The sequence below is a fragment of the Zea mays genome, chromosome 7, assembly GCF_902167145.1.
Source record: "Zea mays cultivar B73 chromosome 7, Zm-B73-REFERENCE-NAM-5.0, whole genome shotgun sequence".
In the NCBI taxonomy this organism is placed as follows: domain Eukaryota; kingdom Viridiplantae; phylum Streptophyta; class Magnoliopsida; order Poales; family Poaceae; genus Zea; species Zea mays.
The window spans coordinates 78,878,513-78,950,601 of NC_050102.1; the positions used below are offsets into that span (position 1 = coordinate 78,878,513).

Below are 72,089 nucleotides of genomic sequence, written 5' to 3' on the forward strand. Positions count from 1 at the left end.
TCATCTGTAGCGGATGAAGAGGGAATTCTGCACCGTATCGCGGATCCGCCAGAAAAGAAGTCTCCTCCAACGAACTCCGAAAATCCCGGAGAAGCGCAACCTCCAGCTCTTCGGAAAAAGATCGTCTCCGGAAAGTCGGGGGCCGAGGGCTCGCTGACCCGGAAAACTCCACTGTCCACTTCCCCGACAAAAGAATGGACACGGATCGCGAGGAAGAAGGAGACCAGGGAGAAGCAAGTTGTTCTTTCCGTTCCTCCGGCCTCAAAGGAGAACGGAAAGAAGGTCGCCACGATAGCAGCACCATTCTACCCCGACGTCCTCTTCATCGGGAGAGTGGAGTCGCCAACCGTCTCCGACGACGAGCCGACCGCACCCGGAGAAGAACCGCCTCAACGAGAATCCCGCCAACGGAGGAATCGGCGCAGGAACGTTCGACGACATCACGCGGCCGGAGAACGGGATCCGGAGTAGCCTGTCTCGCGAGACGAGGTCTCGGAGATAGGAGAAACTCCAGAAGAACGCGTCTTCAGAGAACGAAGGAACTCCCGACGACGTGATCGCCGACGGGCTCAGGAACAAGCCGAGCAAGATGCAAGGCAACGCTGGGAGAATCCATTCTTCGGGCGCAACCTGAATCCCGACTTCGCCCGAGCTATGAACACGCCGAGCGAAGTCGGAGGGGTACTAGCTCGGATAGCTGATGGACTTCCTCGGACTCCCGACGCTGAGGGCTACCGACGCCTGTTCCCCCAGGCAGCCAACCATCTTCTACCGCTTGCTCACCCGCCGAACGATCTACGACACGCCATCAACAGTCGCCGAGACGCGCGAAGCTCCATCAATGCTTCGCGCGAACGGCGGCATGAGAATGAGATTCGCCGTCGGGAGGAGTACGACAGGGATCATGGCGTCCCGGCTCAGAGCCAGGCCACCAGAACTGAGTCGGCAACGGCCTCAACTGGCGGAACCACCCGGGGACGGTCGAGGAACCACAACCACAACTCCCCTCCCCGGGACAGACATCGTCCCTGACGACAGGAGGACACGTGCGGAGTATCCGCTCTTACTCCGCGCCTTAGGGCCATTCAATGGCCTCCCAACTTCAAGGTATCCAATGTTGACAAATATGAACCTAAGCAGGATCCAGGGAGTTGGCTAGCCGTCTACACCACCGCTGCTCGAGCTGCCGGGGCGTCCGAAGACGTGATGACCGCGTATTTACCCATCGTCCTTGGGCAAGACGCACTGCAATGGCTGCGACATCTACCCCGACACTGCATCGACGACTGGGGGGACTTCAGTCGACGCTTCACCGCCAACTTCCAGTCCCTCTCCGACAAGCCGGCGCAACCATGGGACCTCAAATCCATCAAGCGCCGGGGGGATGAGACTCTTCGGTCGTACCTCAAAAGGTTCCAGACCATGAGAAATCGTATCCCCGAGGTCACGGAGGCGGCCGTGATCGAGGACTTCTACAGAGGATCCAACGACTCGGCTTTCGTCCGAGCCATACTCCAGAAGGCGCCGACTACCTCCGAGGAGCTGTTCCGGGAAGCCGACCTCTACATCACCGCCGACGAGCGGGCCCAGGACCTCATCGGAGGAACGAAGCCCGCACCGGCAGCACCACGACGTGACGCGAACCAGCAACCCGACAAACGATGGGAGAAGAGGCCTCGCGAAGAAGTACACGCCGCCGGACCACCTGCCTCTCGCGCCCGAGGAGGACCTCGCGGAGGCGAACGCACGCTGGACGACATCCTCGACACCCAGTGCCCGTACCACAAAGACATGCGCCACACTCTTCGCAACTACCGGGACTTCAAGCACTCCATCGGGCACGGCCGACCCTTCCAACCTCTACCTCCTCCTCTGCCGAGGGGAGGACCAGATGAACCACGGCAACCCCATCAGAAGGAGGAGGGGGGAGGAGGAGGAGCTTTCCCACGCGTCGACAGGGAGGTCAATGTCATCTTCGGCGGACACGGATCGCAGGAGAACAAACGACAACAAAAGCTCAACGACCGCCAAATACTGGTGGCGACCACCGGTCCTCCCGCCCCATACCGGTGGTTGGAGCACCCGATCACTTTCACTCGGGAGGATCAATGGCTTAACTTCGACCATCCAGGCAAATACCCGCTCCTCGTCGATCCGGTGATCCAAGAGAGCCGAGTGAAGAAGGTGCTAGTGGACGGGGGGAGCACCATCAACGTCACCTTCCCCCGAACACTCCAAGGCTTGGGAGTTCACCTCAAAGAGTTCCACGAGTCGGACACTCCTTTCTTCGGCATCGTGCCGACGGAAGGAGAATACCTGCTGGGCCACATCTACATGCCAGTCACCTTCGGAACTCCAGAGAACTACAGAACCGAGTTCCTGAGGTTCGAAGTGGCGAACTTCGACTGCGGGTACAACGCCATCATCGGGAGGCCGGGGCTGGCCAAATTCATGGCCATCCCCCATTACACATACATGGTACTGAAGATGCCAGGACCGCAAGGAATCATAACTGTGCGCGCCGACTTCCAAGGCGTCGTAGAATGTTTCCGAGTGGCCATCCAAGCAGCCCTCAACACCAAGCCATCGACGGTTTCCTCGACACCGGCGAACTCTAAGCCTGGAGAGAATCTCGCAGTACCGGCAAACGAAGCTCAGGCCGCGACCTCTATGTGGCCGACTGAAGATACTAAGAGGATCAACCTGGGGTTCGCTGATGAACGCAAGACTGCCATCATCAGCTCCAGCCTGGACGACAAATAGGAAAGCGCGCTCGTCCAGTTTCTGCAAGATAACCAAGACGTATTCGCGTGGCAACCTGCGGATATGCCGGGAGTCCCAAGAGAACTGGCCGAGCACAAATTGAAGGTCTATCCCCAGGCGAGGCCGATTCGGCAAAAGCTACGTCGTTTCACGCCCGACAAGAGAGAGGCCATTCGCGCCGAGTTAGCTCGCTTGGTCGCAGCTGGATTTATTAGAGAAGTATTGCACCCCGAGTGGTTAGCCAACCCTGTTCTTGTACTCAAAAAGAATAAAGTGGATTGGCGCATGTGCGTCGACTATACTGATCTCAACAAACACTGTCTGAAGGATCCCTTCGGGCTCCCAAGGATAGATCAGGTGGTGGACTCCACCGCTGGGTGTTCTGTGCTGTCTTTCTTAGATTGCTATTCCGGGTATCATCAGATTAGTTTGGCGAAGGAAGACGAGGAAAAAACAGCGTTCATCACTCCGTTTGGTGCTTTCTGTTATACCTCCATGCCGTTCGGCCTCAAAAACGCTGGAGCAACTTATCAGAGAGCCATTCAAACATGCTTAGCCGATCACTGGGGCAAGCGTGTGGAGGCCTACGTAGATGATGTGGTAATCAAAACGGAGAATTCGGAAGACTTCATCGAAGACTTACAGCTGGTTTTCAACAGTCTGAGACGGTATAGATGGAAGCTTAATCCTGAAAAATGTGTTTTCGGGGTACCAGCTGGAAAGTTACTCGGGTTTATCGTCAGCCACCGGGGAATTGAGGCTAATCTGGATAAAATTGAAGCTATCATGAAGATGGAAGCTCCTCGATCACAAAAGAAGGTTCAGCGACTTACTGGATGTATGGCAGCTCTGAGTAGATTTATATCCAGGCTGGGAGAAAAAGGTTTGCCATTTTATAAGCTACTCAAGAAGGTGGATAAGTTTCAATGGACTTCAGAAGCACAAGAAGCTCTAGATGCACTGAAAAAATTCTTGACAACACCACCAGTACTGAAGCCACCCCGGCGAGCTACGTCAACTCAACCGGCTGAAGATTTGCTACTGTATATCTCTTGCACGACTCACGTGGTAAGCACCGCATTGGTAGTCGAGCGAGTAGAAGAAGGACATGCCTACCCAGTGCAACATCCAGCTTACTTCATTAGTGAAGTTCTAGGCCCCTCAAAGAAAAAGTATCCTCAAGTTCAGAAGCTATTATACGCAGTACTCCTAACTGCCCGCAAGCTGCGTCACTACTTTGATGACCACAAAGTCATAGTAGTTACTGGTTTTCCGATAGGGGATATTCTTCACAACAAGGAAGCCATTGGCCGAATAGCCAAGTGGGCTTGCGAGCTGGGATCTCATGACATCGAGTTCCGACCTCGCACTGCTATCAAAACTCAAGCGCTGGTTGATTTCGTATCAGAGTGGACTGAACAGCAAGTACCAGATAACCCAGAGACTGCAGAAGTATGGCGAATGTATTTCGATGGCTCGCTGAAACTGCAGGGAGCGGGAGCAGGGATTCTCTTCACCGCACCTGGAGGCGAACACCTCAAGTATGCCCTCCAGTTGCTGTTCCCAGCCTCCAACAATGCAACCGAGTATGAAGCTCTGATCCATGGATTGAACATTGCCATATCGTTGGGCGTCAAGAGATTGATGGTATATGGGGACTCTCTGGTAGTCATCAGCCAGATAAACAAGGAGTGGGATTGTTCAAGCGATTCGATGGGAAAATACTGCGCTGCCGTCCGAAAGCTGGAAGATAAATTCGAGGGTCTGGAATTCCATCATGTAGAAAGAGATCGGAACACAACAGTTGATGTACTGTCCAAGCTAGGATCCAGTCGAATTCAGGTCCCACCCGGAGTCTTCGTGCAAGAAATCCAACAGCCGAGTATCTCAATGGATCAAACAGAAGAGTGCAACATCATAGATCAACTCGAGTCAGACTCTGATGACTGGAGAAGGCCGATCATTAAGTATATAAAGAATGAAGAAGAACCAGACGACAAGAACTCGGCAGAGCGCATCGCCAGACAGTCGGCTCACTATACACTCATTGGGGAGATATTATACAGAAGGGGTGCATCAGGCGTCCTCATGAAGTGCATTCTCCCATCCACTGGAAAGCAACTTCTGGAGGAGGTCCATGCTGGGCAATGTGGAATACATGCAGCATCCAGAACACTAGTCGGGAAGGTCTTCAGGTCAGGATTCTATTGGCCAACAGCAAAGAACGATGCAGCCGAGTTAGTTCAGAAGTGCGAAGCTTGCCAATACTTGTCAAAGCAACAACACCTGCCAGCACAGCAACTGCAGACCATACCAGTAACTTGGCCTTTCGCATGCTGGGGATTGGATATGATTGGACCTTTCAAGAAAGCTCAAGGGGGATACACTCATGTATTGGTGGCGATTGACAAATTCACTAAATGGATAGAGTTCAAGCCCATTGCCTCTTTAACCTCTGCTAAGGCCGTGGAATTCATACAAGATATAATATTCAAATTCGGGATACCAAACAGCATCATAACTGACTTAGGATCCAACTTCACAAGTTCAGAGTTCTTCGATTTCTGCGAGCAAAAGAACATTCAGATCAAGTATGCATCTGTAGCACATCCAAGAGCCAACGGGCTGGTTGAGCGAGCCAATGGAATGAAATTGGAGGCACTCAGGAAAAAGGTCTTCGATAAAAATGAAAAATTCGCAGGAAAGTGGATAGGGGAATTGCCTTATGTCGTTTGGAGCCTAAGAACCCAACCTAGCCGAGCCCTGCATGGAAACACTCCTTTCTTCATGGTTTATGGGTCGGAGGCAGTGCTACCCGCTGATCTCAAGTTCGGGGCGCCAAGGTTGATTTTCGAAAGCATAGCAGAAGCTGAGGCCACCAGGCTGGAGGACATTGATGTACTTGAAGAAGAACGGCTAAACGCGGTAATCCAATCAGCACGGTATCAGCAGACTCTAAGGCGCTATCACGACAAGGCTGTGCGACAACGATTCTTCTCAGTAGGAGATCTCGTCCTCCGCCGAATTCTAACGAGGGAGGGACGACACAAGTTATCACCCTTATGGGAAGGACCCTTCATGGTAGCAGAAATCACTCGGCCCGGATCGTACCGCCTCACTCAGATGGATGGCACCGAAGTTGGGAACTCCAGGAACATAGAACACCTCAGAAAGTTTTATCCCTAGCTGTATTTCAAAACTACTGGGACGACGATGTATTCTGTAAAGTGGAGATATGTCATCAATAAAAAAGAGGTTTCAGAGATACTCAGTTCGTTTACGATTGACTTGCATTCTTACTTAACTCGGGGTGACCACTATGCCCTACTAACGGAGCAATCGACTTAAGTCGGCAACGACTTAAGGCGGTGCAACATGCTCACGCTTACTTAACTCGGGGTGACCACTATGCCCTACTAACGGAGCAATCGACTTAAGTCGGCAACGACTTAAGGCGGTGCAACATGCTCACGCCTACTTAACTCGGGGTGACCACTATGCCCTGCTAACGGAGCAATCGACTTAAGTCGGCAACGGCTTAAGGCGGTGCAACATGCTCACGCTTACTTAACTCGGGGTGACCACTATGCCCTACCAACGGAGCAATCGACTTAAGTCGGCAACGACTTAAGTCGGCAACGACTTAAGGCGGTGCAACATGCTCACGCCTACTTAACTCGGGGTGACCACTATGCCCTGCTAACGGAGCAATCGACTTAAGTCGGCAACGACTTAAGGCGGTGCAACATGCTCACGCTTACTTAACTCGGGGTGACCACTATGCCCTACTAACGGAACAATCGACTTAAGTCGGCAACGACTTAAGGCGGTGCAACATGCACATGCCTATGCAATTCAGGGGGTGACTTCTATATCCTGCAAACAAATCTCATAATCATCGTGCGTCGTTTCATTACTGCAAATTTACGAACTGATGAATTCTGATACAATAAGAGAGTAATTATATCATTCGAACGCTGAACTGATGTCCTCTAACAAATACTCGATCGTGCTAACCGCGCGCTCAAAGCACGCAAAATGTTTCTCTATTTCGCAATGTCTTTCTCAGGGGCAACCGACGAAGAAGGGCGACTCGAGGAATCGGGGGCAGCATTCACGTCAGCCCTTATGTCTTCAGGAACAACCACGCCGGGTCTCCTCATCAAGATTCGTCCCGCCCGAATAGCCTTGTCCATGGCTCTGTCGCGCTGGGCTTTGAGAGTAACAGATGTTTCTTCGGCAACTTTAGCAGCCAGTCGAGCAGTCTCTAACTCCTGGGCAATGGATTTCTTGGAAGCTCGGAGTTCCTTGATGGTGGCATCCTTTGCTGATATCAACTGCTTGAGGCGGGTCACTTCGTCCGCAGATTCCTGCAACCTACAACGTTGGTTGTCCAATTCCTCCATTGTAAAGCGGTGACTCCTCTCCAAGATGGTCAGCGAGTTGCTAGAATCACGATACAATCTGTCAAGATTGTCACGAGAAGCAGCAAGGATACGCTTTTCTTCCTGCAAGCAAAAATCAACTCCTTCAAAAACCAAGCAAGTAATAGGAACACAGCAAGGCAAGGCACAGTTTTGTAAATTACCTTTTCCGAATTGAGCTGAGCATGAAGAGAAGAACTCAGGGCATTGGCGTCATCCAAGGCAGCGGAGACCTGACCCAGTTCAGTTTGGCTCTGAGAGTACTTCTCCTCGAAGTCAGCACACCGCTGGACCCATTCAGCCTGATCTCGGGAGTGTTTTTCCTCAATAATTGAAATCTGCCGAGTCATTCCTAGCAAGAGATAATCAAACAAAACAGGGTCAGAAGGTAAAACAGTCCACAGCAAAAGCAAGGAGAAGCAAAAAGGGCACTAACCAGCGTTGGTTGCCTCCAATTCAGAGACGCGATGTTGAAGTGACACTGGATTCCAACATGCAAGAGACGAAGCCACTTCTGGGACGGAAGCACCCTGCAATCTCAGTTGGCTAGCCATCCCATCCACCAAAGCTTGATGAGGAAAACAGAAGAGGGTGATGACAGCAGCTCATACAATGTGAAAATCAAGCTAAAACACATCACGATACCTGGAGGTTAGAAAAGAACGAAGGGATCCCCAAATCAGAGGAGATCAGTTGATAAGCAGGCGTAAGGCCACCACCCGAAGCAGCTTGCAACGAACCAGCAGAGATCAGCTCAGTACCTTCAACAGAGCCCAACACTCGGTCAGCGGGGACGCTGCCCTCTAAAGCGACTCCCTGATCCAAAGTTTGGGCTACCACCATACAGCCAGAGTGTGGAGGAGATCCTGCGTGAACGTCCATGGAAGTACAGGAAGGAGACCCTGCTTAGGCACCCTCGGGGGCTGGGTCATAGTTGGCACTGCCCACTTGAGTCGGATCATCCCCGGCAGCACCCTCGGGGGCTGGGCAGTGGCTTACACTCTTCACCCGAGCTAAGTCATCCCCGGCGACGTCCTCGGGGGCTGGGCATGTGTCAGCACCATTCTTGAGGTCCAAGCTCTCCACAGTAACCACCTCTAAGGTTGACGGGCCCTCAGCCACTTCCATAGGACCAGGACAATCCAAGTCAGCTTCCCGACCCTCGAGATCGCGCTCTAAGGTCGACGAGGCACGGGATGACCTCAACCCAGCATCAGGCACGTCGACGCAAGCCTCCATTGCACCATCATCCACTGGCTCCGATAACAGGTCTTCTGGGACCATATCTTCGAGAGTCTGATCAAAGTTGGCTAGGGAGAGTTCTTGCAGACCAATGAGAGAAGACAAAGCAGGAGAGGGAACTCCACTACTTTCACCACTGGCGATGAACTGCCGACTGTTTTTCCGAGTCAAAGGAATCTCATTTTCCTCTTCCTCTTCATCCACATTGGCAACACAAGCAGCACCCCCATTGGGATCAGCAACAGATGGGGCACCCACTATGGGATCAACAGCGGATTGGGTATACCCATTGGGGTCAGCGTCAGCTAGTCCAGTCGCAGGCATTTCTTCAATAGCAGGAACTGAGGTACCAACATCCTGATCAAAACTGGATACTCGCCGGAGGCGTCTTCTTTTCTTCTTCTGCTCATCAACAGAAGGATCAGGCTGATTGGTTCGGCAAGGGCGCCTCGGGCGAGCACTGACAGGCTTCTGAACATCCAAAGTCGTATCAACCTCCGGGAGGGGCGCCACTACCGACGTCCCAGCAGGAGCAGCATCGGATGAATCTTCAGCTAGCAAATCAAGCATAGCGCTTATATCTGCATCACTAGGGTTCAGAGGCACCTCAAAATGAACCTACCGTTCGTCATCAGGAATCTCCCCAAGCGAAGCAACCAAAGCACTAACTTCTTCAGCAGAGGGTCGCACTCTAAGGCCCAAACTGCCATCAGTAATGGGCGGATTCGACACGAAAAGGGTGAAGGCCTTGGGAGGAGGCAAGTTCCAGGCCGAGTACGCCACTGGAGCACCAACATTTGACACCTTGCCCCTGAGGATCATTTCAAGTCGGCTCACCAAGTCTGCAGAAGGAATTCTCCTGTTGGTAACCCGAGTTGAGTCGGCTAGCCCTCGATACAGATAAGCTGGATAGGCCCTGTCTTTCAGTGGCTGAATATTCTTGAAAACAAAGTCAGTAACCACAGCTTCAGCAGTCAGACCCCTCTCTTTCAGCAGTCCAACTTCAGCTAACAACACACCTGCCTCGGCTACCTCCTGATCTATGGGAGACTCGGTCCAGCTTGGGGTGCGAACGTCCGGTTGCCTTCCCGACCGGGAGGGGAGAGAATTCCCATAATTCTCAAGTATGAACCACTCTAGGCGCCATCCCTTAATGCTATCCTTGAGGGGGATCTCGAGATATTCAGTTTTCCTCCCACGGCGCATCTCCAAGCTGGCACCCCCGACCAACTGATGTTGTCCCTCGGCCATCCCAGGGCGACAATGATACAAGTATTTCCACAAACCAAAATGTGGCAGCACGCCAAGAAAGGCCTCGCATAAGTGAACGAAAATGGAAATTTGCAGAATTGAATTGGGGTTCAGATGGGTCAAGTTAATATGATAGAAATCAAGGAGGCCGCGGAAAAAGGGAGAAATGGGAAGGCCAAGGCCGCGGAGAAGGAAAGGGGCGTAAACAACGGACTCATGGGTATCCTCTGTTGGAACAGTAAACCCATGGCAAATCCGCCAAGAACAGAGTTCCCGCGGAGGAAGAACCCCGATGGATACGAGGTGAAGTTCAGTTTCAGAAATGATGGACATATGGTTACCTGCGAAAGGCAACTGGCTGTTGGGGTCGATTGGAGGAATCACCACAGCAGACGAGCTCGCGGTCTTCCTCTTGGGTGCCATCTCAATTCTACCAGCGAGCAGAGCGGGAGGCGAATGGCGGAGAGGATTCGGAAGCGGGAAAGCAAGAACTAGGGCACGGAAAGCAAAGGCGGCTAAAAGTGCAGTTCTTATGGGATATTCTCGAGCCAGATACCGTTTCAAAAAGTGCCCAGTCATCACCCGGCGGTTATTTCCAAAACCCCAGCATGCCACGTGGAAACCCGGCAGTTGTCTCCAGAACACCGGTGCGCCACCTCATCACTCGGCCATCGCCCTCAAAGTGGCTCGCGCGGCCTGCTATCACTCGGCGTCGCCTCCAAAACGCCGATTTCGTGTTCAGTCGCTCGACATTACCTCTAAAATGCCGACGTCGCCTTCCAGTCGGTCGGCGTTGCCTCCAAAACACCGATTTCGTGTTCAGTCACTCGGCATTACCTCTAAAATGCCGATGTCACCTCCCAGTCGGTCGGCGTTGCCTCCAAGACGCCGATTTCGTGTTCAGTCGCTCGGTATTACCTCTAAAAATGCCGACGTCGCTTTCTAATCACTCGGCGTTGCCTCTAAAACGCCGATATAGTGTTCAGTCGCTCGGCGTTGCTTCTAAAACGCCGATATAGTGTTCAGTCGCTCGGCGTTGCCTCTAAAACGCCGACATCGCCTTTCAGTTGCTCAGCACTAACTCTAAAATGCCGACGTCGCTTTCCAATCACTCGGCGTCGCTTTTAACACACTGATACAGTCTTCGGTTGCTCGGTGTTACCTCTAAAACGCCGGCATCGCCTACAAGTTACTCGGCAGCTATTTCTGGAAGCATCAGTTTGATCCCCAAGTTGTTCATCTACTGTCTCAAAGGAATCAGTTTTACAAGCAAGCAAGACGAGTCATCAAGTAGAAGCCAAAGTCATTCTTTCATTAAAAGGGAAGATAACAAACTTACAAATCAACTCTTTGCGAGTTGATGCTTCCCTACTATTACTACATTACATTACTACTACTACCACACTACGCTATACTACTCTACATTATTACTACATTATTCTAACTATACTATACTAATATCTAAAAGACCAGTGGCATCTAGCCACTGGCCCTGTTACTGCCGCCGCCGCTGCCGCCCCTGGTGCTGCCCCTGCTGCTGCCACCCCGGTTGCTGCCCCTGCTGCCGCCGACGTCGCCGTCCCTGCCGCTGCCGTCGCCGTCCTTGCTGCCGCGCGCTGCCGCCCCTGCCGCTGCCGTCACCGTCGTCGTCGTCCTCGTCCTCGCCGCTGCCGTCCGAGTCCTCCTCATCCGAGGAGTACTCCGACTCATCCGAGCCCTCGAGCCCGGAGCGCTCGACGGCCCGGATCTACGTCCAAACCTCCACCGCAAGCCCCTGGGAGTCGTCTGAGTCATCAGACGACTCACGCAGGGGGACGGGGCCGGAGACCCCTCAGACTCAGAGGAGAACTCCTCCTCTGAGTATTCCGAGTCACCAAACTCCTCCGATGGAGGAGTTGGCTCACGCTTGCGCTTGTTGTTCTTGCCCATGGTGAAAGCAGACGGAAGAGAAGAGAGGGAAGCAGCAGAGAACAGCGAAGAGATGTAAAAAAGCCAGAGAGGCAACGGCGTTATTTATAGAAGGAGAGGGCAACCGCTCACCTCCAACCGCGGTCACTGAACAGTCGCAAAGCATTCAATAAGCACTTCAACCCGTCTGAAGACACGTCAGGCGGCTGACGCCGTTTCACGCAACACTACACCCATTGGGACTCCAGTCAACAGCGTGGAAGATATGATTACACTCGCCGTCACATCACATTACTACTCAGAAGCAGCCGGCTAAAACACTCAGCGTACCAAGCCGTCCCTTGCTCACACCCATTGGGGGGGGACGCCCAGGAATTATCAGTATATTTTTCAAAGCGGTCACATCTGTGCAGGGCATGCAGTGAATGCCTCAAGACAAAAATGAGATATCAGTAAGGATCAGAGGAAAGCCAAAAATAGCCAGTGAAGTACAAAATATGGCCGACAGAAGCGACGTGAAGACTAGACAGAGAACGTCCATCAGATGTCCAATCAGTTGCAGTGCAAATAAATTGCACTACCCAGCAAGATATGGATAGATTGCGAACTCGGCTGCTAAAGACAAAATATGTGCTGACCTCCGAAGCAAAATATTGATGACGTAATGCTGGCCTCCAAAGCATAATGCAAATAGCTTCATGCCAAATTCTACAAGCGAAAAGGATAATTTTCAGCAAAGAGGCACAAAAGGAAGACCTTCGAATGGATTACCCTTAAAATCCATTTGAAGGTCGGGGGCTACACCCATTGGGTGCACCTCCGGTGCACCCCATGGACTATCATTCCAAGCCAAGATAGTGCCGACTTCTAAGGCGTGGGACAAGATTAAAAGGCCAGCCCTCAACCAAAACGCAGGAGCACAAATGGAAATAATTTCTGGGGAAGACCTTCGAGCAGATTATTTTCTAAAATCTACTCGAAGCTCGGGGGCTACACCTATTGGGTGCACCTCCGGTGCACCCAATGAAGTTCAAAATCCTACAAATTGAAATGCCGACCTCTAAGGCACAAGCACGAAACTAAGCCTCGGTCAACGAGTGATCGAAGCAGGAGAAGACAACAGGAAGTCATTTTCTTCAAAACACCTGCAAGCTGGACCTGGGATCTTTGGACTGATTACCTCTAAATCAACCCAAAGATCGGGGGCTTGTGGGGGATAGATATCCCCCGGGTCCACTAAAGAGTAAAAGACCTCACGAAAGGCCCAAGGGCCCAATAAATCGTAAACCCGGACTGATGTAAACCCGGACGATCCACGACATGAACAGATCGACATGAGGCAGAGCAGATCGACATGAGGCCAGATTGATGTAAACCCGGACGATCCACGACGTCGAACGACTGACCACAACAGAGATCCGACTTTCCCGCGCTGGAGCCTCCATGCAACGGAGCCATGCGAGGATAAGTCGGCAAGGGTTACGCGGAGATAAACTCAAGAAGTTCACTGTCTTTTAGCTACTTGTTGTTATCATATCCACATGTATTGCCCCACGGTCGAGTATATAAGGCCTAGGGGGCACCCCTTCAGAACAATCGACCCTATTACTTAGTCACCCACGTCAGCTCTCTGTACTCCCAGTCCAGAGAGCTCTCTTGTAACCACATTCACCAAGCATACTCACCAGGACGTAGGGTGTTACGCATCTCTAAGCGGCCCGAACCTGTAAACCTTGTCCACCGTTCCTCGTGCAATCGGCACGAACCATTTTGCTACAGTTGTCGACACCGTCCTACTCCTAAAAACACCTTGAGGGGCAACCCTGGGTGTGCGGTCGGACCCAAAACACCGACAGCCTCCCTGGTCTGTAATAATACTTTATGCACTCATAATACCCTGGTATTGTAATAATAATACTCTCTTTCTATATTTGATGAATGTAAATTAAGTTATTGTAATTCGCTTTCGCTTATCTTTCCTCTGATGTGATGTAATATCTGTGTGACGGGTGAAGCGCTCTTGGGCGAAATGATGAGGATACGGTTACCAAATTTGTCAAGTGCTTATGTGCACCTACATGGTTGTCCAAGGTCCTTAGGACAAGGACAACTGTAGGTGGGCCTAATACCTTGGGAGGTTCTGTCACACTATCAATATCAGGAACACATATCCTGTCCTTGAACCATACTGTGCCTTGCTCATCTTCCGTGAATTCGAGACCTCTACCTTCAGTAATAAGACCCTTGATCTCTTGTATCTTAGCATCACCAATCTGACCTTTGCGAATTTCTTGTTCCAAGGTAGGTTCCACATCAATAGCAACTCCTTCAGTGTGAGCAACTATGCCCTGGTTAAGTCTCCAGAAATCCTCAACAATCTCCTCATGTAGATGGGCCACAATAGCTGAATGAACGTGCTCCTTACGACTCAAGGCATCAGCAACCAGATTCGCCTTACCCGGGTGATAGTGAATCTCCAAATCATAATCCTTAATAAGCTCCAACCATCGGCGTTGCCTAAGGCCGAGATCCTTCTGAGTGAATATATACTTTAAACTCTTATGATCCATGTATACTTGACACTTGGTTCCCATGATATAATGTCTCCAAATCTTAAGTGCATGCACTATAGCTGCTAGTTCTAAGTCATGAGTGGGATAGTTCAACTCATGTTTCTGCAACTGACGAGACGCGTAGGCAATCACATGTCCTTCTTGCATAAGCACACATCCCAAGCCTTGGCCACATGCATCACAATAAATGTCAAAACCCTTCTGTAGATCTGGCATAACCAACACTAGGGCTGACATCAATCTCAACTTCAGTTGATTAAAGCTATCTTGACATTTCAAGTCCCACTTGAATTCTCTTCCCTTCTCCAGAAGCGAGGTCATAGGCTTAGCAATCTTAGAGAATCCTTCAATAAATCTCCGATAATAGCCTGTAAGTCCCAAGAAACTCCGGATCTCCATAACTGTAGTGGGCATGCTCCACGCCATTATCTCCTTGACTTTAGCAGGATCCACTGATATCCCTCCATTAGAAATGATATGTCCAAGGAATGGCACCTCGTCAATCCAGAACTCGCATTTATTGTACTTGGCGTAGAGTTGATTATCCCGTAGCTTCTGTAGCACCAATCTCAGATGTTCCTCATGATTGCTATCACTCTTGGAATAAATAAGAATATCGTCGATGAATACTATGACGAATCTATCCAGATACTCCATAAACACCTTATTCATCAGATTCATAAAATAGGTCGATGCATTAGTTAGTCCAAATGACATAACCGTGAACTCATATAAACCATATCTAGTCGAGAAAGCTGTCTTGGGAATATCTGATGGCCTAATCTTCATTTGATGGTAACCCGATCGGAGATCAATCTTCGAGAATACCCTAGCACCTCTCATCTAATCAAATAAATCATCAATGCGGGGTAACAAATACTTGTTCTTCACAGTACCATCATTAAGGGATCTATAATCCACACACATCCCTTGTGATCCATCTTTCTTCTGTACAATTAGAACTGGCGCTCCCCAAGGTGAGGATCTCGGATGAGTGTACCCAGCCTCTTGTAACTCCGTTAACTGCTTCTTAAGTTCTTTTAATTCTTCCACGGACATCCTGTATGGCCATTTAGAAATAGGAGCAGTCCCAGGTAAGAGATCAATGACAAACTCAACTTCCCTATCTGGTGGCATCCCTGGTAACTCCTCTGGAAAGACATCCGGAAAATCCCTAACCACCCGGATGTTGTCACCAACAAACTCCCCATCTATAAAGAATGTCGCACGTTGGGTAGAAGTAGTTATTGCAATTTCAACTTGAAACCTTTCTCCTTTTGGGCTGGTGAGTTCTACAGTACCCCTACCACATTGTATAATGGCATTTGCCTTTCTTAGCCATAACATACCAAGGATTAGATCTATACTTGCGTCAACAGGCCCTTTAGGTTTAATTAGTATCATTGGTGTTAGCCTAGAATTCTCTTCCCATAATTGGTGCTTGCCTCTAATATTATAGCGGTAGCCTAGAATTCTCTTCCCATAATTGTTAATGTCAATCTATGTGTCATATAACTTGCGTCAACAGGCCCTTTAGGTTTAATTAGTATCATTGGTGTTTTCATATTTTTTAGTGGTAACTCATTTATGTTGGCATATCGAGTAGACATGAATGAATGCGTAGCACCAGAATCAAATAATATTGTTGCAGGAATTGCATTAATGTAAAACATACCAAGTGCGATGTCAGTTCCTTCAGCAGTAGCATCAGCGCTGACCTGATTAACCCTTGCAATAGAGAATCCTTTGCCAGATCCTGGAGTCTGTTGTTTGTTTTGAACTGGGGTAGTAGCAATCCTCTGTGGGAAAACATTTGCATAATGTCCAGTCTTCCCACACTTGTAGCAAGTAGTGTCTGCACTCTGTCCTAAAAATTTCGTCGGGGTGCCAGTGCGGGTAGCCTGACGAGTCGGTGGAGTCCCCTGAGGTGAGTGCTGAGCTGGGCGCTGGCCTCCTCCAGTGCAAACTGGTGTACCCTAGGGTGAACCATAGCGAGGACGAACGTTGCTGCTTCCCTGACCGTGGGATATAGCCTTCCTCTTCAGATCTCCCAGCTAAACACGCTTGTGTTCAATAGCTAGGGCCTTGTCAAGCAGCCTCTGGATTGATGGAAATGTATGTGCCACTAGAGCATACTGCAAAGGTCCATTGAGTCCTTCAATAAAGTGCTCTTGCTTCCTCTCATCTTCAACAACTTCATCCGGTGCGTATCTGGAGAGCTAAATGAACTTGTCACGGTACTTGCTGACTAACATGCTTCCCTGCTTCAGCGATATAAATTCCTTCTTCTTAATCTTCATCAGTCTAGCAGAAATATGGTAGTTTCTGAACTGAGTAGCAAACTCCGCCCATGTGATAGTATCAGTAGCATCATGGGCAGCAGTGTATGAATCCCACCAATCAGCAGCAAGACCTGTCAGACGACCAGAAGCATATAGAACCTTCTCCCGATCAGAGCATTGGGCAATAATCAACATTTTCTCCACAGACTTCAACCAATCATCAGCGTCCAGTCGATCAGGAGAACTGGCAAACGTGGGTGGCTTATGGCTCATGAACTCCCGATGCTTGTCCCGGGGTGGAACTGGTGGTGGAGGTGGTGGCAGTGGTGCTTGCTGTTGTTGCTGTTGCGCCCTTCTCTCCTAGTGTATCTCCTCTCGCTCTTGGCGCATCTCCTGGTGTATATCCTCTCGCTCTTGGCGCATCTCCTGGCGTTCCTGCCGCATCTGCATGTGCATATCCGCCATGGTGTCTGCCATCTGTTGCATTATCCTCATCTGTGATGCAACAGATGGGTCAGCTCCGGCTGGTGGAGGCTATGGAGGATCCATCTCAGGTTGTTGTTGTTGTGGTTGTCTAAATATCCTCCGAGTGTGTCGATTGGGAGGTAGATCAATTCCACCACCCTTCCTGGTATTGACCATCTGAGTTAGAAACATATGGTAAGAGAGAAAGGATTATAGACAAGGCAGGTAATTACGAGGCATGTTACTTTGGGAATTTATTCGCTAAGCAGATTAGTGTTTTACCTACTAAAGCTAATTCATTACCTTATGGTGGTACATGCTAGGATGTCCTTTATAATATCTCAATCAATCAAAGAAGCAAATCAGACATTTACATCAGAACAATCAACCAACATTTTTAAATAGAGAAAATAGTTTAAATTTTGTCTTATGTTTCCTATCTCTTAAAAGATCATAAGTGTAGGATTCCAATGTGTGAAACCCATCTTGTCTTAGAGTGGAAAAGATAAGAGTAATCAGAGTATGACAGCAAAAGGTGAGACAGGATCAAGATAAGATAAGTATAGAATGAATCAGAGTAAGGTAAGTAGGTAAGGGTTTTGTCCATTTCTATCTAGGTTTTGTCCTACAGTCAACATTTCCTCTGATACCACTTCTGTCACACTCGGTATTAAGGGACAAAGTCGGGTGCATCTCATACATGCGCCAAAGAAGACAACATATATAATAACAGCGTGTATAGAGATAAATGTCACAATAACATCAGAGTACTTATTACATAGCGGAAGTCTTACAAAAATAGAAGATAAATATAAAACGAACTAAATCCATCCTTGGCGCCAATAAGTCAACTGGGAGACGCCACCTAGATCAGATCAAACTCCTCGTTGTGTGGCTCCTCCTGAACCACCTGTTCTTCTCCTGTGGGGGTGAGACAGCAAGGGTGAGCTCACACATAATCATAGCTCAACAAGTTGTGGGGAATAATGTGGCATGAACTCACCAAAGGTGGGAGTTCATATGATGTGTAAGGCTGATCAACAATAGGGGTTAAAGTTGAGCATTGCTTTTAATAAGTTGGTCAAATTTTATTAGCAATTACTAAATGTAAGTAAATACTAAACCATAATAAATAATAGAACAAAATTAATAAATAATCCCATGCAATGCATATGACAAATTGAATTTAAGTTCCATAAATTAATCATGCGAGAGTCCTCAGCTGCTCATGATCATGAGCTCGGCTAGTATACCAGTTTTACACTCTGCAGAGGTTGTACCCTGTACCCACAAGTCATGTTACCCATCTGCCAAGGGATCGCGACTCTCGTACACCTCTACCAAGGAAGCGAGGCAGGGCAACACTACGAGGCCTTTATAAAGTTCTACTAGCTTCCGAAAACCAGCTACAGTTATGGGAAGAGCACTTGCAAGAATCCCTCGCCTGACCGCCCCCACAGCAAAATCAACCCGAGGACCTCCGTGCATGCAACTCCCCTACTGCCCTTGCCCCTTTCGGGTAAGCTAGTCTTCAACTAGCTTTCCTAATTAGTCAGCCAAGTGCGTCCCATTCCACCCTTGTGGTGGCATGTGTTTCTCAAGTTAAGCTCCATGTTCCAATTAACAGTAATGATCTTGACATGAACATAAATAAAATAACAAAATAACTGGAACATGAATATAATGAAATATTAACCCAAAACCATGTAAAGCAATATCATAACTATCCAAATGATTCAGGGGTAAACAAGGTAAAATGGATAAACAGACTAGGGTGACATATTGGGTCCCATCAAAATTAAATCTATGCATGAATAAGTGATATTAAAGAACTTTATTGGGTAAAAAGTGGTCAAGGGCACAACTTGACTTCAATGAGCTCCTGCTCAGCAACTTCTATCTGCTGGGCACCAGGATCCCCAGTCACAGGCTCTTCTACTCGCCACAATACAAACAAGCACATTATAAAGGAGAAATTAACATCACACCAAACATGTGAACAAAATACATAATAATATTCTACACATTAAAATAAGAACCTAGGAACAGGAATCATTAAATTTGGAGTTATAGATTTTGAGTTATGAATTTCCAAAGGTTTTATGTGCTTGATATATGATTAAGTGATAAATAAATTTTACTACTGTTCTCATGTCAAAACAGAGACTCTAGGTGATAAACAATATTATTACAAAATTTTAGAAACTGGAATGGATCAATTTGGAGTTCATATGAATTTTCTATGATTTATAAAAGTTCCAGCACTTATTTATATATTAAAAATCCATTTATAATTCAATTTATCTGTTATACTAACTATCTGGACTGGGCGCATGAAAATCAGAGAACCTAGGGGCTTCAGGATAAAATGTCCTAGACTCAGTGAACAGTTGTAAATGGATCGCGGGTTAATTCTCTAATTCCCAGGGGGTTCTCATGCAATCGTGTCTGAGCGAAAGGGTATTTGCCAATCTGAGTCGTTGGATCAACAGCCGACGATGGGGATTAGATCGTATCTTATAACGAAACGGTACGCACAGAGAGCCCTCGGATCGTGAATCAACGGTTCGGATTCAATGCCCTCAAGAGTTATATCATGTTCTAATCGTGGCCGTTGACGCCCCATCCAATGGCCCGCGCACACCCTACACTTCCCGACGCAGGAGCAAGGCGGCGCAACAGCCCTGCACGGCGGCGCCATGGTCGGCTTAAGCGCGCCCGTGGATTCCTACAGCCATCCCCAAATCCGACCAAGGTACACGGAGAGAAGGACATTGCGAAACGATAGGGGGGTGCTCACCGAGGTATACGCCAGAGGTTTGGCAAACCACGACCTCGGGCGGATCCACGGCAGCGATGCGACGACGGTGAGGAATTAACTCGGTCCGGATGCTCCACGACTCCTGCCAAGGCTACGAACGTGACCACCGAGACCTAACGCAGCGCCACAACCTGCACTAAGGCCCCAAAAGCGGCGCCGAGAGATCTTCGGTGATGGGCACACCCTGCGCCGCCGCTGCTCACGACGAGGTGCTCTGACGTGGTGCTAATGGTGCGGTTTATGGTGGAGGGTTCGTGGGCGAGCACTGTATTTAATGTCCCGGAGCCACGGAATCAGAGTCGTGACCAGCAGCTCCGGAAGAAGGGGAAGGAGACCGCGCCGCCCGCCATGCGCAGGATTCAGTTGAAGATGGAGCTGACGACACCGGCCCAATGGTTAGTGACATATGAACGAGGGCACTGATGGGTGACTGAGTCGCGAATAGCAGCTGCCAGAAGGGGCCCGCAGGTCGATGTAACAGGGAGAAGCAGGCAAGTGTGCGCGAGATGCGAATGAGAGACTGCCCCATGGGGCCCTGCTGTCGGCGCGCGCGGGATGGAGAAGTGGGTCGCGCTGGATTAAAAAGGGGAATTGGGCCGAATTGAGTACCGAAGCCCAAGTAGTCTTTCCTTTTTTTATTTTCTTTTTCCTTTTATATTTCCTTTTCCTTTTCTTTCTTTTTCCCATTTCGAATTTCAATTTCAAATTCAAACTTCCTAGTACATTTATTTCCTCATAAAATGTACATCTTAAACATGGTATAAAGAAATTTTATCTATTTATTTATTTTGGTATTTATTTTGTGGTACTAGTGCTCTTCTCCTCTAATTCTAAAATTCCAATTTAAATCTTACATCCAATTCGAGTACTAATATTTTTCTTTTAACATTATTTTATATTGTCACAAAATGCACACAAAATAAAGTCTAGCATGATGCATAATTTAGTGACATATATTTTATTAATTATTTGTTTTTAAATATGGTGTTCACATATGATGACAAATAGACTCAACCCACACATATAAATAAAGGAAATAAATTTGTTTTTCTCTTTTTATATTTTCTCTTACAAATTGGGTATTACATAGTTGTAACCGTAAACAATTGAAACGAGAATGATGTGTAGTTCAACTGTAACTATTTGTCACTAAATAAATAGAAAAGGCTATATTTGCTATTTAGAACAGCCAGCAGCAACGAGGACGGACAGATTTCTCACCACGTGTCACAACGATTCTTGAATGACCACCTCTTACATTTCACCCAAACTTCCTTTTCCATGTTGTCATTATCTCCCTTCTTTTCCACCATGGACTCTGTGAAGTAGTCCCAAACCTCATACGCGGCTTTTTTCTCTCAGTTTCTTTGCAGCAGGCACCAATGATTCCTCAGCACCTTCATCAACATGAACAACAATTGATGTTTCCTTCACTGCAGTAGGTCAAAAGATATATGTCTGCTAATCTAGAGACTAAAGAGTAAAGAACTAAAGACCAAAGAGTACAAAGGTATCAAAATGGGGCAACGATTGCAATTACCTGGTGGCTGGTGAGTTGTGAGTGGTGATGTAGTGGCGTCGCCCACTGCCTGCCGATGTAGAGTGGCCGCCGCCCGCTGCAGCTACCTGTCCACCGAACCCTTGCCGGCTTGCCGTTGGGTTGAATCAACGCCGAATACTAATCAGATAGTAGGCCGGATATATCCGATATATCCGGATATTCGGATAATATCAACCATACTATATTCAATATTTATCGGATATCCGAAAAAACTATCAATTGAAATAATTAATCTCTTTGGATGATCAGATGTTAATAATATCTGCTTACAATTCTAACAACGACTAGTATTCTAAGATGGAGGGAGTATTAAAGAAGATAGCTATTGCACCTTTGGGGTTTATTAAAAATTTTACATACGAATTTAGGAGAACTAGACCGTACAAATTCTAACAATTTATGCCCAGTTCGTTACATGCGTTCATCTAAATTGTAAATGAAATCTGCAACTTTTCTCTCCGAGGATCAATTTACGACTAGTAGGATCCTGCGTGTTTGCTGAACCTCGACTTGCGTGTGCTGGTGCCCCTGCATTACCCCATGCTGCATTCGTGCCTACACGGCTTGTGCCCGCACGAGCACGACAAGCCTAACCCGAGGTTGTCGGCTGCTGGTGCTGCATGTGCTGGTACACGAATCAAACAACAAGTGTTTTAAGGATGGAAAATTTCCCTATATGCCATTGAAATTTATACTCCCTTGGATGTCATCGAGTGACATATAGGACAATTTTTTTTTATGTATGACATATAGGACAGTAGCAATAATTTCTAATGGCACACAGGGAATTATTCCTTTAGGGTTGATTTGGTGACCCGGGATCACGAGAGGATTGAAGGGGATTAAGGGGGAAATTAGTTTATTTCCCCCTCAATCCCCTCAAATTCTTCCGTGATTCTCTTGTCATCAAATCAACCCTTAAGGATCCAGTGATCTACGGTGTTGGAGGCCTCTATTGCTGAAAGTCCTCAAAGAATTGTATTATCAGTCAAATATGTTTCAGATACTATAAAATGATAGTGAAGCTGTCCTTCGTCTGCAACGATGCGTGAAGCAGAGATGAAGCTAGGAAGTTTCAACCTCATGGGATTAACGGGCAGATAGGAGCAAAGGAGAGAAGAAGCTTGAGTTCCGCGGTACTAATAATATATGAAGCAAAAGCAGGTGAGATGCATGCTTGGCCAACACGTCAATGGAGGAAAAAGAAAGCACTACCACTGCAAGAGTGCAAGAGTCATAGTTCATATATAGAGAGTTTATGAACATGTGTGTAATTTTACACGAAATTATATTCTGCCATTATAAATAACGAACAATGTCCACAGAACTCGCGACCAGGAACGAGAGAGAACTGAATTGCTCTGCCTTCGAAGTTGTATTGTCTTGCTTTCGTGTTTTCCATAAGTCAAAGGTATTTTTGTAATTATTCACAATAATGAACGAAGAAGGGTAATGAATTTAGAACGAATCATTCTGTCATATCCGTATACCTTGATGTTTTTAGTTATCGTTTAATCTTTTAGCCTTCTTTCTTTAATTAATCTTCCTAAAGAGAATTAATTAAAAGGCGTAGAAAGTATTAATTCAGATTGTTGTCTTGTTTTGGTTTCTCTTTGGAGTCAAAAGCAAGCGACCAACCCGCCGGTATATTTTCTTTGCTCATACAAGCAACTAAAACATACGGTATATTTTTTTCATTGAGATGGCGGAACCCCTGAAAGGTTCTATGGACACCAATCAGGTATTGCTAAATTGAGTTGCTGGCAACTGAATAACAAACACCCTAGACTGTCGAGATGTTTATTAAAATGTTGAAATGAAAGCAGCATAAAAATTTCAAAAGAAATATCAATTAGCTACTGATGATATCTTGAAATTTCTTGTGACCAAAATCCTGCTGGATTCATGTTGCTTAGTTTTAAATCTGATTTGTTTATCTGAGGACAAATTCCAGATATGTTGTATGTGCAAGAAATTCGGTGCGTAGTAAATTCCTGTAGCTTGTTAATCCATGTAGCCACAGAACAGCCAAAGTTGTATTCGAAGAAAACGGAACGTCAAGTAGGAAAGAAATTATAAAAAAAAACCAGCATCTGACGAGTCAACACAGAGAGATCTAGAGTGTCGGATCAGTCAAGTCCAGCAAAGCGGCTGCATCTTATCACAATTGCATAGGCGGTCGGGTCGTCGATCCCTTTATATATATATATATATACGTAGCAGATGGCACATTACCATCTCAGCTGAGACAAGAACTCTGAGCATGAGCCGCAGAAAGAACACTGTCCTCGCCCTTGTGGCATGGATCATGTTGCTTGCACTCTTCATCACAACGGCGACGGCCTCACTCCGTAAGTCTGTGCGGAATATTCTCTTCACTAGATTGATTGATTGATTCATTCATTCATTTCTTAGTATTCCACCGACCAAAGATGCTGTTAAATTGTTGTCATCAGTAGAGGAGTGTCCCTGACGGCCTTGCAGGCAGTTAGGCCATCAGTCATGCTCATATGCTGTTAGCCTGTTGGCATCATCTCACAGCTTTTCCTGATCCTGGTAGTCCGATACTGATCATGGATGCATTTCATTTCATTTCAGCATGCCAATGCTGCTGGCTGGTGCAGCATCCGAAGGTGACATGCGGCCACGCCTGCTGCGGCGACAACTGTTGCCCGCCCACGCCACCACCGTCCACCCGCTGAATTCGAGATAGATCATAAATACAGTATCATGATGATACATAATAAACTCCGCCGGAAAGTTGTTATAGTATCCCGCCACTTTTCTGTGAGCATATGATATATATGCTGCAGCATGCATGACAATAAAACATCTCTTTGGTTCCATCAGGTGCTACAACAAAAGGAGAATTTACCATAGCTTTAATATAGTATATTATCTCAGTTCTTGAATATTTATCGACCACTAGATCATTTTTGAACTAAAACACGACAAATAAAAATGAACGGATGTAGTATATAGTTCCCGGGAACTAATGGAAAACAGATTCAGAGATGGGCATAATTTTCAACAATAAATTAAATTATATATATAAATCCTGGTTTCCTAATCTCATGTGGCGACAGTGCAGTCCATTCCTTCCTAGACCTAGAAGTCAATTGTACAATCTTTCTAAACATTGGCACAAAGGTATATCAATTTGAGAATCAAGCGGAACCCATCATTCTAAGGTACGTGAGCACCCACAAAGCTAAAACCCAGAGTCCACAGCAGACCCCGCAGCATCCACCGCCACAAGAGGCGACTGCAGAGCTCTTGCTATCATCAACACCAACAAGAAAGCGGCATTCGCCCATAGATGGGTCAAGGTATGTTATCATCCCAAGCCCACCAAAATCACAACTCTTTGGGTCCTGCTTCTGCTGCTGATAGTAGCTGTTGAAAGCATATGAAACATTGCCCTTCTCCCCGATGCCATAGCATGAACCTCCGTAGTACAGAGTGGTACAATCCGCCATGCTGCACGCAAGCTTCATGTGATCTGAAACACTGTCAAGATCCCGAGCAGGGTTTGCGACACACCAACGTGATGGAAGGTACGGAACCTCTTTGGCATTCTTCAGTACTGAATTTCCCAGCCCAAGATTCAGGGGGTATTTGGCTTGTCCATCGAAGGAGAAGATTCCCCAGTGCCGCTCAAAGTTTCCTGGTAGTATGCTCTTCCCCTCTTCATCGAGAAGGCTGAAAAGATATACATCAGCTGGTGGCACACCAGGTCGGAGTGGAGTTCCCTTGTTGCTTGTAATACGATTGATAAGCCCTTGATTGAATGCCCTTGCTGCAGTTAAGTTTGCACTTGGTGCTCCCTCAGTAGGCCAACCAATCTCACCAATTGCAATTGGTAGGTTCCCGTAGCCAATTTTACTGAGAGCAGAAACTAATGTGTCAAAGTTCCCATCAAATGCATCGTAGTACACGTTCGGACCATCTACTACTGGGTGAGTAGATCCTTCAAAGAACGCATAATCTTGTGGGAAATCTGAATTTTGATAAAGACTGAGGAATGGATAGATATTGACGACAAATGGAGCCCCACTAGAACTCAGAAAAGCAGCCAGCTGGGTCATTAGCTGAGTCAATTCAGTCCTGAATACTCCTTGAGATGGAACAGAAGCACTCTGATAAGCATCAGCATTGCAGGGAACTACTAGCTTTACATAGCTAGCAAGATTAGCTTTCACCAGTGATTGCTGAATATTTGTCATCGCCGGAATGATATATGATTGGAATTGACCCTGGTAGCTTGTCAGGAAAGGCTCATTGCCCACAGCAATGTATCTGTAAAAACAAATGCATAGTTAGACAAAGAAATCAACTGTTTCAGAGTCAATCGGTCAATCCTGTATGGACACACCACATTCAAGATTCCAAGTGAAATTTGATGAAAAAGAAAGTAACTTCGTAAAGAACACGCAAAAACAAATCACTTGCCAGACTAAGCATCGTTAACCTGAATCAACTATACCAGTTTTCTTGAGCAGTAATTCTGCAATGCTCTCATAATAATTTATTGACCATTTGCACATCACTCTTAACCTCTCACTATTATTGGTGTCTACTAATTTAAATGGTCAGTTTCACTTTGCGTAAACAAAGAATAACATGATTTGTGTTAGGCAACTTGACGGATGAAATTTAATTTTTGTGCAATATGAAGAACAACAGAGTGATTGCTTGCTTTGAAGTGACAGCAGCTCAAGTCCCTTGCAATTTAATACAGATTATAAAGAACACTATATTGCTACAAAGACAAGCAGAAATAATGCTTGAAAAGAATATAGATGTACTAATCGAATTCTATGATAAAACATTCAAAATAGATGAAACCAGATATGTCACTGCAAATTCAAATAACTATACCGATATCTTAGCAAAGGCACCAAACTGAACAAAAGATGAGCAAATGGACCAGCTTCTTCACATAATTCGAATTACCAATGCTCCACATCTATGCAACCACATTAAGAAAAAAAAAGAGATCATCTTCTGCACCAAACCAATCAGCTATTGACTCGAAAAACAGTCCACTAAAGCTAAATAAACTAAAGCACTGCATCTAGAAACGTTTCATTCAAATTAAAAAAAAATACTTGAAACATCTCATCTTCATGCCCACGAAACAAGAAACATACAAAAAGGTTCATCATCGGCTCCACAAGAATCAAGGGAGTTCAACAAAGCGAATACTCCACTGAAAGCTAAAAAGTGACACCACATATACCCAATTCAAGTACATTGACTACATAAATCCTGGGTTGCCCAACCAAATTCTAAGACTGAGGAAGCAAGACTAAAAAAGGTTGTACTTCAATGCTACATTGCGAGAGATCCAGAGAAATTCTGGGGCTCACCGGATGCCGACGCCGCTGCGGCCGACGTAACGGGACACGTTCTGCGCAACCCAGTCGTCTGCAGCCGCCTGCGACCCCGCGATGCTTGCGAGCTCGTCGTTGGTAACGCCGACCATGACCTGGATGCCGCTGCCGGCGAGCGCGCGCAGGACTCCCGGGTCGGCGTTGAAGAGCTTCACCTTGCTGATCCGATTCGCGCGCATCAAGTCCACCACCACGCCAGGCGGCGCGCGGTGGTTGGACACGGTACCCCAGTTCACCCCGATCGCCGCCTCGGCCCGCCACGGGACGGCGCAGAGGGCCGCGACGAGGAGGGCACGCAGCAGCGCTGGGCCACCGGCTGCCATTGCCGGGGAGGAGGGGTCTGAGAGCGGTGATCTTTGGAGGATTGGGAGGGGGTTCGTGGATCGAAACCTGATCTTTGGGGTGGGGTTGGGGAGTTGGTGGGATAACCGAGAAGAGGATGGAGAAGAGAGTGAGCTGATGATGTTGTGAGCCTGCGACTGAGGGAAGCTAGCCGGTGTGAGCTTGAAGCTTCTCAAAGGAAAAACAGGGGGGGCAATATGGTAAATGGAGATAATCCAGACCTGTGACGTGTCCTCTTTACCTGCACGGCAGTGGCGAAAATATCCGTTGGCTGCGAGTTGGAGTACCGAGGAGCTCTATAAAATTTCTCATACATAAAATAAGGTAAGATTGACTGCAACGCTTGCCTCTTCACCTCCCCTACGCTAATACTGTTCATCGTTTAGGGGCTACAGTCTCCCCCTACCTCGCGCAGCGGTGAGCGCTCCCCTCTCCCCTTCCTCGCGACACTCTTCTCTCTCACGCCAGATGCAGCGGTTCACTGTAGCCGCCCCCTCGCCTTCTTCGCGCGGAAGGAGCCGCCCGCGCCAGACACCGGAAAGTTCTCGCTCCACCTCGCTCCGTCTCCACCCGTCCACGGAAGGGCGATTTTTGGAGGCGACGCGGCGGCGGATCTCCCGTCGGCCGGTGGAGTCGGCACCGGGCCCGCTCGGGTGCGCAGAAGACGAAGTCGACGTCGTGAGCACGCAGTGCCGTTCGCGACCGAAGACGAAGAGGGGTCACATCCGCTTCCGCCGAGGTTCGTCGCGTCCGATTCATTGGCTTCCGTCTCCGACCATCAACGGCGCCATCAGATCCAGACGCATCCCCTTCGATTCGACTTGGTGGGCACTAAATCTCCCGTTCTTAAGGTAATTTGCTTTGCAACTCCACGGCAAATCATTGTTTATGTTCCGATTGATTTACAACTCAAGTCGTATTGTGCTTCATTCACCGTCTTGCGGCCCAGATCCATCCCTACTAGAGGTATAGGTTCTTGTACCTCTTGAAACGAAAAGTTCAGTGAGTAAAAATTTACATTACCACTGCTGCTGTGTTAAAAATTCGTATTTTTTGTTGCCAAGCCCATAGGATTTAGCAGATGCAGAGAACTGTTGTAGGTATGAAGTTAGGTAGTTTTTCATCCTGTGATTTATGCGCCTGGTATACCATACTTTATGTTCCACGGCATCCAGTGGTGTTGATTGGACTGTTCTTCATGTTTTTGAACTGAAGACAATGTTTTTGTGCCTTTTATGTGCAATGTTACCCTTTGGCACTATATGAGTATGCACCAATATAAGCGAAAATACTAAATCACTTGTTTTCTGTGCCACGATATGTAATGTTTCAGACTTAAACTTGTCTTTCTCTGAGGACATTACCTCTACCATTTGTCTCTGCACTTACTTGTTTCCTTTATATTTCTGTGCCACTTATTTTCGTAAGCTTGAAATGTGTATAAAATGTTCTTGGCAGGTTCATTCCCATGTACCTGCCAACAAATATTTTACTGATAGGTACAACTGCCAAGTTTGCATCTGTCTGTTTGTTTTATGATTCGAAGTGTACATGTGTTACGTCATCTTCAGTTTACTGAAAATCCTATGTTGCATTTGGACATGTTCATGTATTTCATATGGGTAACGATACAATTTCTCTGTTACATTTGATCATCATTATGATAGATCTTAGGAAAGTGATTGTACATATCAGTTATGATTTGGAATCTCTAGTTTCTACATCCCTTATATTTGGTACAAGTTTGTAATGTTTTTGCTTGTTTTTATGACACCCTTGTGGTTGAAACAAAATTTTTATGCAATTTTATATGCCAACTTTTGTCATTACAAGAATGCATATGCTTTTAAAGGGTTTGAACATGTTACTTCATAAATTAAATGTTTGCAGCCCATTTGTTAATGGCATCCTCCCAAGAAGATAAGATGAAGGCTTTGATGAAAGTCCTTGTCGAATGTGAAAGCATCTAGGCCCCTGGTTGGTTTTAGTGATTAATGACAACGTAATATTATATGTGACTAACGTGTGTTTTGCAGAGACAAATGATAAGTTAGGTCGCATGACAGGTAGAAGTACTACAACGGTGAAAACAATCCCGGAGATAAGAACTCGAAGCGACGGCTAAAACGACGGAACAAAAGGTGAAGGTCTAAGGAGTCCGAGTGTCAAGGAGATGTGGACACTCGCGATTTAGTTAGGTCTTTTATTCTCTTTTAGCCGTACTATAAAGAGGGGTTGTCGATGAGTAGTTTGACCAAGAGAGTTCTAGTGTAGTGTTGGTGCACAATCACACTCATATACAGTGCTAGGTGTCACTCTAGAACTCACACACAAGTTAGAGCGAAAACCGATTTGAAAATCAGCTGAAAAACAAGATTTAGTGTTTCTGGCTTAGGGGCACCGGACTGTCCGGTGTGCACCGGACTGTCCGGTGCACCCCCTGCCAGGTGGGGCCAGGCTGGTCCACGGCAGTGTTTTTACCTTCCCAGAAACCCGAGAGCGCAGAGTTTGAAGTTGAATTTTAGTGGCACACCGGACACCGCACCGGACTGTCCGGTGTGCACCGGACAGTGAACTGTTCACTGTCCGGTGCGCCATGAGTCCAACGGCTAGCTGTCAGAACTAGCCGTTGGAAGTAACCGTTGGCGCACCGTTGGCGCACCGGTGGCGCACCGGACTGTCCGGTGCGCCATCGCACAGCACATTGCCTGTAACGGCTAGTTGGTGGGTGAGGGCTATTTATACCCCCTCCACCCACCATATTCAATGTCTTGCACTCCACATTTATTCCAGCACCTTGGTAGAGTATTGCAAGCACCAAAAGCCTAGTGAGGAGATTAGAGAATCATAATCCGCGCTTGTTCCTCATTAGCGCTAGTGAGAGCCACCTAGAGCACACACCACTTGCATTAGGCTTCTCTTGGTCAAGCGAAAGTCTATGGCTTGTTACTCTTGGTGATTGGCATCACCTAGACGGCTTGGTGGCGTTGGGAGCTCGGTGATCACCGTGAAGATCTTGTTGGTGACCCGACTCAAGTTTGTAAGCGGTCTCGAGGGATCCACCGCGCCGGAGTGGCAAAGGATCATCTCGTATTGAGCACTTGGTTCTTGCGAGGACCAAGGGGGAGCGATACCCTTGCGCGGGTGCTCCAACGAGGACTAGTGGAGAGTGCCGACTCTTCGATACCTCGGGAAAAATTGGAGGAGTCTTCTAAACTTTTCTTTACATTCCGCACTTAATTCAAGCTCTTTACTTTGTGTATTTGTTTAGCAAGTATTTGAAGCATTGTCTTAGCCTTGTTACATTTCTAGTATTATTTTCTTAGTGCTAGTTGTTGGGGTGAAGTTGGGCTCTTGTTTAGCTCTTGCTTAGGTTTTAATTAGTGTTGATTTTTAGAAAAGCCCAATTCACCCCCCCTCTTGGGCATCGTGATCCTTTCAATTGGTATCAGAGCCTTGTTGCTCATAGATTAGCTTAACCGCTAGAGTTACGATGTCCGGTGGGGATGGACCTCCTCCCGTTTTTGATGGTGACGATTTTCCTTATTGGAAAATTCGTATGGAAGCATACTTAGAGGCTATAGACATCGGTGTCTATAAAGCCGCCACACAAGGGTTCCCCGAACCTAGAGATGCCACAAATCTTGTAGGTGATGAGTTCAATTATGAGAAATGGAATGCTAAGGCCAAAAACACCCTTTTTAGAGGCCTTTGCAAAGATGTGTTCAATAGAGTAAGGAATCATAAAAATGCTCATGATTTGTGGATGGACATTTGTGCTCTACACGAAGGAACTAGAAGTGAACGTGAGGAAAGATATCACATAGCCATGCGAAAGTTAAATTCTTTTGAAATGCTTACTAATGAAAATGCAAATGCTATGTACTCACGACTTAATATTCTTGTAGAGGAAGTCAATGGATTGGGGCTTACTCAAATCTCACAACCGGATGTTGTGAGGAAGATTCTCAGTGTCCTCCCAATAGACAAATATGGACACATTGTCACTGTGCTACATCAAATGGATCTTTCAGTTACCACACCTACACAAATTTTGGGAAAGATCAATGCCCATGAGATGTACATGCACATCAACAAAGAAGAATCATCTTCCAAAAGAAAGGATTTGGCTCTCAAAGCAAATCATGAAAGAAAAGGAAAAGCAAAAATACAAGTTGAGGAAGAATCCTCAAGTGATGATGACCTTGATGCAAACATTGCCTTGATGGTAAGGAAGACCACCAAGATGTTGAAGAAGCTAAATAGAGAAGGCATCAAATTTGATTCAAGAAAGAAGAAGTTCTTTTCCAACAAAAGAAAGCCCATTTCTGAGATGGACTGCTACAACTGTGGTGAGCTTGGTCATCTTGCTCATCAATGCAACAAGCCCAAGAAGAACAAGTTCAAGGGCAAGAAGGAAGATGACAGCGATGATGAAAAGAAGGAAAAGAAATTTTTCAAGAGGAAGGATGGGAAGCAAAAGAGGTTCCACAAGAAGAAGAACGGAAAGGCCTATATTGTTGGCGACTGGCTCACCGACATCGAATCATCAAGTGGATCTTCTTCAAGTGAAGAAGAGGATATTGAAAAAGTTGCGGCCATCGCCGGGGACTTCTCTTCACCACCACCATCGCCATCATCCACTTCTCACCTGTGCCTTATGGCTAGGGGTGAACGAAAGGTACAAAATGATATTAATATTGATGATGATAGTGATAGTGATAGTGATGAAGAATTTGCTTCACCTTCATATGATGAGTTAGCTGACTTACTTAAAGAGTATACTCAAATCATTAGAAAGTCAAAAGCTAAATGTGATAGGTTGAAAAATGAAAATGAATCTTTAAATGCCAAGTATGACATAGTTATAAAGGCTAGTGATGAAATAAAAGAAGAAAATAAAACTATGTCATCAACTGTAAATGAGCTCACAAACTCCCTAAAAGATGCTAAGGAAAAATATGACAAATTAAATGAAGCTAATAGGGAGTTGCAAAATAGACTAGTTAAGATCAAGGAAGACTATACTCAAATTAAATTTGATCATGACAATCTTCTTGTTGAAAATGAACTTTTATCTTGCAAAACACATGAGGCTATTAACCCTGTTGTTAAGCTTGATGTAGCAACCTCATGTGATGATTTGATTCAAGAAGAGCAAACTAGTCTACATGCTGAATTGACTGAAAAAGTTGAAGTCCTGACTTTAGACAACCAAAAATTGAAGAATTACTTGACTGATGCAACTACTAGAGGAAAAGTTGCTATTGAGAACAATGATTTCAACAATGAGTTGGCAGTGGATAATCAAAGGCTTAAGAATGAGGTCAAGAAACTAAAAAGTGAAAATGAACATCTTGCAACAAGTGTGCAAAAGTTCAACAAGGGTCAATACCTCCAAAATGAGCTGCTTATGAACACTGTTATGAAAAATAACAAGAGTGGTATTGGATACAATGCTTTTGTGCAAAAGAAAGCTATCACTCAATACAAGCCAAAGCAGACTCACAAGCCTATCAAATGCTTTGAGTGTGGAAATGAAGGTCATTTTGCCCACAACTGCAAAGCTAAACCACCAACTCCCTTGCCTAAGCACTCAAGACCATTTGCTTTCAATGCTCACTATGTTCTAAGAAAGGTTGCAAATGGAAAGATTAAGGTTACATTCCTAGGTCCACCAAATAAGAATAGACCTAGACAAATCTGGGTGGCAAAGTCCTTAATTGAGAGAGTCACTGGTCCTATGCAATATAGGGCTCTCAAAACTCAAGCTTGAATTGTCTGTGAATGTAGGTGAACTACAAGACCGGTGGGAGCCATTGGGTTATTGACAGTGGATGCACACAACATATGACAGGCAACCCACGGATGTTCACCTCATTAGATGAGAATGTTGATGGTCAAGATAAAATCACATTTGGAGACAACTCAAAAGGAAAAGTGCAAGGACTTGACAAGGTGGCAATCTCAAATGACTTATCAATTTCAAATGTTCTCTTAGTTGCACCTTTGAGCTTCAATTTATTATCAGTGGGACAACTCTGTGATCTTGGACTTCAATGCTTATTCACTCCATCAGAGGTTATTGTAACAAAAATGGATGATGAATCAATGGTATTCAAGGGATTTAGATACAACAACCTCTACTTAGTGGATATCACTTCAGAAGATGCAGACTTAAGAACTTGCCTCTTCACCAAAGCTTCTCTTGGATGGCTTTGGCATAGGAGGCTTGCATATGTTGGGATGAGCACACTCAAGAAGGTATTAAAGAAAGATATGGTTAGAGGATTAAAGGATGTGGTGTTTGAAAAAGACAAGCCATGCAGTGCATGTCAAGCTGGAAAGCAAGTTGCTAATACACATCCTACTAAAGCTTTCATGTCAACATCAAGGCCACTGGAACTACTTCATATGGATTTATTTGGACCTACAAATTATGTCAGTGCCGGTGGCAACCTCTACTGTCTAGTGATTGTTGATGACTTCTCAAGATACACTTGGGTGTTCTTTCTCCATGACAAATCTGAAGTTGCATCTATATTCAAGAAGTTTGCCAAGAAAGCACAAAATGAATTTGATTGCAAGATTAAGAAGATTAGAAGTGACAATGGCAAAGAATTTGACAACACCAACATTCATGAGTACTGTGATGAAATTGGGATCAAGCATGAAGTATCTGCCACATATACACCTCAACAAAATGGAGTTGTTGAAAGGAAAAATAGGACCTTGATCACTCTTGCAAGAACAATGATTGATGAGTATAATACACCGGAGAGGTTTTGGGCCGAAGCTGTCAACACTGCTTGCTATGCATCAAACAGGCTATTTCCTCACCGGCTACTTGCGAAGACTCCTTATGAACTGCTAAATGGGAAAAAGCCAGACGTCTCTTTCTTCCGGGTGTTTGGGTGCAAATGCTACATCTACAAAAAACACCATCATCTAGGGAAGTTTCAAAGACGTTGTGATATTGGTTTTCTTTTGGGTTATTCATTAAAGTCCAAAGCATATCGAGTATTCAACCATGCCACTGGCGTGGTAGAAGAAACATATGATGTGGAATTTGATGAGACTAATGGCTCCCAAGGAGCACTTGAAAATCTTGATGATGTAGGTGATGAGCCACTTAGGGAAGCAATGAAGAACATGCCTATTGGAGCTATCAAACCAAAAGAAGATGAAGAAGAGGTGCAAATCATTGACAAGCCTTCTTCATCAAATGTACCACAAGATGATGAAAAAGATGAGAGGCATGCAAATGAAGATACATTTGTCTCTCATGAACAAGCAAGGGTACAAGCCGAAGATGTTGATGCTCCAGGATCTTCTTCCCAAGTGGTTGACAGGAGAAACTCATCACTACTTCAAGCTCATCCACAAAACCAAATCATCGGGAGTCCTTCACAAGGGGTTATTACTCGATCACATAGACATGCTAATTTTATTGAACATCACTCTTTTGTTTCTTGTGTTGAGCCTACTTGTATAGATGAGGCACTACAGGATCCGGACTGGGTGAATGCCATGCATGAAGAACTTAACAACTTCACCCGTAACGAAGTTTGGACCCTGGAGAAGCCCCCACAAGATGCAAGAATCATTGGAACAAAGTGGGTGTTCAGAAACAAACAAGATGATCAAGGTGTGATTGTAAGAAACAAGGCAAGACTTGTCGCAAAGGGATTCTCTCAAGTTGAAGGCTTAGATTTTGGAGAGACCTTTGCACCGGTTGCTCGACTGGAAGCCATCCGTATCCTACTTGCATATGCATCATGCTATGATATAAAACTTTATCAAATGGATGTAAAAAGTGCATTTTTAAATGGTTTCATAAATGAACTTGTATATGTTGAGCAACCGCCTGGATTTGAAGACCCTAGATATCCTAACCATGCTTACAGGTTGTCCAAGGCGCTATATGGGCTAAAGCAAGCTCCAAGGGCTTGGTATGAGCGTCTTCGTGACTTCCTCATCGAAAAGGGCTTCAAAATCGGGACCGTCGACACAACTCTCTTCACAAAGAAACATAACGGTGATATTTTCATTTGTCAAGTATATGTTGATGATATAATCTTTGGCTCGACAAATGACTGTCATTGCAAGGAATTTGGTGAGTTGATTTCGAAGGAGTTCGAGATGTCAATGATTGGTGAGCTAACATACTTCCTCGGCTTTCAAGTCAAGCAAATGAAAGATGGCAACTTTCTCTCACAAGAGAAGTATACCAAAGACTTGTTGAAAAGGTTCAACATGGAGAAGTGCAAACCAATCAAGACCCCCATGCCTACAAATGGACATCTCGACTTAGATGAGGGAGGTAACCCGGTTAATCAAACTCTCTACCGTTCTATGATTGGTAGTTTATTATACCTTACCGCATCTAGGCCCGATATTATGTTTAGTGTCTGCATGTGTGCTAGATTTCAATCTAATCCTAAGAAAGCTCATCTTCGCGCTGTTAAGAGAATTCTTAGGTATCTCAAGCACACCACAAGCGTTGGTCTGTGGTATCCCAAAGGAGCTACTTTTGATTTAATTGGCTATTCCGATTCGGATTATGCCGGTTGCAAAATTGATAGGAAAAGTACTTCTGGGGGATGCCATCTGCTTGGTAGATCACTAGTTTCATGGTCATCCAAAAAGCAAATAGTGTTGCCTTGTCAACTGCTGAAGCGGAATACATTGCCGCAGGTGCTTGTTGCACACAGATTTTATATATGAAGCAAACTCTTCTAGACTATGGCGTAGTTCTAGAAAAAGTACCTTTGTTGTGTGATAATGAGAGTGCTGTTAAAATTGCTAATAATCCTGTACAACACTCTCGCACCAAGCACATTGATATCCGTCATCACTTCCTTAGAGATCATGTTGCTAAAGGAGATATCATTTTAGAAGGAGTGAGGTCGGAAGATCAATTAGCGGATATTTTCACTAAGCCACTTGATAAGACCCGCTTTTGCATGTTGAGAAATGAACTAAATATTCTTGATCTCAGAAATTTTATGTGAAATGTCAAATGGTGTTGTCAAGCTTGCATTGCATATTTAAATTCCTTGCATTGCATCTAGGGCTTGTCTAACCTAGTTGAGATAACCGCCAATAAAGCGAGTGAAAAAGCTTAACTCGGGTCAAACTTGACAAGTCTTAGTTTTTAAGCTTTTAGCACTTAAATTCTTACTTTTCATGCAATTATTGGTTCTTGAAATATGCATGAGGTACTGCACTTAGGGGGAGTATTCAAAACTCCAATCACTCTTGAAAACCCCTAGTGCAAGCACAAATGCAAATTTCACCATTTGCCTATTTTCTCTAAAAATTATCTAGCCTATGACAAAATATTTTGAAAAGTATATGAGGGTGCCAATACCTATCCCAACAAGTGTTATTTTGTGTGATTATAAGTTGGGATTTGGTTTGGTTAGGAGTTAGATAGAAAAATTCAAAATTTTTCAATGCTCACCGGACAGCCCGGTGTGCACCGGACACTGCACTGTGCAATGTCCGGTGCACCGGCAGCCGCGCGCTAAAAGTCATTTTCCTGTGCGCTGTCCGGTGGTTCACCGGACAGCTACTGTGCGCTGTCCGGTGTGCACCGGACAGCCACTATAGACTGTCCGGTGTGCCCATCTCGCGTTTTAAAAAACGGCCCCCAGCCCGACCGGGCCAGAGGCCTTCTTTTTCCCAGCCTGCTCCCGCAAGCTCTCTGTCTCAAGGCGCCCCCCCTCTGCTCCTGGCGGTATTCCGGCGATCTCCCGCCACCGGCGGCCACCAACCTCCGGCGACCTCTTCCCCCTCCTCGGTGAGCAGATCTTCCCTCAGATCTCCTCTCCCTCTCTTCCTGTGAGCAGCAGTCCCTCTCTTCTCCCTTTTTGTGCAACTCTTCAAATTTCTTGAAATCTGGTGAATTCCTGTGAATCCAATTGGTGGTTTGTGCTCTAATGTCTCTATTGTGTATCCCTGCTTGCTTTTAGCTCCTTCGGGAGGGTATTCCTACCTCAAATGGCCATATTCCTAAAACCCTAGCTCCTCGCACACCACGTGCTCGGTGAAATGCCCAAACCAGCCAAACTTGCTCCAATTGAACCCAAATTTTTCAGGCACCTTCACAACACTTCCAGTAACCTACTTGCCAAATTTCACGCCAATCCGAGATCCCAGGCTTAAATTTCACCAAAATTCCCGTTTTGCGCGATCGTTTCCGAGCCGAGTGCCCAAAACCCTATTTCTTCGCCTAAATTCAAACCAAGCACACACTTCACTCATATTGACCTATATAAACCTATTCGTGAAGTATCGGCTCAATCCCATATCGTTTCGTGCCTCAATTCGAATTCCAATCATCCTATGTCACTATTTGTCTGTCAAACGCCGTTTCCACGTCGTTTGACTTCTTGATCGTCCTGTCTCGTGCCATATCTCTCTGTGTATGTATTTATTCACATTTCATATGCTTATGACTATGTGACTAATACGTGCTCACCTCTTCTGTCATTTCAGTGACCTTGTGTGACCGTGTGCCGTCTCCCGTCCTGCCTGGATCGTCACCTCTGGTGTGAGCTTTCCAGGTAGATATCTCACTCTTTGCTAAATCCATCGGTCACTTTTGCACTGTGCTTAGTCTCTCAATCTCATTTGTAGACATTAGTTCAGGATGCCACGCACGAAGAATCCGTCGGCGTCAGGGGGTGGCGATGATGAGGACCCTCGTCGCCCCTTCAGGCAGGTGAAGGGCAAGACTGTCTATTTGGAGCAGCAGGAAGGCCGCAAGAAGCGGCGTACGGACAGAGAGGCTCGTGCAGCAGCAGCAGCTGCAGCAGCCGCTGCACAGGCAGCACTTGGAGATCAGCCGGATGTTCCATCAGATCAGATTGCTTTTCGTGCTCGTCGTCTCGCCTCCCGGTCTCGCTCCTCCACTCACACCTCCGCTTCCACTCCGCCACCCACTCTGCCTGCTCCAGTCACTCCTATTGCTCCATCCACCTCCACCGCCATACCCACTACCAGCACTACGCCAGCTTCCACTGCCACCCCTGCTCCCGCTCCCGCTTCTGCTCCACCTGTCCCTCCACCTCGCTTCCGGGAGCGTGATGAGACTGAGGTCCGTCCTCTGGTTTCGGATCCTCGTCTGTTTGATCTTCAGCGTGCTACTGCAGCACGGGTACGTCGGTTCAGGTACGTACCCGTGGAGTCCTGGCTACCAGCTCAGAGAGACCCAGCAGCAGGAGTTCTTTTCAGCACACGGATTCAGGAGTCATTCTTCAGGGCTCAGATGTCTGCTCAGATTGCGCTGCGAGTGCACCGCCTATTGGATCTTCCAGCTTTTTTGCTAGCAGCCGGTGCTGAGTCTGAGGCGCATCTCACCTATTTGCCAGGCCTTCTGTCCTTTCTGACTATCAGCGGCAGATATGTTGAGGAGTGGGTCCGCGTCTTCTATGCCTCTGTTTGGATTGACCCGGATCATCATTGGATGAGGTTCCGCTTTGAGCGCGAGGATGTCACGATCACTGCCAGTCAGATCCGACAGCTATTCGGATTCCCTGAGTCGACGACTCGCCTTCACAGTCTCTGCTACGGCACTTCAGATCCTCCACGTCGCCCTCACGGCGGTGTGGCTCCAGGGACAGCTCTTGTCGCGGCTCTGTTCCGCCCGCCTTTCACAGATGGGTCGCGACGTTCTCCAGCAGACTTCACTACTGCAGCGAAGTACTTATATGAGCTCGTCAGACGGACACTCCTGCCTAGGATGGGATACAGGGAGGCTACCACTCATATTCAGCTTTGGCTCCTTGGTGCCCTGGTATCCCACTCACAGTTTGATGTTGTGGATTTCCTGATCTGTGAGATCGAGGACACTGTTTTGGATGGGATTCGTGCTCGTCGGCAGCTTCCTTATGCTCACTACTTATGCCACATCTTTGCGCAGCTGATTCAGCCACCTCGATTTCAGAGCACCCTTGAGGCCTCATGCCTTGTGTTTGGATCTTACCATCCTGCTCCTGAGATTCCAGTGCCAGCTTATGCTCCTGTGTTTGACACTCAGGCTGAGGATGCAGCACTTCGACAGTTTGACACCCAGGGTACAGCAGCTGATGATGATGATGATGATGATGATTTTGGGGTTCCTCCTCCGCCTCCGCCTCCTATGCCTCCACGCTCCCATGATCATGAGGCTGGGAGTTCTCGTGCTGCCCCTGCTCCTCCTCCGGCTATGGACCCTGCTCTTGCGGCGATTCTGGCCAACCTGGCAGCCGAGCAGGCCCGGTTATCCGAGACGATGCTCTCGATGTTTCAGAGCATGCAGGACAGGCAGGATGCACTTCAGCAGCAGCTTATTCAGGATAGGGCAGAGAATAGGGCATTCATGGCCCTCATGCTTCAGCATTCTGGTATCTCCGCACCTCCGGTTCAGTCTGTTCCCCCTCCTCCGCTTCACGCTCCAGTGGTGCCTTCGATCTTGTCTGGACCCCCTGCTGGTACCTCTCCGCTCCGGCCGGTCACTTTGGCGTTCACCTCTCCGGCTCTCAGCTCTATCTGTCCGCAGCCGCCAGTGCCACCAGCATCTGCTGTTACCACTACCGCTGTGGCAGTATCTGTGACCGCTTCTGTTCCGATAGCTCCTGCAGCGCGGCCTGCGTCCGAGTCAGTACCAGCTCCAGCTTCTACCGCAGATCCTGGATCCGAGACTGACTCTGACCCTCCGTCGGCGTTCGCTCTGCTACCTCGACCTCGACCGGATGCGCCCCCGCCGCCTCCTCCTGCTTCAAATGTTTAGGTTCAGGTCCCTTTTGGTGTTTGACGCCAAAGGGGGAGAGATATGAGTTGTGAGAGCTAGGGGGAGTTCGAGAGTTAGTAGAGAGTCAGAGTCATTTTGATGTAATATATGTGTTGCTACTCTTTGTACTAGCTTTATGTTTTTGGCTCACAAACTCGTCATATACTCTCGTTGCGTATGTTTGACTGTGTGTACTATGTTTTCACCTTATATCATATCACCAGTCTTCTAGCTCTTGTTTCATTAATTTACTTTCTCTTTTATATGAACAAGAATCTTATGATGTGTATGCGCTCACTCTTATTTATTATGGTACACATTCTTTCTGTAAAAAATTACTGAGTATAACTAACCATTCTCTCTATTGACAGAATCTTCAAAACAAACTACTCTCACAAAACTTGTAGGGTTGTCATCAATCACCAAAAAGGGGGAGATTGAAAGCATCTAGGCCCCTGGTTGGTTTTAGTGATTAATGACAACGTAATATTATATGTGACTAACGTGTGTTTTGCAGAGACAAATGGTAAGTTAGGTCGCATGACAGGTAGAAGTACTACAACGGTGAAAACAATCCCGGAGATAAGAACTCGAAGCGACGGCTAAAACGACGGAACAAAAGGTGAAGGTCTAAGGAGTCCGAGTGTCAAGGAGATGTGGACACTCGCGATTTAGTTAGGTCTTTTATTCTCTTTTAGCCGTACTATAAAGAGGGGTTGTCGATGAGTAGTTTGACCAAGAGAGTTCTAGTGTAGTGTTGGTGTACAATCACACTCATATACAGTGCTAGGTGTCACTCCAGAACTCACACACAAGTTAGAGCGAAAACCGATTTGAAAATCAGCTGAAAAACAAGATTTAGTGTTTCTGGCTTAGGGGCACCGGACTGTCCGGTGTGCACCGGACTGTCCGGTGCACCCCCTGCCAGGTGGGGCCAGGCTGGTCCACGGCAGTGTTTTTACCTTCCCAGAAACCCGAGAGCGCAGAGTTTGAAGTTGAATTTTAGTGGCACACCGGACACCGCACCGGACTGTCCGGTGCGCCATGAGTCCAACGGCTAGCTGTCAGAACTAGCCGTTGGAAGTAACCGTTGGTGCACCGTTGGCGCACCGGTGGCGCACCGGACTGTCCGGTGCGCCATCGCACAGCACATTGCCTATAACGGCTAGTTGGTGGGTGAGGGCTATTTATACCCCCTCCACCCACCATATTCAATGTCTTGCACTCCACATTTATTCTAGCACCTTGGTAGAGTATTGCAAGCACCAAAAGCCTAGTGAGGAGATTAGAGAATCATAATCCGCGCTTGTTCCTCATTAGCGCTAGTGAGAGCCACCTAGAGCACACACCACTTGCATTAGGCTTCTCTTGGTCAAGCGAAAGTCTATGGCTTGTTACTCTTGGTGATCGGCATCACCTAGACGGCTTGGTGGCGTTGGGAGCTCGGTGATCACCGTGAAGATCTTGTTGGTGACCCGACTCAAGTTTGTAAGCGGTCTCGAGGGATCCACCGCGCCGGAGTGGCAAAGGATCATCTCGTAGTGAGCACTTGGTTCTTGCGAGGACCAAGGGGGAGCGATACCCTTGCGCGGGTGCTCCAACGAGGACTAGTGGAGAGTGCCGACTCTTCGATACCTCGGGAAAAATTGGAGGAGTCTTCTAAACTTTGCTTTACATTCCGCACTTAATTCAAGCTCTTTACTTTGTGTATTTGTTTAGCAAGTATTTGAAGCATTGTCTTAGCCTTGTTACATTTCTAGTATTATTTTCTTAGTGCTAGTTGTTGGGGTGAAGTTGGGCTCTTGTTTAGCTCTTGCTTAGGTTTTAATTAGTGTTGATTTTTAGAAAAGCCCAATTCACCCCCCCTCTTGGGCATCGTGATCCTTTCAGAATGTACTGAGGATGCCACAAAATTCCTGGGGGGTTTAGTTGATCATGCATTAGACCACATGCATGATGAAGAAATCCTAGCTAGGACATTGTTTGCTATCAAAGATAAACTAGAGTTGCTTCAGCAGGATGCCTTAGAGGCAAAAGTCCAAGCCTTTCCAGAAGTAGCTAAGTATGAGTGGGATGACATCAGTGTTGATCCTCCCTCTCCGTCACCCCCTCCAACAGTTACTGATCCTTCTGTTGACGAAGAGGAGTTCTACTGCCCCGACGTGAGTGACGAATGGTATTTCAGTGATTCAGATAGGTCTACCCGTAATAGCTACTGGAATATGTTTTAGGGTTATGTTCGCAGTGAAAGGTACATGACATCCTTTTGAACACCCATATGTCATGTATGTCTATGTCTAAGCAGTACACTGTCCGAAGAAGTACTTAGTTCGATGTAAGGAATAATTGTAGTCTGTGAACTTTGGTCAGTAGCAACTCTCATGTGTTTGGTTTAGTACTGTAACCGTTAATGCGAACCTTTTATTATAATTGTTACTGCTTTTTATGTTTGATTTCTAAATCATTAGTTGAAATGCTTCTGCACAAATGTAACTCTTATTACCATCTGACTTAATCTGTCCCCTGTCCACCCTTACTAGAATGGACCCATCAAACAATGCCACTTCTTCTCAGCCCATGTCAAATTCATCAATTGGCCAGCAGTTTGTTCCTCCACCCCCTATGTGGCCCACGGCTTACATGCAGCAGAGTGGTATGGATTGTAACCTCGTGGGAAACCTGAATTTTCCAAACCCTGCTCAAGGTCCGACAACAATGTGGGCACCCATGCATACAGGGAATACTTCTTCCCAATCTACCATGATTCCCGCCTCTCAATCAGCTATGTACTGGAATCATTACTTGAATTTTGTCAGGAATCCTCTTGGGCCACCTGAAGTTAACCCATTTCCTGATTGCATTCCACCATCCAATACCAGTACACCATTGCAGGGTTCCAATACTATACCTTCCATACCTGTGAATTTGGACTCAGATGCAGAACATAGTGTTCAAGACATCAATAGTCCTGAAAAGAATGCACCTCCTATACAAAAACCCAAAAAGGCTAAGGAACAAAACTTTACTGGCCCTGAAGATCTTCTACTTTGCACAACCTGGTTGCAAATTAGCAGTGACCCTGCTGGCTACTACGCAAGAGTTCTAAGAGAGAAACAAAGTGGGTTAACTGATGACGACAAGGTAACCCAAATTTTACCGACTTTAAATCATGTACAAATGATTCTATATACATGTTAACACATTTGTAAAATGAAACCATAATTTGTACAGACTTCGAAGGCGGCAACATTATTTGCACACGAGGAGAACAAAAATTTCCAGTACATGCATTGCTGGCACCAACTAAAGGGAGAACCAAAATGGGAGAGCATTTGTAGTGGACAATCGTTCCGCGGATTGAATGCAAATCCAGTTGGGTCAACAGGTACTCCGTCTGCTCCGACAACTGAAAATGATAGTTCATCAGCAGGGTTGACAGGAAAACGGCCGCGTGGTCGTGATTTCAGTAAATCAGAGAGAAACAAACCTGCATCATCTTCATCTCCAGAGTACCTTAGCCGTTTGCAAGAAATAACTGAAAAACAAATTCAGAGGTCCATAGAAAAGGGTGCAAAAAAAGAGAAGTGCACAGAAGAAGACAGGGAAATGGAGAAAAAGAGGTTAGAATTGGAAGCCGAAAAGGTCATCATACGAAAAAGGGAATTGAAACTTCAAGAACTAGAATCTGCTGAAAAAAGATTACAAAGGCTGGAGGCAACGAATGAAGAAGATGTCCAACCCCAAGTTTGGATTATGATGCAAAAACAAAAACAGAAGTTGCAAGAATTCATATTTGGTTACGAGTGAAAGATATATTCGGTTACTCGTAACTTGAGCTTGTTTTACCGAACCTGTTTGTATTATTTGGTTATGTGAGAACGTTACATTTGTTTGGCAGACCATTATGTTATTTGTTCGAACCATAAGTCGTCAAGGACAGTCGTGCAGTGCTGTTTGTTCTATGGTGTTGTAATCGACAATAATTATTTCCATTTGCTGCGTGTTGAGCTTGGAATCGCTTGTGATGTGTACAAATCGTTAGCAGTGTTCATGTTATTGTGTTGAAAGAACAAGTACAGGTTTGCAATGACGATCTTCTTTATTTCATAACCGATACGTAGGACTTGCGAATGGAAATTACACATAGTAGAATGAAGTTTCAATAAACTTTAGCATACGAATGCTGAAGTTTACATGCTTCCACGCCGAGCCCACAAATGCTCGACAAGATCATTTTGGAGGGAGCACGATCTTTCTTGGCGACGAAGATCGAAGTGGTTAATCACCCATTCTGCCCTTCCTTCAGCAATTAGTTGTGGTGCTTGGCTGGTTGAAGTGTTATCTCCAAAATCAGTATTAGCTGCAAACGGCCCTTCGTCTTCAACAATCATGTTGTGCATTATGATGCAAGCTGTTATAATTTCAGTTAAACGATTATGATCCCAACCATATGCTGGACCTCGTAGCACCGCCCACCTAGCTTGAAGAACTCCAAATGCACGCTCAATATCCTTTCGACAACTTTCCTGCATCTGTGTGAAATAGACTTTCTTTTGCTCATATGGGTGCCTTATAGCTTTTACAAAAGTTGGCCAGTTGGGGTAAATACCATCAGCAAGGTAATATCCGAAGTTATATGCATTACCATTTATTGTGTAATGCACAGGTGGCATTCGGGCAGATGTCATGGGGTCGAAAACTGGTGATCGGTGGAGCACGTTCACGTCGTTGTTTGTCCCGGGCATGCCAAAGAAAGCATGCCAAATCCAAAGGTCATACGTTGCCACAACTTCTAGGATCATGGACGCTCGACCATTTCTGCCACAAAACTGACCACGCCATGTGGTAGGACAGTTCCGCCACTCCCAATGCATGCAATCTATAGAACCCAACATCCCTGGGAAACCCCTTGATTCGCTATGGTGCATGATGCGTGTTATGTCAGCTTCGTTAGGAGTTCGTAGATACCAGCCATTGAAGTATGCAATGATACCTCGATAGAAATGATGAAGGCATTCACTAGCTGTCGACTCCCCTATTTGAATGTACTCGTCTACAGCATCTGAAGGTAACCCATATGCTAGTACCCGCATTGCCGCACATACTTTTTGTAGTGGACCTAGACCAGGCATACCAGTTGCGTCTACCCGTTGTGTAAAGTACGAATCATGTTGTTGAAGACCTTGCAAGATTCTCAGGAAGAGAGGCCTACTCATGCGGAACCTAAGTTTTTAATAAAGAATATTTGTAATGAAATTGCAAATATGAAACCGTATTCGAATAATAAGTAGTGGGTACCTTCTACGAAAGACGTGGGGTGGATACACAGGGTTCTCGGCGAAGTAGTGATGATGGATAAGATTTTCTCCACGAAAATGATCTCTATGAATAACCCGCCGAGGCAAACGGGACCATCGTTGGAGGTGGCGTCTCGCCTCTATGTTGAGGACAAGAAGATTGACAAGCATAAGTGTTTCGTCCTCACTATCACTCGAGTAAGAGTCTTCATCGCTATGGCTGTGAGACATACTGTGAAATGTTTGAATTGTTGATGTAGTGAAGTTTGTTGTTGCATTTGTGAAGAGATGGATTGCATATATATAGGGGAGAGGAATGCGGCTTCAGGTGGAAGCTAGTGGCTTCCCACGAAAGACAAACATGGCTTTCGTTGGAAGACAAGTGCGGCTTGCCGCATACGACTAGTGCAATTTGGTTAGCAGGAAATTTGATTTCTTATCCCAGGACGGATAAAACGTGATCACGAAAATATGCAAATTCGAATGTATTGTAAAATAATAGTTGTTATATATTTTATGTGGAAGTAATTGTAAAGTAATTATTTTTTATAAATTTATTTTTTAATACATGCGTAACATGTCGGACGTGTGCAAAATAATTAAAGAAAATCAAAATTGAAGTTGGTTAAAGTTAGTTATATGGAAATGGTTTTTTAATGAGTAGAGGGATATATAGGGGAAAATATAGAGGGAACGGTTGCGGGACGAGTGAATATAGGGGATGGAATCTTGCTGACGTGGCTGCATAGTAACATTTAGGGGGAAAAATTTAGGGGGAACGGTTGCGGACAGTCTAAGTGAAACTCTAAATAACATTGTTTGTAAAAACAAGTTTAAAAATAAAAAATGTGATAGAATAACTGCTAGAGATAGTTTAAGACTATCTTTAATAGATTATCCATCTCATCTTTTATTTTAAATTTTATTCTACAAACAGTATCATCTACAATATCGCTTTCCTTATGTTAAATTAATATAGGTCTGACCTATATTAATATTCAATAATAGTCAATGCTAGAGGCCCATTTTAATAATACAGTGTACTATTACTTTAGTTATATATCGAAAGTTTAAGAGACAATTCACTCAACTTAAATAGGTAGATCATTGGTACATATATTGAGAAGCTGAGAAAAGGATGAAGGACTGTCACACGCGTGCGCGCCGCCGGCCGGGCCGGATCGTGGCCTTGGTAGATCGGACCTTCGTCCGAATATTCCTTCCTAATGGTTGCGCATTTTGCCTAGAGTAATGACCGTCTGTTACTATCGTACGTTACTGATCGTTTCTTGTGTTATGGCTAGTAACGGACGAGTTGTAATGGCTGTTGAAAGGGAAATAGGATTAACCTTTTCCCACAATTAATTTTGGTGGTTGAATGCCCAACACAAATATATGGACTAACTAGTTTGCTCTAGAATACATGTTCTACATGTGCAAAAAAGGTTCAACACAAACCAATAAATATTCAAGTTAGGGATCAAATTCAAAGGAGCAAAAGAAACCAAGTGTGTTGTGGTCTGGCGCACCGGACTGTCCGTATGTCACCGGACAGTGTCCGGTGCACCAGGACCGTACTGAGTCCAACCAGCCACTCTCGGGTTTCCGCAGACGCGCTCCACTATAATTCACCGGATTGTCCAATGTGCCAGCGGAGCAACGGCTAATTCGCGCAACGGTCGACTGCAAAAGCCGCTGACAGAGCAACAGTGAAGAACAGTGTGCGTAGAGTCAGAGCCGCAGAGCCAGGGGCGCACCGGACAGTGAACATGACCTATCTAGTGTGGCACCGGACTGTCCGGTGCCGCATGGAGACAAAGCTCCAACGGTCGACTTCGCTCCGAACCCTAACAGTTGGGTAACGTGGCGACGCACCGGATAGTGAACAGGACTTTCCGGTGGTGCACCGGACTGTCCGGTGCACCCATCGCCAGCAGCCTTCCCCAACGGCTTCTTGGTGGTTGAGGGCTATAAATACCCCAACCACCACATCTCAAAGTATCCAAGTCTTCTGAAGTTTTCATTCAATACAAGAGCTAGTGCATTCACTCCTAGACACAAATCAAAAGATCAAAGCCTCTCCAAGTCCCAAATTCATTCCGACCACCTAGTGACTTGAGAGTGTGTGTTCGTATTCATTTACGCTCTTGTTGCTTGGATCCCTTTCACCCTTCCTCATTCTTGTTCCCAAGTGACTTGTAATCAAAGCAAGAGACACCTAAGTGTGTGGTGGTCCTTGCGGGGTCTAAGTGACCCGTTTGATTAAGGAGAAAGCTCACTCGGTCTAAGTGACCATTTAAGAGTGGGAAAGGGTTGAAAGAGACTCGGTCTTTGTGACCACCTCAACGGGGATTAGGTTCTTTGGAACCGAACCTCGGTAAAATAAATCACCGTGTTCATTTTCTTGATTTCCATTTGATTTGTTTTCCCCCTCTCCCGGACTTGATTTTAGTTCTAACGCTAACCCCGGCTTGTAGTGTGTGTTTAAAGTTGTAAATTTCAGATTACGCCTATTCACCCCCCTTCTAGGCGACTTTCAATTGGTACCAAAGCCCGGTGCTTCATTAGAGTCTAACAACTCAAAGTGATGTCGGGAGATCACGCCAGGAGGGAGATCGTGACCGGCGACAAGCCCGCAAGCTCAGGGAGTAGGGGAGGACTCTTTCAAGAGAGTCCGACAACAAGCATAAGGAGGAATCCTCTTCCTCCATCAAGTCCCATCGGAGAGGCGACAAGAAGAAGAAAATGAAGAAAGTAGTCTACTACGAGACCGACTCATCGTCGCCCTCCACATCCGGCTTCGACTCATCGTCCACTACTTCTAAGCGCCATGAGCGCAAGAAGTATAGTAAGATGCCACTTCGCTATCCCCGCATTTCAAAGCGTGCTCCTTTACTTTCCGTTCCCTTAGACAAACCACCACATTTTGATGGTGAAGATTATTGCATGTCGAGTGATAAAATGAGGCATCATCTAACCTCACTCCACGCAAGCATTTGGGATATTGTTGAGTATGGAGCGCGGGTACCTAAGGAGGGGGACAAGGACTACGATTCGGACGAGGTCACCCAAATTAGGCACTTTAACTCCCAAGCCACAACTATACTCCTCGCTTTCTTGTGTCGAGAGGAGTATAATAAAGTGCAAGGATTAAAGAGTGCCAAAGAAATTTGGGACGTCCTCAAGACAGCGCACGAAGGGGATGAGGTGACCAAGATCACCAAGCGCGAAATGATCGAGGGAGAACTCGGTCTATTCATCCTCAACAAAGGAGAAGAGCCGCAAGCAATGTACAACCGACTAAAGAAAATGGTGAACCAAGTGCGCAACCTTGGGAGCACCAAATGGGATGACCATGAGATGGTCAAGGTTATTCTAAGATCCCTTGTTTTTCGCAATCCTACTCAAGTGCAATTAATTTGTGGGGACCCTAGATACAAATTAATGTCTCCCGAGGAAGTGATAGGCAAGTTTGTGAGCTTTGAACTTATGATCAAAGACTCCAAACACATCGTCAACTTGGAGCAAGGCGCCACCTCCACACTCGAGGTGCAACCCGTCGCATTCAAAGCGATGGAAGAGAAGAAAGAGGAGTCTACACCAAGTAGACTTCCAATCGACGCCTCCAAGCTCGACAACGAGGAGATGGCGCTCATCATCAAGAGCTTCCATCAAATCCTCAAGCATAGGAGGGGAAGGACTACAAACCCCGCTCCAAAAGGGTGTGCTACAAATATGGTAAGCCCGGTCATTTCATTACTAAATGTCCAATGTCTAGTGAAAGTGACAAGGACGACGACAAGAAAGGGAAGAAGGAAAAGAAGAGATACTACAAGAAGAAGGGCGGCAATGCCCACGTGTGTCGAGAATGGGACTCCGATGAGAGCTCCACCGACTCCTCCTTTGACGAGGACGTTGCCAACATCACCGTCAACAAGGGCCTCCTCTTCCCCAACATCAGCCACAAGTGTTTCATGGCCAAGGACAGCAAGAAAAAGAAGGTATAATCTAGAGCCACCCCCAAATATACAACATCTAGTGATAAGGGTAGCTCTAGTAAAGATGAAGATGATTTGCTTACTCTTTTTGCCAACCTCAGCATGGAACAAAAGAAAAAATTAAATGAATTAATAGATGCTATTCATGAGAAGGATGATCTCTTAGAAAGCCAAGAGGACTTCCTTATCAAAGAAAACAAAAAACATGTACAATTGAAAATGCTTATGCTCAGGAAGTAGAAAAATGTGGAAACTTAACTAAGGAGCTTAGCATTTGTCATGATTCTATTTCTAGCCTTAGGAATGAAAATGCTAGCTTAATTTCTAAGGTTAAAGATTTAAATGTTTGCAATGATTCTATTTCCAGTCTTAGAAATGAGAATGCCATATCACCTGACCATTCTATTTCCAATGTTTTTCTTGTAGATTCTTTAGATTACAATTTGCTTTCTGTTTCTTAATTATGCAAAATGGGCTACAACTGTCTTTTTAGTGATATTGGTGTTACTGTCTTTAGAAGAAGTGACAATTCAATAGCATTTAAGGGAGTGTTAGAGGGCAGCTATATTTAGTTGATTTTAATGAAAACACAGCTGAACTCAACACTTGTCTAATTACTAAGACTAATATGGGTTGGCTCTGGCATCGCCGACTAGCCTATGTTGGAATGAAGAATCTTCACAAGCTTTTAAAGGGAGAACACATTTTAGGTCTAACAAATGTTCATTTTGAGAAATACAGGGTTTGTAGCGCATGCCAAGCAGGGAAGCAAGTTGGCGCTCATCATCCACACAAGAACATAATGACGACTGACAGGCTGCTCGAGCTACTCCACATGGATTTATTCGGCCTGATAGCTTACATAAGCATAGACGGGAGTAAGTATTGTCTAGTTATTGTGGATGATTATTCTCGCTTCACTTGGGTGTTCTTTTTGCAGAAAAATCACAAACCCAAGAAACTTTAAAAGGATTCTTAAGACGAGCTCAAAATGAGTTTGGATTAAGGATCAAAAAGATAAGAAACGACAATGGGACAGAGTTCAAGAACTCACAAATCGAAGGCTTTCTTGAGGATGAGGGCATCAAGCATGAGTTATCTTCTCCCTACACACCTCAACAAAATGGTGTAGTGGAGAGGAAGAATAGAACTCTACTGGACATGGCAAGGACCATGCTTGATGAGTACAAGACACCGGATTGGTTTTGGGCTGAGGCGATTAACACCGCCTGCTACTCCATCAACCGGTTATATCTTCACCGAATCCTCAAGAAGACATCATACGAACTCCTCACTGGTAAAAATCCCAATGTTTCATATTTTAGAGTCTTTGGTAGCAAATGTTTTATTCTTGTTAAAAGACGTAGAAAATCTAAATTTGCTCCCAAGGCTGTAGAAGGCTTTTTACTAGGATATGACTCAAACACAAGGGCATATAGAGTCTTCAACAAATCCACTGGATTAGTTGAGGTTTCTTGTGACATTGTGTTTGATGAGACTAATGGCTCCCAAGTGGAGCAAGTTGATCTCGATGAACTAGATGATGAAGAGGTTTTGTGCGTCGCGCTAAGGAACATGTCCATTGGGGATGTGTGTCCTAAGGAATCCGAAGAGCCCACACAAGCATAAGATCAACCGTCATCTTCCAACCAAGCATCTCCACCTACTCAAGATGACGATCATGCTCAAGATGATGAAAATGAAGATCAAGAGGATGAGCCACCTCAAGAGGAGGACAATGATCAAGTGGGAGATGATAATGATAAAGACAAGGAAGATGATCAAGAAATACAGGGTCAAAGACCGCCACACCCAAGAGTCCATCAAGCAATTCAACGAGATCACCCCGTCAACTCCATCCTTGGTGACATTCATAAGGGGGTAACCACTAGATCTCGAGTTGCACATTTTTGTGAACATTACTCTTTTGTGTCCTCTATTGAGCCTTACATGATAGAGGATGCACTAAGAGATCCGGATTGGGTACTAGCAATATAAGAGGAGCTCAACAACTTCACAAGGAATGAGGTATGGCATTTAGTTCCATGTCCTAATCAAAATATTGTAGGTACCAAGTGGGTATTTTGCAATAGGCAAGACGAGCATGGTGTGGTGACAAGAAACAAAACCCGACTTGTGGCTAAAGGTTTTTCCCAAGTCGAAGGTTTGGACTTTGATGAAACTTATGCACCCGTAGCTAGGCTTGAGTCAATTTGTATATTACTTGCCTATGCTACTTACCATGGCTTTAAGCTTTATCAAATGGACGTGAAAAATGCCTTCCTCAATGGACCTATCAATGAAGAGGTCTATGTTGAGCAACCTCCCGGCTTTGAAGATAGTGAGTACCCTAACCATGTTTACAAACTCTCAAAGGCGCTTTATGGGCTCAAGCAAGCCACAAGACCATGGAATGAATGCATGCGAGACTTTCTTATCACTAATGGCTTCAAAGTCGGAAAAGCCGATCCTACACTCTTTGCTAAAACTGTTGCAAAAGATTTGTTTGTATGCCAAATTTATGTTGATGATATTATATTTGGGTCTACTAACAAATCAACTTGTGAAGAGTTTAGTAGGATCATGATACAGAAATTCGAGATGTCTATGATGGGGGAGTTGAAGTATTTCTTTGGATTTCAAATCAAGCAACTCCAAGAGGGCACCTTCATCTGTCAAACAAAGTACATTCAAGACATACTTAAGAAGTTTGGGATGAAGGATGGCAAACCCATCAATACACCCATGGGAACTAATGGGCATCTCGACCTCGACACGGGAGGTAAATCCATAGATCAAAAGGTATACCGGTCGATGATAGGATCTTTACTCTATTTATGTGCATCTTGACAGGATATTATGCTTTCCGTATGCATGTGTGCAAGGTTTCAGGCAGATCCTAAGGAAGTTCACCTTAGGGCCATGAAGAGAATCATGAGGTATTTAGTTTACACTCCTAAGTTTGGGCTTTGGTACCCCAAGGGATCCACTTTTGATTTAATAGGATATTCCAATGCTGATTGGGCAGGGTGTAAAATTGATAGGAAGAGCACATCAGGGACTTGTCAGTTTCTGGGGAGATCCCTGGTGTCTTGGGCTTCAAAGAAAGAAAACTCAGTAGCTCTTTCCACCGCTTAAGCCGAGTACATTGCTGCAGGCCATTGTTGTGTGCAATTACTTTAGATGAGGCAAACCCTCAGGGACTATAGCTACAAATTGAGCAAAGTCCGTCTCCTATGTGATAATGAGAGTGCAATCCACATGGCGGATAATCCAATTGAACACAGCCGCACTAAGCACATAGACATTCGGTATCACTTTCTGAGAGATCACCAACAAAGGGGTATATCGAAATAGCTTATGTAAACACCAAAAATTAATTAGCCGATATCTTTACCAAGCCATTAGATGAGAAAACATTTAGCAAACTTAAGAATGAGCTAAATATTCTTGATTCTCGGAATTTTGATTGAAACATTGCATACATAGCTCATTTATATACCTTTGATCATATCTCTTTCATTTGGTACAAATGCATATTTCTTATTTTCTATGTACCAAGGCTAAGACTAATATGCTCTCAAATGTCTTTTTATCCTTAGTCTTAGATTGAAAGGGAAATGGAGTATTCGGCAAAGACAACGCTTCCACTCAACTCCATTGGTATTATTTACCCCTTTGCCGGTATTCCAACAACGCTCTCAAATTGGTATAATCTTTCACTCATATTTACTTGTACCAATGGGGGATAAAGTATTGAAGGGCTCTCAACGTCTCCGTTTTTGGCGATCAATGCCAAAGGGGGAGAAAATATTAAGCCCAAAGCAAAAGGACCGCACCACCAATTTCAAAAAAAATCAAAATGAAGCTTTAATTGATATTTCTTCTTTGGTATCTATGTCATGACAATATATCAATTGACACCCTTATCTTGAGAAAGCAAAATCTCAGTTGGTATTGTTTTAAACTTTAATTGGTATCTTGTAAAGATAAATTTTCAAAATTGGTATCTATTAAAACCCTCTTGAAAACTAAGAGGAGAATTTCATTCAGGGGAAGTTTTGTTTAGTCAAAGGAAAAACATTTGAAAAAGGGGGAGAAATTTCAAATCTTGAAAATGCTTCTTGCAATCTTATTTATATGGCTTTAACTATTTGCAAAAGACTTTGAAAAGATTTTCCAAAAATATTTGCAAAAACAAAACAAGTGGTGCAAATATGGTCCAAAATATTAAAGGAAAGAAAAGCAATCTATTCATATCTAGTAAGATTATAAATTGGTTTAATTCAAAGTAACCTATGCACTCACCTTATGCAAACTAGTTCATTTATGCACTTTATATATTTACTTTGGTTTGTGTTGGCATCAATCACCAAAAAGGGGGAGATTGAAAGGAAAATAGGATTAACCTTTTCCCACAATTAATTTTGGTGGTTGAATGGCCAACACAAATATATGGACTAACTAGTTTGCTCTAGAATACATGTTCTATAGGTGCAAAAAGGTTTAACACAAACCAATAAATATTCAAGTTAGGGATCAAATTCAAAGGAGCAAAACAAACCAAGTGTGTTGTGGTCTGGCACATTGGACTGTCCGGTGTGCCACCGGACAGTGTCCGGTGCACCAGGACCGTACTGAGTCCAACCAGCCACTCTCGGGTTTCAGCAGGCGTGCTCCGCTATAATTCACCGGACTGTCTGGTGTGCCACCGTACTGTCTGGTGTGCCAGCGGAGCAACGACTAATTCGCGCAACGGTCGACTGCAAAAGCCACTGACAGAGCAACAGGGAAGAACAGTGCGCGCAGAGTCAGAGCCGCAGAGCTAGAGGCACACCGGACAGTGAACGGGGCATGTCCGTTGTGGCACCGGACTGTCTGGTGCCGCATGGAGACAAAGCTCCAACGATCGACTTTGCTCCGAACCCTAATGATTGGGTGACGTGGCGGCGCACCGGACAGTGAACAGGACTTGTCCGGTGGCGCATCGGACTGTCTGGTGCGCCTATCGCCAGCAGCCTTCCCCAACGGCTTCTTGGTGGTTTAGGGCTATAAATACCCCCAACCACCACATCTCCAAGTATGCAAGTCTTCTGAAGTTTTCATTCAATACAAGAGCTAGTGCATTCACTCCTAGACACAAATCAAATGGTCAAAGCCTCTCCAAGTCCCAAATTCATTCTGACCACCTAGTGACTTGAGAGAGTGTGTGTTCGTGTTCATTTGCGCTCTTGTTGCTTGGATCGCTTTCTTCCTTCCTCATTCTTGTTCCCAAGTGACTTGTAATCAAAACAAGAGACACCTAAGTGTGTGGTGGTCCTTGCGGGGTCTAAGTGACCCATTTGATTAAGGAGAAAGCTCACTCGGTCTAAGTGACCGTTTGAGAGAGGGAAAGGGTTGAAAGAGACCCGGTCTTTGTGACCACCTCAACGGGGATTAGGTTCTTTGGAACCGAACCTCGGTAAAACAAATCACTGTGTTCATTCGCTTGATTTCCATTTGATTTGTTTTCCCCCTCTCCCAGACTTGATTTTAGTTCTAACGCTAACAACAACTTGTAGTGTGTGTTTAAAGTTGTAAATTTCAGATTACGCCTATTCACCCCCCCTCTAGGTGACTTTCAGCTGTCAACTATTAACAAGCTCACTAATGGCATCAGTTTCTGGCTGACTGTAACGGTAGCTCTGATGGTGACCGTTATTGGCCTCCCTCTGCACGTGTATATATATACGAAGAGGGGAGGTTGCTTCTGGTTATGAGAGAACACACATACAATTCTTGCACGGGTGTGCGCGCGATCAGGTTTTTGCGGAACGTACTCGCGACTGCTCGCTTCGTCCGATCGACCAGCGCTGATCAAATTCCACGTCGCTGTGCTGTTCGTGGGACTGCACTGCGTACATCTGCCTGTGTCGACTGCGTACGACTACATCGAACATACACACGAGATGTCCCTCCGCAGGGTACATTCTGTTTTTAGTAATTGTGCATGTTTTACTATTGTTTACTGGCTATGTGAGTAGTGATACACACATGCACATATATGTCGTCACATACTCACATACATCACTGTGATTTTCTGGGTTAAATATTTTAAATGCCTATTTCTCCAACAATCCAAAAACCTGATTTTAGGCATTTTTCTGTTATTGGTTTTGCTGCTGTGTTAAAACCAAGTGAACCATTTGATGGGACATTTTACAAGAGGTGGCGTAGTAAGATAATATTGTGGTTGACTGCAATGAACTGCTATCACGCCGCACAGGGGAAACCCGAACAGTTCACTCCTAAGGATGAGAGAATGTTCGACGTTGCCGATAACCTGTTTAAAGGCGTCGTGATTGGCGCTCTTGCCAACAAGTATGTTGATTCTTATCTAACGTGCACATTTGCAAAAGAGTTATGGGATGCATTAGATAAGAAGTTCGGTGTTTCTGATGCTGGTAGCGAGCTGTACATCATGGAGCAGCTGTTTGACTACAAGATGGTTGAGAATCGTCCTGTAGTTGAACAGGCTCACGAAATACAGGCACTGGCTAAGGAACTCGAACAGTTCCCATGTGTCTTGCCTGACAAGTTCATGGCTGGCAGTATTATCGCTAAGCTGCCACCTTCTTGGACGGATTTTGCTACCACTCTAAAACATAAGAGACAAGAGTTTAGCGTGGCTGAGCTTATTGGGTCTCTTGATGTTGAGGAGAGGGCGAGAGAAAAAGACACTCGTGGAAAAGGAGTTTAGACTTCTAGTACCAATATGGTACAAAAGAAGAACTCCAATGCGCCACATAAAAAGAAGAACAAGCAACAGAATGCCACAAAGCCCAAGTAGACAACCTCGTTTAAAAATAAGAACAAATGAGCTGGTTGCTTTGTTTGCGGGAGTACTGATCACTGGGCAAGCGCGTGTCTAGATCGCAAATTTAAGCAAGAGAAAAAACCAGCGCAAGAGAAGAAAACATCAAACATGGTTATTAGCGAGACCGCAGAAGGAACATCGGGGTATGGTAATGTTTTACCTACTGTTCTTTCAGTGTGTCAGTCCCCTGAGTGGTGAGCTGACACTGGTGCTAACATTCATGTGTGTGTTGATATTTCTTTTTTGGTTCTTATCAGTGCAAAGGGGCTGGAGCCTTGCTGATGGTGAACAGATCACATGCGCGTGTTCTTGGTGTTGGTACAGTCATTCAGAAGTTTACTTCGGGAAAGACGGTGCTGTTGAAGAACGTGCATCATGTCCCCTCCATAAAAAAGAATCTTGTTAGTGGCTCACTTCTATGTCGAGATGGCTATAAACTTGTGTTCGAGTCCAATAAATGTATACTGCCAAAGTATGGGACATTTGTTAGAAAAGGCTAGGACAGTAGAGGCTTGTTCCGCTTATCTTTGCATGATGTTAGCAATAAGTCTGTGAACAACGTGATTTTGAACGAGTCGTATATTTGGCATTCACGACTTTGTCACATCAGTTTTGGTTGTGTGTCACGGTTAGCAAATTTAAATTTAATCCCAAAATTTGATTTAGTCAAAGGTTCTAAGTGTCAGGTGTGCGTGCAATCTAAGCAACCTCGCAAGCCTCATAAGGCTGCAGAGGCGAGGAACTTGGCACCACTAGACTTAATACATTCCGATTTATGTGAGATGAACGGAATATTGACTAAGGGAGGCAAACGATATTTTATTACTTTTATCAATGATTGTACTAGATTTTGTTATGTGTATCTCTTAAATTCAAAAGAAGAAGCTTTGCATTATTTTAAGACCTACAAAGCTGAAGTGGAAAATCAACTCGAGAGGAAAATTAAACGGTTAAGGTCTGATCGTGGTGCAGAATATTTTTCAGGTGATTTTTCTGATTTTTATGTGGAACATGGTATTATTCATGAGAGGACACCGCCATACTCACCACAATCTAATGGGGTTGCTGAGAGAAAGAACCATACTCTAACTGATTTGGTTAACGCCATGTTAGAGACTTCGGGACTATCTAAGAAATGGTGGGGTGAGGCGATCTTGACAGCGTGTAATGTCCTGAATAAAGTTCCCATAAAGAACAAAGAAATCACACCATTCGAGGAACGAGAAAAGAGGAAATTAAATATCTCCTATTTGCGCACCTGGGGTTGTTTGGCCAAAGTGAATGTGCCAATTAACAAGAAGCACAAATTAGGACCGAAAATTGTTGATTGTGTTTTCCTTGGGTATGCTTTTCACATCATTGGATATAGGCTCTTAATTATAAACTCTGGAATACTGGACATGTTGGTATGTACTATTATGGAGTCTAGAGATGCTACGTTCTTTGAGGACGAATTTCCCATGAAAGATACACATAATACGTCTAGTGATGAACCAACGATACCCCATGAGCATTTTATTCCGGTAGAACACACTGAGGAATCCCATATACATAATCCTGTGGAAGATGACAATGTATCAAATCGAAAGAGTAAGAGACCAAGGATTGCAAAGTCCTTTGGTGATGATTACATTGTATATCTTGTGGATGACACCCCAAGTACCATTGAAGAGGCATATTCCTCTCCTGATGCCGACTTTTGGAAGGAAGCAATAATGAGTGAGATGGATTCTATTATGTCTAATGTAACTTGGGAGGTCGTTGAACGTCCTTATGGGTGTAAGCCCATTGGGAGTAAATGAGTGTTGAAGAAAAAGGTACAAGGCAAGGCTTTTAATTAAAGGCTATTCATAGAAAGAAGGTGAGGATTTCTTTGATACTTATTCACATGTGGCTCGATTGACCACAATTCGAGTGCTACTTTCTCCGACTACCTCTCATGGCCTTCTCGTTCATCAAATGGATGTTAAGACAACATTCCTAAATGGAGAGCTAGATGAGGAAATCTACATGGAGCAGCCATCTGGGTTTGTAGCAAACGGTCAAGAAGGCATGGTGTGTAAGTTATTGAAATCTTTATATGGCCTAAAACAAGCTCCTAAGCAATGGCATGAAAAGTACTATAGAACTTTGACATCTGCCGGCTTAGTTGTGAACGAAACAGGCAAATGTGTATACTATCGGTATGGTGGGGGCAAGGGAGTAATTTTATGCCTATATGTTGATGACATTCTAATCTTGGGGACGAGTTTTGATGTGATTAAAGAGACAAGAGACTTTCTGTCCAATAATTTTGAAATGAAAGATTTGGGAGAAGCTAATGTTATTCTTAACATTAAGCTACTGAGAGAAGGTAATGGTGGGATCACGCTGGTACAATCCCATTATGTGGAAAAGGTTTAAGTCGCTTTGGTTATAGCGAATGTGAACCTGCTCCATCACCTTATGATCCTAGTAAGATTTTGAAGAAAATATCGAAGGATAGCTACGGATCAATTGAGATATTCCCAAATAATTGGTTCACTCATGTACTTAGCTAGCGCTATGAGGCCTGACATCTCGTTTGCTGTGAGCAAACTTAGCTGGTTTGTTTCAAATCCAGGAGATGATCACTGGCGTGCACTTGAGAGAATTCTGCGCTATCTAAAAGGTACTATGAGTTTAGGCATCCATTATACCGGGTACCCAATAGTATTGGAGGGTTATTGTGATGCAAATTGGATATCTGATGCTGATGAGATATATGCCACAAGTGGATATGTGTTTTCACTTGGAGGTGGCACTGTTTCATGGAAGTCTTGCAAGCAAACCATCTTAACGAGGTCGACTATGGAAGCAGAACTCATAGCATTAGATACCGCTTTAGTTAAGGTTGAGTGGCTCCGTGAACTCCTTATGGATTTACCGGTGGTTGAAAACCTGTGCCGGCTATTTCTATGAACTGTGATAATCAGACTGTGATAATCAAGATAAACAGTTCTAAGGATAATATGAAGTCCACAAGGCACATAAAGAGGCGTTTAAAATCTGTTAGAAAATTGAGAAACTCCCTAGTAATACCGTTGGACTATGTTCATAGTCTAAAAATCTAGCAGATCAATTTACTAAGGGGCTATAACATAGTGTGATAGACAGTGCATCGAGTGAGATGGGCCTGAGACCCACCTAAAGTTTATCATAGTGGTAACCTGTTCTTTGTGATCGGAGATCCCGTGAATTAGAATGTTGAAACAAGCTAGTGGTAAACTGAGAGGAAAGACCCTTAATAAGGTTCACACATCTTTCCTTGCTGTAAGGTAGGTTGGTGTTTACACCTTAATATGTTCCAAGTGGCTTTGAGAAGCAAAGATGTTGTCCTACATAACATCTTTAGAGGAACATACCTATATGGGTTAACTGCTGGTCACAGTTTATGAGATATGGGTGGTCTCTAGATACCCATGGAAAGCTATGGAGTTTGACTTATATGCTCCAACTAGAGGGGATGCGCTCGGCAACCTAGTATTGGTAAAGAGTTTAGATGAAACTTCTTCTACGCAAAACTGCCAATTCAAGGCCTAGTCCATTGTGCAGTTGTGGTCAAGTGTAGTCTAGATTCTAGGTGGATGTTTAACTTAACAGTCTCCATCGAAACACCAGTATATCAAACATTTGAGATAATGAGAGCATTTTAGTGTGACTTAGCATTTGGTGGGGATTGTTGAATTAATGTGGGCCTGGCCCACTTCAATAATAGTCAATGCTAGAGGCCCACTATAATGCTACGGTGTACTAGTACTTTAGTACCATACCGGAAGTACAAGGGATAATTCACTCAACTTAACTAGGTGGACCATTCGTGCATCTATTGAGAAGCTGAGAAAAGGATGAAGGACTGCCACACGCGCGCATGCCATCGGCCGAGCCAGGCCGTGGCCGTGGTAGATCGGACCTTGGTCCGAATATTCCTTCCTAACGGTTGCACATTTTGCCTAGAGTAATGACCGTCCATTACTATCGTACGTTACTGGCCGTTTCCTGTGTTATGGCTAGTAACAGACATGCTGTAATGGCTGTCAGCTATTAACGGACGTCACTGATGGTGTCAGTTTCTGGCTTGCTGTAACGGTAGCTCTGATGGTGACCGTTACTGTCTGTTGGCCTCCCTCTGCACGTTTATATATATACGAGGAGGGGAGGCTGCTTCTGGTTACGAGAGAACACACGTACAATTCTCAGATGCATTGCGTACAGCCTATCCCCGTCCCACCTTTTGCGAGCACAGAGAGTGTGGGAGCAGGCCTCCGAAATCGTCGTCCACAGAGAGACACTCGCCCGAGTGTGCGGGTGATCAAGTTTTTGGGGAGCGTACTCGCGACTACTCACTTCGTCCGCTCGACAACAGTGATCAAGTTTATTGTCGTCGGCGCCGTTCGTGGGACTGCACTGCATACATCTGCCTGCGTCGACTGTGTACGACTACATCGAACATACACACGAGATGTCTCGTGTGAATGGAGCCACTGATGCCTTGAGCATCGGTCCCTCCGCAAGGTACATTCTGTTTTTAGTAATTGTGCATGTTTTACTATTGTTACACACATGCACATATATGTCGTCACATACATCACTGTGATTTTCTGTATTAAATTAAAACTGAAATTGCCTATTTCTCCAACACCTTATTTTACACGATCCATCAAAGATAGTCTAACTATTATTAATGAGCTTGTTAGAGACATATATTCTCATTTGAATCTAATTATTAATGAGCTCAATTCTATTGGAATTAACAAGCTAAGTGATGCGAACATTGTGAGGAAGATCATCCCCCTTCAACCTCAACAAAAATATGGGAGCATCATCACCATCCTTCACAACCTAGAGGACTTGAGTCAAATGACCTCGATGCTCATGACAGGGAAAATTGTGGCATTTGAGATGTCACGTAAAATGGGTCAAGGGGAGGAGCCGACTTCTTGAAGGCCATATGCTTCGGCATGTGATGAACAGAAATATATGAAAGGCAAGAAGAAGGCTCCAAGATCAAGTTCCTCAAGTGAAGAAGAGGAAGATGATGGTGATGAAGAAGATGAAGATGATCAAGCCCCTACATCATCCTCCGAGGATGAAGAAATGGTCTGATGCATCGGAAAGATATTGAGGATGATTGGCAAGATTAATCTAATGGGTGTGCTCCTGCAGGTCGAGGATCTTCTCTTTAACATTGAGAGAAGGGCCACTTCTGGGATAATTGCCCAAATATGGTCGAACCCAAGAAAAGAAGGACAAAGGCAAAGCGCTCACAATTGTAAAGACTTGGGACGATTCTTCAAGTGAACATGATCCTCCAAGGAGGTGCAACTATCGCTCTTCATCACACTCTTCACAATCATCACACAAATGCCTTATGGCAAGAGGTAAAACACAAGACCCATCTTCTAGTGATGATAGTGACAATGATGATTGTGATGGTGAGGGAAAGCCTTCCTTATATGAACTTGTGCAAGCCGTAAAATGTTTTGAGGATGTTTGCTCTAAACCAAAGGCTCAATTAAAAAACACCATAAAGCCTTCCTTAGATGAACTTGTGCAAGCCGTAAAGTGTTGGGGGTCTTCTTCTTCGTCAAAGGTCCTCCAAGCAAAAACACCTTCGGCAGGGTGATATGCAAGCAGACACAACACAAAGGTACTAGCCAAAGCTACAATCCAGGGAGCTTCGGCATGACGACGCGCCTTGAGATGAAGGGCAGCACTGACTTAAAGAGTAAAAGACCATTTAGTCCATGATAACTTGTGTTTTGGTTGTGATTAGTTATCAAGGACACAAATGTAATTTTGTCCGGGCTGCGTCCCGTGCCTATAAATAGATGAATAGTACCCTAGTACTATTCACGTGGTCTGGTATTCACTCGCACGTCGCATTTGATTTCTTACCTTCTGTCAAGCCAAAGGTACAAATGTAATTTACTGCTATTAATATTTGTTCATGATTGAATAATGAGAATATAAATAATCCAATGATTTAATGTGATTATTCATGTTATTTTCCATGTTCCTACTTTCATTATTATATACTGAGATGATGAAGGTATGTCCTTCATGACCTTCGTCTGTAGATCATTATATCCTAAGGGAGATAATGCTTCAAAGGACGAAGGTCTTTGATTATTAACATTTTGTGTTGCCTTGTTCTTAACTCATAGAATTTGAGAACAAGTCCCCAACATTGGCGCCCACTGTGGGTGAACTCACTTCCACTGTTGAGCTGATGGCTTCGTTCAACAACCAAGTTGTAGCACCTTCGGTTACGAAGCTGGTGCTCCCAATCACGGGCGGTTCAAGTTCAAAGCCAACCAACAAGAAGCAGAAGAAGGAAGCGCAGAGAAGAGTATTTCTGGTCCTCACAATGATGCTATGGTCATATCTTATGTCATCAAGGGATTTCTGGTCCACAATGTTCTGGTTGACACAGGCAGTGTTACGAACATTATATTTGCAAAGGCTTTCAGGCAGATGCAAGAACCAGATGACAAGATTCATGATGCTACACACCCTCTTTGTGGCTTCGGAGGACGGCAGATTGTGGCACTTGGCAAAATCACAATGTCAGTTACCTTCAGTTATGTCCATAACATAAGAACTAAGCAAGTTGTTTTTAACATTGTCGACATGGAATACCCGTACAATGCAATCATTGGTCGAGGAACACTTAATGCCTTCGAAGCAATACTTCATCCAACATACTTATGCTACCTTCGGATGCCTGAGGGGCTCAAGAATGCTAGAGGAAGCTTCAGCAGAATGACAGCCAAGGTCCTTCACTCTCAAATAGGCAGTAATGTGCTGACTTATGTTGATGACATTATAGTAAAAACCACGAAGCAAGAGAATCATATTGCTGACTTGCAGGAGACATTTGCCAATTTCAGGCAAGCTGGTCTGAAATTAAATCCAGAAAAGTGTGTTTTTGGAGTAAAGAAGGGCAAGTTCCTTGGTTGTCTAGTATCAACAAAGGGAATCGAAGCTAACCTAAATAAGATCGAAGCTATCCTTCGGATGGAGCCGCCAAATACAAAGAAGGGGGCCCAACGGTTGGGAGGAAGGCTGGCATCGTTAAATAGATTTATATCCAGATCAACAGAAAGGAATCTACCATTCTTTGAAATACTAAAGTCAGCCGAAGTTTTCCAATGGGGCCCGACTCAGCAAAGGGATTTCGAAGAGTTAAAGCAATACTTGATCGACTTGACAACTCTAACTCCACCTTTGCCAGGGGCTCCATTGCTCTTATATGTAGCAGCCTCTCACTCTGCAGTCAGTGTGGCGCTTGTACAGGAGAAGCAAGATGGCCAGGTCAAAAAACAAGCACTAGTATATTTTATCTCCGAAGTTCTAAGCTTATCAAAGAAAAATTATATAGAATTGGAGAAGGTGCTATATGTTGTGTTGATGGCCTCCATGTAACACCCCGGGTTCCACAAACAACCTGGAATGCTACTGAACTACACTTCTGACGTCCATATATAAAATTTCGGCAGCATCCCCTTTGCAAGTTTGCATAAATGAGGGGGCAACAGTGTATAAACATATATCATGCCAAAAACATACTAAGTATTATTAATCGGCTAGCAAGGAAAGATTAACATACGACCTGAACTGACTTAACCAGTGCGCATGACTATATAAAAAAAACAAACTTCCTTTGACAATAAGTTTCTAATTAACTCCTGGCTGCGCCTGGGCAGCGTTATTGTGAGAGTGAAAGTGGACGTGCTGCTACTCCCCTCATTCCCAACATGTATCCAGTACCTGCATTGAGTAATGCAAGAGTGAGATGACACATCTCAGCAAGTAAAATAATATCAAACAGTTTAACCACATAAGAACATTGTTTTACCACCACTTGATTCCACAACCTTCTTATTACGAAGGTGCAGCACGTATACAACGTACAACACACCTAGTTACCACACCTCGCAGGTAGAAACCACAGTAGTAACATAGTAATGTCACACTTCATATATTCCTCATGAATGCAAATGTCTGCAAATGCAAGGATGACTTCTGCCTTCATACCTCTAAGGATATGAAGCCGCATCGTACCCCTCCTCGGGCAACGTACGATGCTAAAAATGTACCGGTACGGTCGGACCATAAGATCACGACATAACTTCAAAATGCAAGATGGATGATGCGATGTGCATGTCATGCCTACAACACTTCACATAATGTGATTCAAAAAAAAAATACTTCAACTTCATCCAAGATGGGAATCCACCACATATATCATTATCCAATTATGATCATCCACAATATTAGACAATTGAGAATTAATACTTCCAAACAAATAAACTTCATCATAGAATTCAATGGTTAACATATTTAAAACTTATGCATACTCAATGACAGGGAATAGGATGCAAACCAAACGGTAGCAACCACCACTGTATTTACTTGCCTTTACCGGAAGTTTGGGCAAATCCCTAAGTACGATCTGGAAGTCCACCACCTGTTTTTGACACACAACTTAGTGCACCAATTACACATAATCAGGCTCATAAACGACGGCGCACCTACGCACAAACTCAAACCCCGCCGCGGGTTACATCTCTCCCCACACCCCCCAAACTGCAGCGACGCTGCTTAATAATTTCATAACTTTAAAATTATAACAACAGTGGTAACAAACAAAAACTCCAGAGGCATCTAAATAAAATTCCCCACAAGTTTTGTATACAATTTATAATTAAATTCCAACATCTAATTAGCCCAAAATAGTCCACAAGATAAACCCTGTAATCTGTTTTTTTTGTCTTTTGGACAGCGACATACCCGGATTCAAACAGCGATATCTTTCAAAATATAATTCCAAATCAAGCGCATAAGTACTCATTGGAAAGATAAGACAAAGCCCTACATGATTATCATACTGGTTAACACTAATTATCCACGAAAAATTCCCAGAAACTGCTAATACTACTGTTCTTCACCCACCTGAAAAATCTGTTTTTTTGGACAGCAACATAACCGGATTCAAACAACGATATCTCCTAAATTATAACTCCGAATCGAGCGCATAAGTACTCGTTGGAAAGGTATGACAAAGATCTACATGATTTTCATACTGGTTAACACTAATTACCCACGAAAAATTCCCAGAAACTGCTAATACTACTGTTCTTCACCCACCTGAAAAATCTGTTTTTTTGGACAGCAACATAACCGGATTCAAACAACGATATCTCCTAAATTATAACTCCGAATCGAGCGCATAAGTACTCGTTGGAAAGGTATGACAAATCTCTACATGATTCTCCCACTGATCCCCACTAATTGCCCACGAAAAATTCCCAGAAATCTATAGAACTACTGCTGTTCGTTCACCCACTAAATTTCTGGACAGCACCTCTACCAAATTGCATAGGTAAACATGTAACCAATTGGATTGTAGCACAAAAACATAGATAACTTAAGATCACCTTGAGTTTCACCTTTTTCCTCCTTCCTTCCTCCCACCAATTCTCCAATTGAAACTTGCACCCACACGAAGAAGATCCGACGAGGAAGAACGACACTTGGAGAAGAGGAGATGGGGGGGGGGGTGGCGGCTAGGGTTGAGGAGATGGCTGCTGCAAACAAACTTGAGAATGGAGGGGGCGGCTGCAGCACTTGGGGAAGATGGGGGGGGGGGGGGGGAAGGTGGCGGCCAAAGGAGGGAAAGGGGGGGCAGCTGCCCACAAGGAGCCTTAAGAGAGGGGGCGTCTAGGGTTTTGGGGAAAAAGTGGGCTTCCCACCGCCGGATCGCGATCAACGGCCCAAAACCAATCCTACGCCAGAGCTCCCGACCCCCGCGCACACATCAAACATAAATTTTACTGTTTTACAGATGTTTACCTCCTAAAATTCCAAACCCCCCCATAACACGGGACCCGCAAGAGGCAACAAAGAAAAAAAGTAAACTTCAATTTCTCTTCTTTTTTTGAAAATTGGGTATCACACTCTACCCCCCTTAAAAAGATTTCGACCTCGAATTCTGATGCTTCTATTAGAACGACTAGGAAAGACCAGCGACGATAAAAACTCACCCCCAAGCTCCAAGGATTCTAAGATACGCGGCAGAAGACACTCTAGAGTCAGGTCTAGCTACACGGGAATCGACTCTAGCTCGATTTATCGATCTGGATTCCGCAAATACTTTCTCAACATAGAGACATGGAATACATGGTGTACTCTGATCATAGACTCCGACCATTGCATGTGCTAAGCCAAGCGGCCAACTCGGCTAAGATAGTAGACGGTCCTATATACCTCGGACAAAGCTTTCCTGACACCAAATCAACATTGACACATGCAAATACTTCAATGAATATATATATATATATATATGAATGCAATACATACGGTGCTCATATAGCCTAAACCAAACCTATCCAAACAAGAGTAACTTCAAAAGATCAATTCAATGCTTGCATATTTCTAGATAGCAGCACAGCGGTTAATTGTTTTGCTCCTAACTCACAAAATATGCATCGAAAGATAGTAAACTAGGACTTTATAAAAAATCTTATAAAGTCCACTATACCCTTGTTATTATCATCACAACAAGATTTGACACTTAGAAAGGTCAAACAATGCTAAACGTAAATTCTGTCCAGACTTGGACATAATTCCACTACTCAATTCAAAAATCCATAATTAGAGTCTCAATCATCCAATCCAGGTGCTCCCAGGCTTTTTAGAAAGATAGTAGAATTGTCTATAATTCATCTATAAACATATCAAGTTAATTCAATGCATGTCAAGGTCAAAAGACATGAGAAAGGCTCTGCTGTCCAAATTTGAACAGATTCAGAGATAACACTTAAAACAGCTGTAACTTCACTTATAGATCTCCAAAAAGGGTGATCCAAAATTTGTTGAAAAGATTAAGAAAAGTACTACAACTTCTTTATAATTTATAATAAGTTATTCAAAGTTTAAATTGGGCAAACAAGGTCAGCTTCGAAATCTCTACAGAATCTGCACAAATTTCAAGACTGGACTTGAGAAAATCATAACTCCCAAACTACTTGACCAATGGTCATGAAATTTTTACACAAGTAAGATAAATAAGTTGGCTACGACTTTTATATATAACATCTCTACAGAAAAGATGGTTTACTTCATTGAACTAGCTGCATAACTAAAACTGGTCATGCAGTCCCAACAGCAAGCAATAGAGTTTATCAGGTTCATTACTCTTCTAAGATTAAGCGTTCATTGAAAGACTAATAACTTTAGGTTCTTCATTAGGAGACATCTAGAACAAATATAAGTATAGAAGCAATATGGTAACTTTTTAAATCATTTAATCCTAATCTCACATCATGCAAACAAGAATCAATTTAAGTATGTTATGTTTGCCCACATATTCATCGAAGCACATTCTATACATTATATCATAACTCCCTGCAGCTAACAACATTTTGCAAATATAAACTCATTGAAAAGATTATAACATTCCCTAGAACTTTTATTGTAATGAGTGTCTCAGGATTGGTTTCCAAACCGATAAAACAATGCAACTCTTTTGTTGCAAAACTGATAGGATTGAAACAATGGACAACTAAAATTCAAAAACCTATAACTCCTGCTATACTCAAGTTAAACTACAACAAACACGCGTTGGAAAAGTTTTGAAAATTGTCCACGACTTTTGCAATAAAATTGCACCCAAATTTATCCTTATAACCCTCAACTCTGCATGACCTACAGCTAAACTCAGCCTGAGATACTGCACAATAGAGATTCGACTTATATCCGGGCAACCACCTCTCCAAATCTATTTAACAGACAATTACAAATAAATACCCATTAAAAAGGTACTGAAAAGACCTACAAGTTTTGCTTAAAGAGAATTCCCAAATTTGGGCTCTGCAACTATCAAAACGCGGCCGATTTATTGGTGACTATAACGACACCTGAAGTTCAGACACAACAGTGCAACAACTTCAGAGCAGCCTAACTCCAATTATATGCAATAAGAATTAGAAACCAATACTCTTTGAAAAGGTCATGAAATTACTAAAACTTTCATAATCCACAAAGACCAAATTATACCGTCTTCAATGTCTACTCTTCTGTACAAAATTAAAGACTCACTCTGCTAGAGACACCAACAAGGATGTTTTAAGAAACCCATAACTCTTAATTGTTTAGACCAAACATGGTGATTAAGCATCCTATGGAAAGATGAAGAAACATACTACAAAACATTCTAGATAAGTGAAGCCTGATTCAGCCTCCAACTAATTTAAAATGCCTCCCGAAACCAAACAACACATTAACAACAAAAAAATAATATAAAATGAAACCCAAGTCATTGGCAGGAGCAATCAACACTAGGATTTTCCACTACCAAATTGGGATGCAACTCCACCAAGTCTTTAAATAACACTCTACCAAATACGTTAGAACACTAAGCACAACAATCAATGAATTCAACAACCTCGTTAGTTAATGCCACTAAGGTCAAACATCCATGTATCGACAATGTATGAAACACCTGACATACCCGTCTCAAGCACTATAAAACATGGTTGTTATTACACTAGAATCCAACTACTAGAAATCTCCAAAACTATTCTATTGACGTGAAGCAAATGGTGCTCATGTCATAACATCTTTTTCTCCTCTCAAAAGAGATAAAATTTGCACTACTCATAAAGCAATGGAGGGATAACAACAAGAAAAACTAATGTACTTCTTGACACAGACTCATGCAAAAGCTTCATAAATATTACTTTCAACACTAAAATAATAACATGATACTATGCTCAACAGGAGTAATTGGACTTCAATAAGACAATCCACCTAACCAAACTACCTTGATTAACCTCACATACAACAATACCTCCTATTATTGCACTTGAACAATTTGTACCTCGTGATGTCATAGGATGAATTCAAAATAGTAGACATACATGATCTATCAAACCATCATTCATATAAAAAAAATCTCCATCTGATGCAACAACCACATCATTATAGAGATAGATGACTAACAAACATAAGCAACTTCCAGTTAAGCATTGACTTTGTTTAAGATAAAGCGGTCCAAATAATAATTCAACAAGCATGCATAGAGAACCGATCATATAAAAAAAACTACCATATATCATCGGCGATTAAAAACAATATAAAACGGGTTGTCCATATCGTCCACCTGACTAGCCTCCAACAAATAAAAATTATGCATAACCTTTTTGGCTATAGAAACAAACCATAGAAGGAAAACATGCATGCCTCTTCAACTATAATATAGACATAAAATCCACTTGAAATCACCCTATTTATTATTAAAGATAATGTTGCACACAATAAGAAAAACCTATCATGTAAACATGGTTGAACTTATCTATCCACATCATCTTACAAACTCACTTGAGTTCTACCAGTCTCAAGATTTCATAGACAGTACAACATTGCCTTTGCTCTATGGAGACAAACCTATTGTACTCTAAGATCAAGTTGGCAAGTAGCCACACTAGCCAAAAAAAAGGTGAGGCGTAAAGCACAGCACCCATGGAAATATTACATTGATAAGTTGGGTTGTAACCCAACAGTCAATCAAACTCAACAACAACATAAAACTACATTGTATAGTGTTTTCACACTACACCAAGTCGGATTAGATCCTCTATACACAAGCTCAATAAACAATCGGTCCTACAAGTACTAGAACCCAAGAATCCTTTTGGGGAAAAAAAACATCCACAGTCAAGCATACAAAAATATATGATAGTATTAGCTCAGAGATTTGAAAACATTGCATCCAAAAAAAACATCATGACGATATGTATATATCACAAGTACATTAGTAGCTTCACTTGCATAATAATTTCAATAACAACCACATCAAGAAACCAATATTAAATAGAAGTAACATATCATATCAAGCATTACATCGTTAACGACATACCCCATCAAACCATAAAGGGATTTGGAGTAAGGAAATTCTAGTCATCTATACAATAAAATACTAATATGAAAGATGTATGAACCCATACCCTTCCTATATGTGCAAGTGTGTCAAATTTATCTTCAAATTGCGTAGAATCTAAAGCCTATCCTTTGATACCAACTGTAACACCCCGGGTTCCACAAACAACCTGGAATGCTACTGAACTACACTTCTGACGTCCATATATAAAATTTCGGCAGCATCCCCTTTGCAAGTTTGCATAAATGAGGGGGCAACAGTGTATAAACATATATCATGCCAAAAACATACTAAGTATTATTAATCGGCTAGCAAGGAAAGATTAACATACGACCTGAACTGACTTAACCAGTGCGCATGACTATATAAAAAAACAAACTTCCTTTGACAATAAGTTTCTAATTAACTCCTGGCTGCGCCTGGGCAGCGTTATTGTGAGAGTGAAAGTGGACGTGCTGCTACTCCCCTCATTCCCAACATGTATCCAGTACCTGCATTGAGTAATGCAAGAGTGAGATGACACATCTCAGCAAGTAAAATAATATCAAACAGTTTAACCACATAAGAACATTGTTTTACCACCACTTGATTCCACAACCTTCTTATTACGAAGGTGCAGCACGTATACAACGTACAACACACCTAGTTACCACACCTCGCAGGTAGAAACCACAGTAGTAACATAGTAATGTCACACTTCATATATTCCTCATGAATGCAAATGTCTGCAAATGCAAGGATGACTTCTGCCTTCATACCTCTAAGGATATGAAGCCGCATCGTACCCCTCCTCGGGCAACGTACGATGCTAAAAATGTACCGGTACGGTCGGACCATAAGATCACGACATAACTTCAAAATGCAAGATGGATGATGCGATGTGCATGTCATGCCTACAACACTTCACATAATGTGATTCAAAAAAAAAAATACTTCAACTTCATCCAAGATGGGAATCCACCACATATATCATTATCCAATTATGATCATCCACAATATTAGATAATTGAGAATTAATACTTCCAAACAAATAAACTTCATCATAGAATTCAATGGTTAACATATTTAAAACTTATGCATACTCAATGACAGGGAATAGGATGCAAACCAAACGGTAGCAACCACCACTGTATTTACTTGCCTTTACCGGAAGTTTGGGCAAATCCCTAAGTACGATCTGGAAGTCCACCACCTGTTTTTGACACACAACTTAGTGCACCAATTACACATAATCAGGCTCATAAACGACGGCGCACCTACGCACAAACTCAAACCCCGCCGCGGGTTACATCTCTCCCCACACCCCCCAAACTGCAGCGACGCTGCTTAATAATTTCATAACTTTAAAATTATAACAACAGTGGTAACAAACAAAAACTCCAGAGGCATCTAAATAAAATTCCCCACAAGTTTTGTATACAAGTTATAATTAAATTCCAACATCTAATTAGCCCAAAATAGTCCACAAGATAAACCCTGTAATCTGTTTTTTTTTTGTCTTTTGGACAGCGACATACCCGGATTCAAACAGCGATATCTTTCAAAATATAATTCCAAATCAAGCGCATAAGTACTCATTGGAAAGATAAGACAAAGCCCTACATGATTATCATACTGGTTAACACTAATTATCCACGAAAAATTCCCAGAAACTGCTAATACTACTGTTCTTCACCCACCTGAAAAATCTGTTTTTTTGGACAGCAACATAACCGGATTCAAACAACGATATCTCCTAAATTATAACTCCGAATCGAGCGCATAAGTACTCGTTGGAAAGGTATGACAAAGCTCTACATGATTTTCATACTGGTTAACACTAATTATCCACGAAAAATTCCCAGAAACTGCTAATACTACTGTTCTTCACCCACCTGAAAAATCTGTTTTTTTGGACAGCAACATAACCGGATTCAAACAACGATATCTCCTAAATTATAACTCCGAATCGAGCGCATAAGTACTCGTTGGAAAGGTATGACAAATCTCTACATGATTCTCCCACTGATCCCCACTAATTGCCCACGAAAAATTCCCAGAAATCTATAGAACTACTGCTGTTCGTTCACCCACTAAATTTCTGGACAGCACCTCTACCAAATTGCATAGGTAAACATGTAACCAATTGGATTGTAGCACAAAAACATAGATAACTTAAGATCACCTTGA

General features: G+C 44.3%; 2 protein-coding genes across 2 annotated transcripts; one reads left to right on the forward strand and one right to left on the reverse strand.

The window, feature by feature from the left end:
- Positions 1-23,531: 23,531 nt before the first annotated feature.
- LOC100275151 (uncharacterized) lies at positions 23,532-24,134 on the forward strand. The gene is made up of 2 exons (NM_001362849.1): positions 23,532-23,641; positions 23,889-24,134. The coding sequence occupies exons 1-2, from the start codon at positions 23,554-23,556 to the stop codon at positions 23,990-23,992; spliced, it is 192 nt and encodes a 63-aa protein (NP_001349778.1). The 5' UTR covers positions 23,532-23,553; the 3' UTR covers positions 23,993-24,134.
- A 172-nt stretch (positions 24,135-24,306) lies between these two features.
- LOC100273895 (uncharacterized) lies at positions 24,307-27,142 on the reverse strand. The gene is given in 2 exon segments (NM_001148287.1): positions 24,307-25,589; positions 26,663-27,142. Coding segments are annotated over 2 exon segments (1,479 nt in total). The 5' UTR covers positions 27,010-27,142; the 3' UTR covers positions 24,307-24,457.
- Between the last annotated feature and the right edge of the window lie 44,947 nt (positions 27,143-72,089).

What these genes read in the sequence shown, in the direction of transcription:
- LOC100275151 (NM_001362849.1), top strand. Translation starts at nt 23,554, where the DNA reads ATGAGCCGCAGAAAGAACACTGTCCTCGCCCTTGTGGCATGGATCATG. An exon ending in AACGGCGACGGCCTCACTCC is followed by an intron (nt 23,642 to 23,888) that starts GTAAGTCTGTGC and finishes ATTTCATTTCAG; the next exon opens with CATGCCAATGCTGCTGGCTG.